This window comes from Phaethon aethereus (assembly GCF_964289735.1).
Source record: "Phaethon aethereus genome assembly, chromosome: 1".
NCBI lineage: Eukaryota > Metazoa > Chordata > Aves > Phaethontiformes > Phaethontidae > Phaethon > Phaethon aethereus.
This window is the reverse complement of record NC_138575.1, coordinates 58,262,627-58,324,372: the sequence shown is the minus strand read 5'-3', so window position 1 is coordinate 58,324,372 and position 61,746 is coordinate 58,262,627. Positions and strand designations below refer to the sequence as shown.

Genomic DNA, 61,746 nt, shown 5'->3' with positions numbered 1-61,746 from the left:
TGTAAGCTCAGTACACCTGCGGATCCTCCAGCAGTCGGCATGGTGGTCTCCAAAACCAGCAGTACCCTCTAGGGAGGAAGAGCGAAACCCCCAGGGTGACCTCTCACTTGTGCCTCCAGGGGGTTTTGCCCCAGAACAGCAAAGACTGGGGTTTTTCCAGCTTCATGGTTATGGCATTTGCTCTGGCAGCCAGAGAGCCCCTAGGGAAGGGGAAAGAGCCTGCCCAGCCCAGGACAGGCTTAGGCATTCGTAAAAGCACGACTCCGTGCATGCAGGGCACTCACGGACATGACTCCGAGGCAAGCAGGCAGCTGTAGACAAGTTTAAAATAGCTTTGGCTGCGGATGCCAAGAATTAAGACTACGCTCAATATAGGAGAGAATTTATCGCCGCTGGATGCGGCTGCGGGTCTGCTTTCCGCCAGCAGCAGGGCCTCCCCCCGCTGCAGGGGGCTCCAGGGGGTAATTTTAACCTGCTGGCGATGGGGCTGCGCCCTTCGGCCTTCCTTCCCTTGCTTGGAGCAAGGAGACCCCTCCAGAAGGGACGTGCCACCATTGCCCTCGGCTCCTCGGGCCGGCTCGGAAGGGCACGGGGCTCAGCACCCCTGCCTGATGCACATCAGGGCATGCTGAAGGGAAAAAGAAAACAAACTCTTCAGCCAGCGTCGGACAGGGCTGAAACACTACACGTGAGCCCGTTGGCTTTTCCTTCAACAAAACACAAGACAAATGCAGAGGCTGGAAACACCATCCAAGACCATAAGCCAAACGAAGCCTGCTGCAGGCAGCCGGGAAGTGGAAGGGCCAGATGGCCCCGGCCCTCCGCAACCCGGGGAAGGTCCCCACGCATCCTCCCTGCCATCCCCTGCCCCGGCTCTCCTCGGCGCGGTGAGTACAGGCAGGACTCCCCCTCCCGCTCCGTCACGGTCCTCCGCGGCTGGTGCTGGGGGAATGGAGCCATGCCAGCAAGGAGAAGGCAGGAGGGAAAGGGAATCCTTCCAAGAGAAAGGAGGCCAGCCCACGCCAGCCACCTGCCATCGAGGACCGGGAGGTGGCAGAGGCAGCCCTGAGCGCCGCGGTTGGGGGAGGCCCTGCTGCCCCCGAGGCGAAGCAGCCCCTGGGGAAGGAGGTCTCCCCTTCACCTCCCACCCAACAGACCGCCAAGGCACAGAGTCATGCAGGGCACCGGGGCAGCAGCTCCCGCTTGCTGCCCACAGACGCAGCCACGGGTGAGTGGCCCCAGCCACGCACCGCAGTCTCGGAAGACGTCTCCAGAGCAAGGAGGACAGGAATGCCTCCGGCACCCTGCCAAGCAGCAGCCCACGGAAGACCTTGTCTCCCAGGTCCAGCTACCAAGCCCCTGACAACTCAAGGCCCGTATTTTAAACAGTTCTGCTTATCTTATTCTAGCTTATCTTAACATGTGCGCGATTCTCCTGCTAAACAAAGCTCTAGCCCTCTCTGCGTCTAAGCCACTCGCCCAAGCGACACCACGTAACGTTCTCCGGTTAAGTAGAAATAGCGTGGAAAAAGGTTTTTTTGTTTTCCTTAGTTATTATAAAAAAAAAAATCCCCAACACCCCAACTGGAAAATAACCCCCTCCCCACCTCCCTTAGGAAAAAAAAAAAAAACAAACCACAAACAAACCAAAAAACAAACAGAACAAACCCAAAGAGGGAAGCAGGCAACAGGAGTTTTCAATAGCATCGCCAAGACCCAACACAGCCGCCGGCAGCAGGAGGGCTCGAGCGGATGGATGGCAGCACCAGGGCAGGTTCCGCCACCAACATGTGCCAAAATTTCTCCCCTCCTGCTGCCCCAAACCGTTAGCTTTAGGTTAATACTTCACTAATACTGTCTTACTTCCCCTCTGCCAGTACTGGAGGTCTGGAGATCTCTGCCTTGGCATTGGCTTGGGTAGAAGTGACCCTGTGTGGAGGGGAGAGACCCTGTGGCTGTGACCGGTGGCTCCTACCTACTCCGGTGGCACTGAGCCGGTCACTGCGGTCCCGTACACCGTATCACACCCAAGCCCGCGTGAAGCACATTGCAAAATTACATACCCCTTTCCCAAGCCCCGGCAACGCTAGGCGAGCCCTCAGAGAGGAGCAGGGCAATGGGGAGAGGGGGCTGCGCAGACCCGATAAAAAATTAGCTTAAAAAGTTAAAATGTCCGATACGCACTGGAAACAAGTCAGGCTGCGCTAGGACCCACGTGGGATGCTCCTCCCTCGCCACCCCAGTCCTTGGAAGAGCGAAAGCCTCAGCCCTTAAACACCAGCTCTTCTCCTCCCCGGAGGGGAGCAGCTTCCCGGGGTGGCAGCTGACGCATCCCAGGATTTCTACATGCAAAGCAAAACCCCTCCTGCTGTCGGCCCGGCAGCTTCCTCGTCCCGTGCGGGAGCCGGGGGTCAGTGCGCCGGCTCCCCGTGCACGCGGAAGCGGTAGATGCAGGTGTATTCAGGGTGGCCCCAATTGCTCAGCACCCGCAGCTCCACCAGCTGGTACGTGCCCACGGTGTCACCCTTGGGGAGAGGTAGAAAGAAAAACCTGAGCCTCCGAGAGGGTTTTCAAAAACCTGAGAGCTCTCAAGGGCTCAGAGACCCCAGGGGCCCCGTTTTCTTCTTGGGGTCAGGTGCTACGAGGGCAAAGCACACACTTACCTCCAAGTAAAACGTTTGGATGGGGTCGCCATCATGGTTGTAGGTGAACTGCCCAAGGAGAAGGCCCTCCTCCTCTCCCTCCTCCTTCAAACCCTACGGAGGGGCAGGGAGGCAGAAAGGGAGAACCAGGGGTGATCAGAGAGGGAGACTGAAAGCGATATGAGCACACCCGGGGCGGAAGAGGGAGAAGGAGACGCAAGCACACTTGGCCCCCACTCCTGCTCTTCCAGGCCAAAACAGACAAATGGGGTCAGGGACCAGTGAGGAGGGATGGGGGAAAGATCAAGAGTTATACCTACTCAATCCCCTCTCCCCCAAAACCCTTCCTGAAACCCGGTGCTCCCCCTCTGCCCCCTAGTACTGCTTCTTCTTATCCTCTTCAGGATAAGAGCAACCCCCCGGAGCACCCCACAGCCAGGTATGGGGCTTGCTAGCCTCCACCATGGCACCCCCTCCCACCCTGCCCCCCCCACTCCTCCCTTGGGTCCGGGCTGGGGCACTCACATAGACAGCGAAGTCCTTGGGGGCGCTGGGGATGGTCCCCTGGGGTGAGAGGGCTTTTGGGATGTGCTCCAGCGTCACGGCTGTGGGGCGGATGATGCCAGAGAGGCGGATGATGGCAAAGCCCTGGGACCCACGAAACGCCCAGCAGTTCCCAGGGTTGACGTCTGGCTACGAGCGCAGGAGGGAGACACCAGCAATGTTATCACCACCAGCGGATCTTCCTCCCTCGCCTGACAGCAGCCTGGCCGCTTGCTTGGAACAACAGCGAGAGCCCAATAAAACCCACCAAGCCCACCCAAGAACCAGCCCGGCCCGTCCTCCCCCTCAGTGGGGTCTCGCCCCGAGGGTGCCCACCTGCAAGATGACACGGGGGGACTGCGAGTGGTACCACAGGGGGATGCCGAACAAGCTCAGCAGCGCTGTCCGCGTCTCGTAGGTCTCCGAGCAGCGGGTGTTGATGACGCTGGCCCCTGGTACGGGGAGGGGACGGCGGCAGGTAAGGTGCGTGCCAGCACCCCGGGGTCCCCTCCACAGGATGGCTGGCTCATCCTGGGTGGAGGAGAGCCCACTACCACCTACCTGCTGACTCCAGAGCGTAGTCAACCATCCCCACGCGGTCCTCGCTGTAGCGCCTCAGGGCCTGGCCCACGATGAGATGCACTTGCTGCAATGGGAGCAGAGGGCACGAGAGGGGTGAAGGGCCAGGGGCAGGCGTCCTGCCCGCTGCCCACCTCCACCCTGCGGGGATGGAGAGGGCACAAGGACCTTCCCACAAAACAGCCCAGGGATGAATCACCGTGACAAAAACAGGACGACAGGCATTTGGCTGGGAAGCCTCGTTAGAGGTTGCTAAAAATACCCCAGACGAGAGAAGCTGTGCAATGAAGGGGCAGCACCCAGGCACACTGGGCTCACCCATCCCCATCCCGAAAGAGGGGCTGGCCCCAGGGCAGGAGGGGCATCCCCCAGCAGGTACCAGACACAACTTGACAGCCCACCCAGTCCTCCCCAGCATCCTCCTGCCCCATTCCATAGGGTTGACGGCAGCTCCCCCCATCCAGAAAAGGGGGAGCCGGACAAAGCACCCTTCTGGAGCCAAACCCAGCCCCAGGAGCTGGGACTCTGCAGCACCACTGTGGGTTTGAACTTTACGGCGTGCACGAAGCTTGCGCAGACTGCAGAGACTGCTAATCCCAGCTTGATCCCTCCCTCCACTACCTCCACAGGGAATTGCCAACAACTCTTTCCAAAGCAAGCAGGCTCATTTTTTCCCTTGGTGTCATTCTGCTGAAATGCTTTGCCCCAAATGACTCAGCGGTGCTGCTGAAGGACGGGGTAAGCAAGATGCTCACCTCGTTGCCACCCTGCTGTCACCCAGAAGCCCGGCTGGTGCAAGATGCACGAGCAGAAACTCAGATTTTAAGACAGCAAGCGCCTCGCAGGCGTGCAGGTGTTGCCACCTGTGACCCCAGCCCAGGCAGGGCACAGGTACAGCCCAGGGGAGGCTGGAGGCAGCAAAGGGATGGAGGAGTTTCAGGGATGCTCTTGTCACATGGGATGTGAGCCCAGGATCCATGTCCCAGCTGTAATGGCTGTCCCCGTGGCTCAGACAGCTGACAGGCACTTGTGTCAGCTCCCCCCGACACCCCACAACCCCATGCCTGTGGCCACCACCATGTCCCTGGGCCTCAGGCCAGATCTCACCTCCTCTGTCACCCCTGCAGTCCCCCCTTGCTGCAGGGCCATTCTCATGCCGGCCTGAGCATCCCGCGCTGACAGCCTCCTGTCCTCCAGGACTCTGGCCAGAATCTTGCGCTCCAGAGCCTGGAGCTCCGCTTGCAAATCTTCCCGCTGGAGGACAAGGCTGGTGGCACCATCCCGCTGGGGCTGCGACAGGAACCGGCTGATCCACGCTGGGAACTGCGCTTCCACCTGAAGTGTTGGGCACAGCACTCAGCCCCGGGTCAGGGACCCTCGCGCTTCCCTCTGCCAAACAGGGTGGGGACCGGGGAACTCACGTCAGCCCGCACCGCCTTCAGCTGCTCCAGCATCCCCTCCACGTGCTTCCCCATCACCTCCTGGTCTGACTTGAGGCTAGCCAGCTCTCTCCTCAGCGCTGCCACCTCCTGCTCCAGCTTGCCCACCTCCTGCTGGAAGCTCCCTCGCAGGCCCTCCTGCGCTGAGCTGTGCCAAAAGTCAACGAAACCTTGCGCCCAACAGTCCCAGCTCCCCTCTGTGACCCCGGGAGGAGGTTCATCCCCCATCGCCTACACCCAACCCCATCTCAAGCCCCAAACAGTTTTGATTCCTGTGGCAATGACCTCTTCTACAGCATCCCACAGGAAAGCATCCCCAGCTCACCCCTTGGCTGAAGTTCCCCACGCTGATGCAAAACGGCAGTGGCGAAGGTCATTTGCTGCAATCGCCCTTTGAGCCCTGCTGCCAGCCAGGGCACTTTCTCGCTGACGTACCCACATATCCATCCCTCCTTTTCCCTCCAAGACTGTTACCTCTCAACCTCTCCTTTGCCCCGAGCAAACCAGACCCGAAAACCCCCTTAAGTCTCGCTGCGGGGATTCCACCCTGCTACCTGCCTGCCCCTAACAGAGCGGCGGCTCTGCCCGGGCAGCCAGCGTTACCTCTGCCACTCCGCGTTCAGCTCCAGCAAGCGTGCCTCCATCTCCTGCCAGGAGAAGGGGAAGGGGTGAGACCTGCGCCGCCACCAACGAGGACGTCCTGTCCCGGGTACCACTGCATGCTCAGGCCCTTACCCGAGAGGCTTGTGCCATCTTCCCCAGGCGCCCGTCTACATCCCTCTGCACCTGGGCTCGGAGGGCATCCAGCTCGCCCTGCAGGGTGAGGAACAGGGGGGGCAACATCAGAGCCCGATCCCGCACGTACCCACCTCCCCGCATGCCCCCCGCGCTCCTCACCTGGAGGTGGCTGGTCATGTCGGTGCGGAGGTGCTCCTTCAGCCCCGCGTCCCGGCGGCTCACCAGCCCCTCCAGCAGCACCAGGATGTCCCCCGGGGGTGGCTCTCCCCCCGCCGCCACCGCTGCCGCCCCCCGCCGCAGCTCCCACCGCAACACCTCGGCCTCCAGCGCCTCGAAGCGCTTCTCCAGGGCCTGGAAGCGAGCCAGCAGCCGGTGCTCCCCTCGCAGCCCCTGCGGTGGCAAAGGCACAGCACCATGCAGCCCCCCGGGGAGGTGTGGACCCCCAGGAGGGGGGGTGAAAGGGGACCCGGGCCACCCAGTCCCCAGGGTCAGTGGCATCTTATTCATCTGCTGCTTCCTAAGAGATGGCATATGCTCCCCCTGCTCCAGCCTGGGGACACCCTGAGAATGAGATGGCCACAAGCTGGGAGAGCCATTTCCACCAGCATGCAGCCACCATCTGCCTTGGCTTCCACCACTTCCCCATCCCCTGGAAGGGCTCCTTCAGCTATGGACCACACTGTCCCAGTCCTCCCCATGCAGCACCTACCCCACCTGTGCCACCACCGCACCTTCACCGAGGCTCACCTGGTCCAGCGCAGTCAGGTCCCCTGTGCCAGGCACATCGGAGGAGGAAAGCTTTCCGGCTCCCCACCACGGGAACGTGGGGAGGCTGAGCGTCGACAGCCCATACGGGTAGAAGTACCAAGCTCCTGGGCAGGCGGAGGGATGAGATGGTTAAAACAGCAGGCTGGTAGTGGACCATAGCGGGGGACAGGGTAGACATGCCAAGGCTCAGCCATCAGCGTCACTTGGGGTAACCAGGAGGCCCCAGCACAGGGGTACAGGTGCACAAGGGTACCAGGAGCCACGAGCACTGAGCTCGGGGCCATCTCAGCCCAACCCCTGGGAACGGCAGTGGGACACTCTGCACCACCCCATATCTCAGGACAACAGATCGAGCTGAGCCGACTCACCATAGGCAGCAGCAGCGAGGAGCAGGAGGAACAGCAGCAGGAGCAGGGACTTCTTCAGCCGTGGGTAACGCCTGGAGCAAGGAGAAGAACAAGGTGCCTGTAGGACAGCAGCCGACTTCCCCCACCGCAGTGCTCCTCTGGATGGGGGCCAGAGGGAAAGCAAAGCCCAGACGGGCTTTGGCACAAGACACCCACCCCACACGTGCCAGGCTCCGTGGGGCACCCCCTCTCCGGGGTCCTGCAGGTTTTCCCCACGCCTCCCCCATCCCGGTGTCCTGCCACCACGGCTCACCTGGAGAGGGGAACGCGGCCCAGGTGGGGAGCCGCGCCAGTAAGGCGACGCCAGGCAGCTGCCAGCCCCGAAAACAGCCACCCCATGAACCGAACTGCCAGGAGAGAAACCGAGCCTCAGGCAGGGTCACAGCAGAGATGTCCCCTCTGTCCCCAAGGATGCTCCCACAGGGGGATAAAACCCCTCCACCCGATCAGGGAACAGCACGCACGGGGAGATGCTGGCAGGGAAGAAAGGTGCTGCTAAATCCCCCCCGACCAGCCCCCCCACTCACCTGGGGAGGTGAGCACCTGCCAGAGGAAGGAGCCCAGCCGGGAGGCTGCGGTCCTCAGCCCTGACCCAGAGCTACCCTGGCCTGAGTAAAAGTGACCTGGAAAGGAAGCAGCAAGGTAGTAAATCACCAAACGGAGCCTGCATCCCTGCGCATCGTCAAGGGTGACGGCTTTGCAGGGGGATGGCGTGCAGGAGCGGGGCTGGCAGCACCCTGGGGACAGCCAGACGCCTGGCTGGTCCCCCCAGGGACATCACCCCCAGCATCCCTGCCACTACAGAGGGGCTGGTGCATCCCTACCAGCATAGTCATCTTCCGAGGAGTACCCAGAGGAAGAGGCGTAGGTGTCGTACGTCTTGCTCTCCAGCAGCCCGTTGATTTTACTGGACTCAGTGTCCCCTGTGCCTCTTCTCCTCCTGGTAGAGAGCTCCCTGTCTGCCCCCAGAACACAGAGCCCCCCTGAGAAACCACCCACTGCCAAGCCCATGGGGGGCAACGCAGTCAACCAGCGCAGGGGGCTGCCCCAACACCCCTCTAGTGCCCAGGGAGGTCCCCGGTGGCCACAGGAAGGAGGGCTCACCCCAATACGTGCTGCTGTCCAGGGCATCATCCAGCACGGAGCTGCCCAGGGTGGCGAGGCCCCGGCTGCCCCCCAGGAAGGACTCGCTCACCAGGGACTCGCTGTAGTAGGTAGTTTGGGTGCTGGGGGCAGGAGAGAGACGCTTCGTGCTGCCTGATTTCCTCCTGACCGTCCTGCTGTGGGCAAGAACGGGCTCGTCAGCCCGACATGGTTATGGGATAGGGGGGCACGGTGCACTCGTGGAGGAGAAATGGGGAATTCACCCCAATCCTTCAGCCGGCATCACTTCCCTCTGCCCCCCGCCATACTGGATGGTGGCAGGTTTCAGGGGGTGCAACCGCTGCTTTATGAAAGGCCCTCCCGCCCGTACCCGGGCAGCTGCCGGCAGCGCTTCCGCTCACACCGCTGCGGTTTTCCGGCCCGGCACTTGCAGCGCAGCTCCCTCCCTCCCGCCATCGAGCCGGAGGCGGCCACGGCTGGGAGGAGGCACGCAGCCACCCCGAGCCACCCACGGCGGCCTCCTGTGCCAGGGCAGCGGGGGGGACCCAGAGGTGCCGGGGTGGGGCGCAGGGGGCTTTTGCCAGAGCGGGGGCAGCCAGTGCCAAACCTGCCGGTGGCCGTGCCGAAACGCAGCGAGCTTGCCATCACGCTCCCTTCTGCGAGCTGCCCTGATGCCCCCCTCGCCCCGGGGAGGCTCCCGGTCAGTGGTGTGGGATGGAGCGCCCTAGCCCCATTTAGGGTGGAAGGGGGACACGACACCCCCACACACGCTCCTGCACCCCACTAACCTGCCACTGCTCTCCTTGAAAGGGAGCTGCTGGCCCCCCAGCAGGGAGCTGCTGCTGCTGCTGGTGGCGGCATCGTCGTCCCCGGGGTAATAGCGCGCAGTGACGAGGCGCTGGCTGCGGCGGGACATGGCGGCGGCGCGGCAGGGCGCGGCTCACCTGCGCGCCGGGGGGAGAGGAAAGCGTCAGTGGGAGGGGACCCACCCGGAGGGACCCCACCACTGCGGCTGGGGTCTCGGCACACAGAGAAACCCCCTCCCGTGCAGGCGCCCGTAGGGTGGCCGGTGGAGCAGCGCGGCCGCCTCCCCTTACAGGGTTATAAACCCCCTTCCCTTCCCTTCCCTTCCCCTCCCACGCGGGTACCCCCCCCCCCCGCGGGCGGACCGGCTGCCCCGCCAGATCCTCTGCACCCCCCGGACCCCGCACCCGCCGTGCCTGGTTACCCCCGGCCCGAGCCAGCCCGCCCACAACTCCCCGCCCCCCCCAAAACCCACCGCGCCGCCCTACGCAAAACCCACCGGCGAGACGCAGCGAGTGAAAACAGAAGAAGAGCCCCCACCCGAGCCGCTCGGCCGCCGCCGCTCCGCTCCCTTTTGTTTTGCAGGGGAAGGCGGCACCGGCCCCCGCCCCCCCCGGCCCCCCCCCACCCTCGCCGCCGCCGCCGCCGCCCCGCCCCACTGCACCGCGCGCGCGCGCGCCCGCCGGGCCCGCCGCGGGGGAGTCTCCCCTGCTTCCCCCCCCGCCGGGGTCCTCTTCGATATCCCCCTCCCCCTGCTCCTCATTATTTTATTTTATTTTATTTTATTTTATTTTATTTTATTTTATTTTATTTTATTTTATTTTATTTTATTTTATTTTATTTTATTTTCACCGTTGTTATTTGGGGGGGGGTGGCGATGGGGCGGCTATCCCCACCCCGCAGCTGCCCGACAGAGCTGGTCGCCAAAGGCCTCAGCCCCGGGGGGCTCCCCCCGCCATGCCCACCAAGGGCCGCAGGCAGCCCACGCTGCCAGGCCAGGGCAGGTCCCATGGGTGATGTTGCCCAGAACGGGGGCTCCCCAAGGTGCAAGGGCTGTGCCGTCGGCCCCATTTGGGTTTTGCTGGGGTGGCCGGTTTACCAGCCCCAGTGGGTTGGGAAATACACGGTACCCCCACGCACCAGCCAGCAGGGCGGCACGGCCAAACCCGTCCCCGCGGCGTGGGCAGCCCCGCTCGACGCCCGGGCACCCACGCTGACTCCACCGGGCGGGCGGGTTCTGCCGCTCCCCAGGCCCGTGGCCTCAGACACGGCGTTACCATCCCTGTTCCCCCACGGGCGGCCGGGCCGGCTCGGCGGGGGTGTGCGAGCCAAACCCGGCTGCTCCTGTGGGACCTTGAACGCGCGACAGCGCAGCCGGGATCTTGTGCAAACTCGCCGGGCTGAGAAAGCAGCCGCCCTCCCACGCCGTGGTTTCTAAATCTGGTGGCGCCTCGGAAGAAGATTTGCCTGGTGGGGCTCGGCGAGACGGGAGGAACCGGCCGCCTGTGTCCAGACACGGTTCAGGGCAGGGAATGGCCCTGCCGGCTTCGGGTATAGTGGCAAGATGACATTCATAGAAAGGGTTAAAAAACATGAAGCCGGCAAAAGGGGAGTAACCTGTTGCAAAACAGCCCCGAAATCTTTTCCTCACGGTGCCGGGGTTTGGGGCACAAGCCGGGGCAGCGGCAGGAAGACGTGCGGCCAGCGTTGGGGGGGGCACACCCCAACAAGCCCCAATTCAGAGTCCCCAGCCCCGTTGTGTAACACACACAGATCTTCTTTGTCTCTCTTTTTTTTTTTTCCCCTCCCTTTCGAGCTCATTTTTTTGTTCCGGCCTAAATCTCCGCCTGGCTTTTCCAGGGCAGCTCTGCCTCCCACTGTGCCAGCCGCCCCTTTTCACCCTTTCCTGTGGCTTCCCGTCATTCCACGGGTGACCGGCCGGGCCGGAGGACATCTCTCCTCCCGCGGTGGCACCTTTATCTCTGGCCACGCTGACGCCAGCCTGGTGCCCCATCCCAGGGACACCAGCAGTGGCCGTAGCGATGGCACCTGCCCTGGCTGATGTAACCCTGCCGCAGATTAACCCCCCCGGGAGGCTCAGGGGATAAGCTGGGTGCTGAGCCACCGGGCACTAAATAGGGTGCAGGGCCCCAGGTCAATCTGTCCCCTCCCAAGAGCCACTTTTGTCAGTGGGGAAGGAGCCAGTGGTGATTCCCAGGCAATACGGGGGGGTTGCTGGGTGGGAGCGGGGCTCTTACCCGCTACCTGCACCCCTGGTTGCTGTGGCAGAGGTGGTGACGCTGTGGCCGCGGGGGTTTTTGGGTGGGCACGGGAAGAGTGGGGCGGGGACAAGCGGCGAGTTGCTGGGAGCACGTGCCTCAGTTTCCCCATGCTGGCAGTGGCGAGCCTCAGCTCTCTTTTTGGGGGTCACCAGTGGCTCACTGTGCTGGAGGGGGCAGGCGGAGCTTGCCAACTGCTCGAGTTTGGCAGCACTTGCTGCTCAGAAACACTGGGGAAAGGCAGGAAAAATCCCTACCCTTTCCCAAAAGAGTTTGGAGGGATGAAACACGTCCAGGCACACAAGGACAGGCCAGGGCTGGGAAAGCAGCCCCAGCCAGGGACATCCCAGCTTGTGTCTTCTCCACTAGGCCAACCTTTTTATTTAAATACCCTCCCTGTCCCAGCTATCCTTACATCCCGCTTCCCTGGTGCATCACACCGCTGGCTCCGGCGCTGCCAAAAGCCAACGCTACACGGAGTCAGAGCTGCACGCCGGTCCCTGTGTTGCCCTCGGCAGTGCACCAAAACACCCCAGCCCAGCAGGGTACCGAGCCCCCCCATCACCCCCGTGACCCCACATCATCCACCAGCACCTCGTCTGGGCGGGCCACCCCAGCCAGGCAGTGTCCCACCACCGCCAGCACCTTGCCCAGGCGACGGTCCAGCGCCCGCAGGTGGGGCTCGGCCAGGACAGGGGCCAGGGGGTCGGCGGCCAGTGCCTCCCGCAGCAGGTCGCTCAGGCGGTAGGGCTGGGTGGCCAGCAGCTGCAGCCGCAGGTAAGTCGATTTCTTGATGCTGCCGAAGATGAGGAGGGAGAGAGGTCTCAAGCCGGGGTGCCCCTCCATGATGGCAGCTGTGGGACGGGCGGCGGGAGCCCCTTACCTGCAGCACTGCCGGAGCGGGGCCAGGATGGATGGTTCGTCTCGCGAGTGCGTGCCGAAGCTGGGGGGAGAAGCCCGCCGGTGGGCGTCAGGGCGGCATCGTCCCGCTGCTTGGAGCCCAATGCAGGGAGCATTTCGGCAAGACCCGCGGTGTCTGCCCACCCCTTTTCTGGGATTGCTTCCTCCCTGTACCCCTGCTTTACCCGCGGCCGTTGTCCAGGTGGAGCAGGAAAGTGTCGTTCCCAAATTTCTCAAAGGTCTCATAGTGGTGCCGGTCCATGTTGCCTGCGGTGGGGCAACAAATTTGCCATCGGGTGGTGGGCTGGGAGGCGGGAGCAGGGGCGCAGAGCACCCTCCTGGTGCGAGACCGAAACCCAGAGGCCAGGGAAAAGGGCTGGGGGCACCTCTGAGGTGCCCACCTCGTGGCCATGGCCATGGGGGGGACCTGAGCGGAGCCCCTGGGGCCTCCAGGCCCCTTCTCATCCCAGCAGCCCCGTGGAGGGACAACAGCAGCAAATGGAGCAGAAGTAATGGCAAAGGCAGGGCTGGGCAGCCAGGGATGGGGAGGTGGGAAGCTCTCCAAGTCAGATGATGGCGGGGGGACAGCATGGCGAGGACGGAGCGGCCCCGGGGACGAGAGAGGCAGCACGAGCCCTGGGGAGCATCGCTGCCAGCCCCGGCTCCCCAAGGGCTGTATGTGGGCATTTGCCGGGAGGTGCGTCCCGCTCCCAGGGTGTTCAGCTGGGATCTCCCCAGCACCTCTTGTCCTTCGGCTTCTGCCCAGCATGTGTCCTGATGGCACAGCCCTCTGCTCTTGTTTTGGGTACGAGTGCAGCCCTCTGCAACCTGAGCAATGGTTTGGCCAACAAGCCTCACAGGGCGCAGTACTGCGGGGCACGGAGCCATTTGGGCCACTTGGTCCCGAGGGACCCCTGCAGCGCCCAGGGCCGACACAGCGGGGCTCACCCATGAGGAAATCGAGGACCGTCATGTCAATGAGGTCGAGGAGGCGATGGCCCTTGTCATAGGGCGGCGTCTCTCGCACCTGAGCGCAGTAATTGGGGTTCAGCTCCCACCTGTGGGCAGAGGCCAGGGCAGGGGATGGGGCTGTAAGAGCAGCCATGGGGCAGCCCCCTCCCATCCCACAACCCTCGCCCCCCAAGCCCGGCTCACTCAGCCTTCTTGCTCTTGTGGTAGGAGCGGCGCCAGGGGCTGCGCCAGGAGCGGCGCTTGGCCAAGGTCTTGTCGGGCAGCAGGGCGGCCATGGAGCCCTCCAGCCGGTCTGGCTTGCCGCAGAGGGCGTGCTCAGTGGAGCAGTAGTAGGAGCACTCCCCGTAGAAGCAGACGTTGCCCGCTGGCCGTGGGGACAAAGCAAAGTTTGACATGGAGCAGGTGGGCAGCCAGCCTGCTACCTCCATGGAGCACCACCAGCAGGTGGACGGGCAAGGATGCTCCATGCGCCATTGCCATGTGCCACCAGCAAAGCAGTGGCAAGGAAGGCCTTGAGGAGCAGAGCCCCATGGCAGGGGACCTGGTGGGAGCTGGAGCAGCCCCCAAAGAGACAGTTTGCCCTGGTGCAAGGGCAGCCGGCTCCAGGTGAGCTCCATGTGAGAAGATGGATGACATGAAGGCTCACCTGGGGAGATGAAGAAAGTCTTGGCCAGTTTCTTGTCTGTCGTGATGTCACGAATCTCCTTTGTTATATTGACCAAACGGCCAGAAACTGGGGGGATTCGCCGGAAATCCAGGATCCTGGAACAGAGAACTTGGAACCGTTTCTTGCCAACCCTGGCTAGTTTTCACAGTAAGTTATTAAAATCGCTGTGAGATGCAGGTATCCCTCACAACAGGAAGAAGGAGAAGTTTCTCTGCCGCTTCACTGTCACAGGAGCGCAGAGTTGGATGCAAAGCTTGTGTTCACCTGTCCAGGTGGAAGGCTGCAATCTCCGCGTTATGCCGCTCAAAGTCTGAGAAGTAGAAGAAGTCAATGGGGGTCTCCTGGTCCCGGGTCTGTCTGGGAGGAGAGGGGAGGGTGGGGGCAATGGCCATGGATGGGGTCACCCCAAGCGTGGGCTTGGCTCCAAACCAGCCCTCACCTTGTGTCCCTGGTGCCACTGGAGACACAGCCAGACCCAGTCTCCTCCAGTCACCCCCTGCTGGGTGGTGCAGCCCTAAATCCCCCAGCCAGGCCCTCACACACACCCTGCTCCCAACCCCAGAGCTGGGAAGCCCTCATGGACTGGAGGGTCCTGGATGGTCCTCATGGACCATCTTCCTCTTTCCACCACTGGAGGTCACTACCCCATCACAAGCTGCGCCCAGCCTGCTGCAAGCACCACCAGGGAAGGCGAGGGGAAGGGGACCATCCTGCTCGCCTCAATTTGGGAACCGAGGTGCTGAAGCGAGGCAGCGCACGAAGCATTTCTCTGTTTCTCCCTCTGTGGTCTCGTCCGGCCACTCCTTGCTGCTTAACGGGACCGTGTGGGTGGGGTACAGGGTTGTCCCCGTCTTTACTCACTTCATGGGCTTGAAGAGGGCCTGCCCGTAATTTGGGAACGTCATGATGAGCTTAAGCTGCGTCCCGCCGGACTTCTGGACTGAAACGGGGCACACAGGGATGAGGTAGGTGGGCAGCAGGCAGTGGAGCAGGGGTGCGGGCAGGGGCGCAGGCAGGGAGGTGGTACCTGAGCTGACAATCCTCTGCGTGGCCAAGTCCTGGAGGAGGGTGGGCATCAGGGGGTCCTGGCGGGGGTACAGCTCAAAGCGGTTGATGCCAACGTGGAATTTGAGCCAGGTGGGGTAGGTGTCATAGGCCGTCTTCCCTGTCGGGAGGAGCGTCTCGGCTTTACTGCTGCTGACCCTGCAGCCCAACAGCCACCGCCACCCCAACAACAATGACAGCGTTTAGTTGGGACAGGACAGGTCCCGCATCCCCAGGCCCCTCCCGGAGCCAGCGCATGGAGCGTGACATGGAGGGAAGGCCCAGCATAAGCTCTGGATGGTGTTGAAACTCCCTGTCCCATGCACCCTCTTTGGGGCTCCTGGCACCTGGGCAGATCCCACCCATGGCTGGTGGCCAGGGAGACCCACAGGCATTGCTGGAGGGGGCTTGGTGGCTTCCCTCACATCCCCCGCAGAAAAGCTATGGGCTGATTCTGCTCCTCTCATCCGTGCCTTTATTTGCCTGCCAGAGCAGCTCATTGCATTGTATTTCCCCCAGGGATTAGCTCCCGGGAATACAACCGGCTACACACACCCATGTGCTCACTGGGGACATACACATGTCTGTAAAAGTGGGGTGGAGAAGCAGGGGCTTCCCAGCCATCCCCAGCACCCACCTGAACTCCCACCCTCAATGTCCTGTTCCCTGTGGATGGGCTTATCGCACACCCCTGATTTCCCCAGGGGTGTGATTAGTTTGGGTTAGCACTATCCCTATCACTGTGCCTCTTGCAAATTTGCAGTTTGTTGGCATTCAAGGGGGGCTCCTGGGGGTATCTGCCCCCCTCTGCACCGGCGCCCACCGGCACTGCAATGGGACAGTCCAGCCCAGGGCATCTATAAGCCAAATCCACATCTCCCTCTCTAGGAAAATGCAGATTGTGCCCCAATTTCAACCAACCAGACCCATCTCCTGTGGTTATCCTTAGGCAAGGTGGTCCCCAGAGACAAGACAAATGCCCAGTTGTAGAAACCATCTCTGAAACCAGCTTTTATTCTCCCCCAATTTTAGCAGCCATCACATTTGGAAGGTGTGCTTTCCATAAGGAAGCTGCTATGTGTTATTGACGCTAAAGCTTTTAATATCTTCCCTCCTAATTAGAGGTTAGTAGTCCAGTGATAAAAATAGGCGGCTGGCGGTGGTGAGCTCACCATATGGCTGAGCCTAAAGAGGTCAGGTGGTGTCCTGCAAAACGCAGGACGGGAATGGTCTCACGGTTAGAGGTAACGTACATTGCAGGCGTTGCATCCCCGACGTGTTGGGAGAGGGGAATAAAACTGGTTAGAAATAACTGGAGTGGGGACTTCCTCATACACAGAGAGAGAGACCAAAGGCTAGAGTCTGCGTTGGGGGAAGAAAGGAGCTGAGGAGGTGACCTAAAAGATATCCTACATAATAGTATGAAAAATTCAAGGCTCTCCTTTGGCTTTGCCAGAAAGCAAAGAAAGAGCAGCAGCAGCAGCAGCCCAGAAATTCAGGGCTAAGAGAGGATTTGAGGTGCAAGAAGAGCTCGCTCAGCAAGCGGGGCCCCTCCGGGATGGGATGCTGATCTACGCAAGGAAACAACGTGTTTGCTCCCTGCTGCTTGTCCCCTCATACCCACGTATCCCCCAAAAGCAAGCCAGGGCTGAGCTCGCTCCTCACCATTCGTCACTCCCGCTGCTGCGCAGGCTGAACTTCTCCATGGGGTTGATGACAAACAGCTTGTCTTTCTCCATCACCTCCGGGACGGGGATGTTGTAAAGAGGATGCTCGAAAAGTGCTGCCAGCTTTGATCCCTTGGTCCGGCCTAGATTGCTGTCTCCGCGCTGGCGCTGGACCTCTGGCTCTCCAGCCTTCGCTCGCAGCCCCACTCCCTGCGGCTGGGAGCGTTTCTCCAAGGAGCCGTTGCTGCCACTGAAATCCTGAAGGATGCGCAGGCTCAGCTTTTTGGGGCCGGACAGCATGGGGCTGCCTGATGGAGCACCCAAGGCTTTCGGTGCTTTTGCATCACAGCCACAGGGCCTGTGGGCTGCGGGGAGAGCCAAATCCATCGCCAGGTGCGCCAGGAAGGCCAAAAGCAGGAGAAAGAGAAGGCCGACTCTAAATTTCCTTTGGAAAAGTGTTTGTAGCTGGCGCCGCATCCTTCCTTGCCCGAGATGCTCAGCAAGGGGTAGACACCCACCCGGGGCTAAAAAAGTTGGTGCGGCCACGGCCTCTGTGCAAAAATAGGACAGAGGCGTCCTCAATTTAGAGCATCACAGCAAAAGAGCAACGGGTGCACGAGCAGAGTCACAGGAAAGCTCTGTCACCGTGGCACCTTGTGGGGCGATGCTGCCGGGCTGGCAGCGGGACGGGGCGGGAGGTTGCAGTGGGGTTTATCAGCGCTGATAAGGGGCGAGCTGGCACCACCAAGGTTAGCGTGAATGGGGCAAGTTCCAAATCAATAGCTGCAAGGCTGGCTCGGGGACAGCGATGGTGGCGGATAACCCCCACGCTGTCACCCGTACAGGGCTGCCGGACATGTCTGGGTGTACAGGGTATTAAAGTGGTTCTGCCCCTCTGCAGCACCCCCCCGGCACAGCACTACGCAGCCCCGTTCCCCACATCCATCATAGCCGCACACTCATGATCCAAAAGAGTTTTTCTCCTGCTGCTCAGCCAGAGCAATATTATTACCCTCCCCCACCCATTCAAAATCACTTGTACTCAACCCCCCTTTCAAAAACCACTCAAATTAGGTAAAACAAAGGGGATGTGAGTATCAGCATGGCTGGGAGGGGAAAAGCTGGGCTGTCAGTGCAAGGAAGGGCTGCCAGGCAGGTGAGGTTCACGGGCAGGGATGCTCCCAGGGCCTCAGAAGCAGGCAGAGGGGACAGGCAGGCAGGGTTGGGGACACTGCCTGCTGCCTTGGGCATCGGCACAGGGGGGCAGTGGGACCCACCAAGCACTGGGGAGGACTGGCAGCTTGTGGAAGGGAAGGGCAGCCCATTTTTACAAGAAATTCACTTTTCCAGTGACACCCAAAGATGCAGAGCTGGGCTGTGTGGGCAAAACAGCTGGTGACTTGTAGGGAGGGAGCTTTGGATTTATTGAGGGACGGAGAAGCATGGGACCACCCGCAAAAAGCCTGGGAGCTTGGGTACAGAGTCCGGAGCGATGTTTTTCCTCTTTTTGGTTTCCCAAAGGATGCAGAGGGCATGTGAAATCCCGGACACCACCCAGTCCTTCCTTGCTGCGTGATATACCAGCAATCAGCTTGGACATCCTCCCTCCAAGCCAGGGAGGGTATGATGAGTGGTGGGCAGGAGGGGGTATGCTGGAGACCCCCTCCTCTGCTGCCATCCCTGCACCACCCTCTTGCTCGTGCTGCCCTCTCCACACCATCCCGTGCCAGCTCTGTCCATACTGGGCTCAGCCCCCCCCCCAGGCAGTGCAGCGAGAACACGGTGTTCCCGGTGTTCTTGGCTCATCGTGTCCCACGGCACGACAGTTGCCTGGAAACCGTCTCCGACTGACACCATCAGTCGCCCCAGATTCAGCCAGCCCTGCGTTCCCTTCCCCGTGCCTTGTACTAACAAGATGGCCGATGGGAGCCGGGGTGAACGGGGAGGAGGAAGAGGAGAGCTTTCCAGCCTGGCTGGCGAGCTTGAAGCCCTGCAGAAGGAGCTGGGCGGAGGGGAGCAGATGGCTTCCCCCAGGGAAGGGAACACGGCGTCTTGCTCTGGGAGGTTTGCTGGATCCAGTCCGGACATACAGTTTGGAAAGAAGGCGCCTAGGAGGGGTTGTAGCTGGAACATGGGATCATTAGGTCATTGCTTAGCAAAAAAACCAAAACACCAACAAAAACCAAGTGCTAACCGCTCACATCAAAGGAGCTGGGCTCAGCTCCCGGAGCAGAGCCACAGATTTCTTTATTCCAGAGCCAGCCCTGGGAGAGCGAGGGGAGAGGGAGACCCCTTCCCTCCTTCCAGTGCCCCAAACCAGCTCCAAACTGGGTTGGGGGGGATAGAAACCTCGCTCCCACATCCTAGAGAGAGACGGGGACAGGGACCCTATGGGCTGAAGCCACCCTGCTGACGCAGAGTCCTACCCCCTGCCCGGATTTAGCATCCCATTGGAACGTGGAGGCAGGGGCCTGGGGGGCACTTGCCACCCCTAGCACTTCCACACCAGCATTAAATATTAACAAAAAGATTTTTCAGCGAGTCAGACACGAGCCCGCAGCAATGGGGAACAGCTGGAGAGCTTCAAAGCCTGCCCCGATTGCCTGACAGCATGTCAACATACCTTGTTGCCATGACATCATCGCAGCAAAGTGGTTGAGTTTGCACCTCTTTCTTCCCACCTCCTTCCCCCCCTGCCCCCACCCAGCTCTTCCTCCATCTTCCCAGCAGGTTCCAGTCACCCTTGGGGTGGAGGAGGAGCCATACATCCTAGGACATTTCCACTGCTGGCACTGAGTCAGACTCCCCAGCAGCTGATAATGATGTTGCCCATCTCCCCTCAGTGGGGAGGGATGAAGTCATGAAGCACAGCCCTTTGAGCTGCTATCGCAGCTTTCCAGGACAGGCAGATAGAAAGGGTCATTTCGGCTGTCACTGATGTATCACCCTGCGTTTTTCATCTCCTTTTCCACATCTGACTCAGCCCGATGCTTTGATGGGTAATGGCAGCGATATGCAGGGGGCAAGAGCTGAGAGGGAGAGGAGAACACAATAGCAATCCACCTGTTGCCAGCTTCCCCAGCTTTCTGCTGAAAATTTGTAAGGTAAAATCCTTCAGAAAGAAACTGTGAGTTTGTAGTCAAAAGCAGACAGGCCCTAGAAGCTCCAAAGCATCAGCTGCAGAGGGGTCTCTTGTGGGAAAACACAGAACAAGGGACCATCTCTGGTCCATGAACCGTACTGCCCCGTACTAAACAAAAATTACAGGCATGCCCAAGAACATGCCAGTTCCACAGCAAAAGGAGGGTGAAAGCCTTTCTTCTAACACACAGGGACCAGCGCAGCATGGCTCAACTCGCAACAGGCAGGAAAATTGATCTGTCCTATTGAACACTTGCCTCAGAGCAGGGGCCTTAACGCACACAGCTGCCTTTCGGGAAGCTGGGGTTTATGTTTTCATGTACAGCGCCAATGATGGGCATGCAAACCAGCTAAGATGGGTTGGCTTCTTCATGGTAACTTCTTGTGGGAAAGCTGTTACCCTTGGGAACAAAAATAGCCTGCTGCTCTCCTGTGAGCCACCTTGCACCTATCTTGAGGGAGTTACAGCGTGGGAGCTAACTTGCTGCAAATTCGCGCCTAGCTCACCTCAATCTGTTTGCACGCTTGTGCTTTGAGAAGGCTGGGGAGTGGTCCGCCTTCGCTTATTGCCGATGCAGGTCATGGAGACATTAGCTTTGGTCATCTGGCAGCCGAAGAGATAACAAACTGGCAGCGAGGCCAAAAGATTGTGTGCTGAGGTAAACAGCTCCCTGTGATCATCTGCAGGTCACCACGACCCTGCAGAGATGCCCATGACCAGTGCGTCTGTGCATATGCACACAACAGTTAATTATTCATTAGTGTGAAAGAGGCATGATTAAAGCGACTATGGTATGGCTGAAGGTATCATCATGCTCCAACACAGAGCATTCCAAAGACACCGGCTTTACCTTTTCCTCTGAGCCTAGAGGAGACAGAAAGTTATGGAAGAGAAAATAAACTCTTCCACCTGCCAGCTGCAGAAAGTGCCAGTCAACAGTGCTATCTTCATGTAAAGGCAGCCAGCTGGAGTGAGGCAGAGTAACCACACCAAGAGATGGCTCAAAGGATTTGGATTCTTCTACGCTGCACAGCGATCCTGACACTGCGGTCCACCGCACAGGGCAGGCATCACGGTACCAACTACCTTATGATACCAGTTATGTGTCCCCCCCCGCCTTACAATTCCCTTCCCCCTGATCAATAAGGAATTATGGGAGAGGGCATCGAGCCCAGCCAGCACAGACAGTCCAAATTTGAAATAATTTCTAGTTGTCTTCATATTACTCCAATTCCTGGCTTATGGAAGAGCTCCTGACATGATGAAATGGAGGAAGGATATGTCTAGCATCACACTGAGGTTCAGAGAAGGAACAAAAGGAATTGTAAGACCCTCCACTAGTTTGATCCACTGCAGGCACTAATGCAGAAAGGTCCTTCAGAATAGAACTATGGGCTAGAGCATGGCCTCTCATAAAACATGAGGTGCCAGTGGTACTGCTGGCGACATTCTGAGAAGAAAGTCTGAAAATCAAGGAAACTGCAAATACGAGACCCCAAAGGTCAGAGCAGAGGCACACTGACTGGGCAGAGGACACAGGTACACTCCCTTGCTGCTACTGCTTAGATAGCTATGTGGACTGAGAACTTTGGCCAGCAGCACTGTGGGCCTGGCAACCTTCCTCAGCATTGTGGCTTGCACTGGTGAAAGGAACTGAACAGGGAGGATGAGTCTCTGGTACCTATGAGTTACCCAGGAAATGTGTGGGATGGAGACTTGTCACTGTCCCCGACCTGAGCCACACCACTGGTTGCTTACTTCTGTGTTTCCTGAACTATTTTCCCTTCTCGTCCTCCACTTTTAGGATTTTCATTTTAGAACACACACAGAAAAGGACATTTAACTAAATTTTTATTGTAAAAACACAGTTCCCCAGGTTTATATAAATAGGCCATATATGTAACGTACGATTACGTTCGTTCCATCCTCCAACACTGACAGCTTTAAAAATGAAACAGGCTAAAAGAACGTAAGTCCAAAAAGACATTAGGTTTCTGACGACCAAGTGATATCTCACATGGAGCCTCCTTTCTCTACCAGCCTCCAAACAAGATGCTGAAAGTACACAGCACTTGCAACACCCCCAACAACTGACAGGGAGGCATTCGAGCCTTATGAAGAGTTCTCACCCACTCCCCAGGCTCCGCCAGCCGCCTGTGTTTTCATGCTATCTCAGTGTGCGGTGGGTGAGAAAGGAGGGGGCAGTTTGCATAGCAACCTCCTACACCCAGGCAGCTCAGCTGTTGTACCCTCCCAGAAGAAATGGGGAAGGGTAAGCAGAGTCCTGCTTCCCTGCGGCTAACACCTCCATGGGCAGCCCAAAGGGAGATCCTTGGCACTGCCAGTTCTGTATGGACATCTTAAAAGGGGGGAAAGAAGGTATTCTTCAGCATTCAGAGAGAGGAGCGACAGGTGCTGGGCAGAGCCATACCACACGGTAGTGGGGAAGGCAGAGAAGAGAGGACATGACGTGAAACAAGTGGGAGGAAAAAAAAAATGAAGCACCTTTTCTCTTTCACTTCCCCCTCCTAGCGCTGCTGTATGGCTCTGCAGCATGTCATGAGATTACCTATTCCCCACCTCCTTCCTGCTTTGGCTCAGACACCAAGGAAAGAGCCACAGACAGATGAGAAATCCTACGAGCAAGGAGAGGACAGCTTAGCAAGTTTATACACACGCAAGCACCAAATATATGTATCCCACAGAACTGTTACATCAGCATGAAAAAAAAATCTTGATGTTTAACTATTAAAAATAAAGCCTCACCTCCAGTTTATACAAAACCCGTCAAAAGAGGAAAAAATCTCTTGTATGCAGCGAGTCTGGGACCTGGCCAGATGTCAGGAGCACTTCCAAACACACACAGCCAGGCTGCCACCAAAGAACATGTACAGCAGGTTCTTCACCTCGTGAGTGATCTCAAAGCCAAAGCCTTCCCCAATCACCACATGCCAGGAGGACCCAAATTTCTTGTCCATCATCTCTTTGATCATCTTGGCAGCACTCTAGAGAATGTTAAGGAGAGTGCAAAGTGAGACAGAGCCAGCAGTGAGTTTTTATGCAAACAACCCCCTAGTCTTCTTCTCTCTTTAACTGGCTACTGAAGCCATGGGCAACAGGTATAGCAGCTGCACTGCAGGAACTGGGAGCTCCCCAGAGCTACGCCCAAGAGTAAAAACAGGTCTCTCTTTTCAGCAGCCTCCAACACAGCAGCTAGGAGAAATTAAAGAACTGCATCTAGCAATCACTCCTCTCATTCACACAGTCTGAAGAAAGAGCTCTGGTTTAGATGCTGATGGAGTTATGCTGGGTGCAGTGAGCATCAGAGGAGATTCAGGTCACTAAGCTGTGGCTATTTTTACAGAAGTAATTTTTTTTTCTCCAGCTAATTATCAAAACGCTGCAACTAGTCTGACTTTTAAAAGGCTCGCTTCTCCCAGATCACACCCTGCTTGATCTAAAAAAGGAGAGAGGAAGATTTTGCAGTGAGGTGTGGTGTCTCAGTAGGATGGGACAGAAGAAATCTCTGGCTTTGTAGCTTTGCCTTGATCCAATACAAAACTGCTCTGTCAACAAGCAGTCTGTGCCCTGCCCACAGAGCAAGGTGTGGTTTCCTTTATTGTTCATTCGCAAAGGGCAACCTTTCCAAAGACCATAACTTGGGCATCACCCCCCATTTTTATGGTCTCAGTAATTTAATTCTGCAGGCTGAAAGCCAAGAGGGAAGGCTTGACATACTGTGCCCAAAGGTTCAAAGACTTTCATGTATCCATCCCCAAAACAAGAATCTCTTCCCCACTCTGGTGGGGACGGCTTTGCTCAAGAGAGGAAGGGTCCATCTCCACACAGTTCTGAACCAAGCCCTCAGGAAACGGGGCATTTTATGAACAGAGTGGAAGCATGTTACAGGCAAGGCAGGACCAGGAAGGAGGTAAGATTTGGGAGGCAGCATCGCTACTAATCTCTGCTTCCTGCAGGAAAGCAAATGCTATTATGGATCTTGCTGACAAAGGGAACTGAATCTGAGATTCAGTGAAGCTCTTTGCCTTCTTTTACCCTTGCTCAGTGTAGAAAGAGATTAACAGGATGTCAGGATCTGACTCCACTCTGCCCTGCACCCTTAGCCCTGCTGCTGCAGGTTCCCTGAGCCGCAGCAACTGAAGGCTGGCCATTTTGGGATTTGGCTAGTACCTCGTTGTTGGTGGCGTATTTCTCACAGGCCGTGACACACAGCTCCATGGCCTCTACACGCATCTCCTCCGGCATGTCTGTGTGCTGGAAAGAACAAACAAGCAAGAGGAACTAAGCAGAAAAAGAAAAGCTGGACACAAGGCAACAGTAAGTAGCCCTTACTTTGCCCAGGCTACAGCAGGGGTCTAGACTGCTGGGCGTGTGCAAGAGGCAGATAGTCCCTGTGACTGTTAATGCTTACTTCAAGGTGGGAAGCATCACAGAGTCATAGAACGGTTTGGGTTGGAAGGGACCTAAAAGATCATCTAGTTCCAATGCCCCTGCCACAGGCAGGGACACCTTCCACTAGACCAGGTTGCTCAACGCCCCATCCACCCTGGCCTAGAACACTTCCAGGGACGGGGCATCCACAACTTCTTTGGGCAACCTGTTCCAGTGCCTCACCACCCTCATAGTGAATAGTTTCTTCTTTATATCGAATCCAAATTTATCCTCTTTCAGTTTAAAGCCATTACCCCTTGGCCTATCGCCAGCAACACAGGCTTGTCCATACAGCAAGCATTTCCACGGTTTTAGAGAACAGTAAATATGAAAATGGCTTACTGCATTACAACTGATCCCTTCGTTCCTTTGTCCCAGCCAATGCAGAATCATTCTCTACCTAACACTGAGACTAGCACTAAGTAAGCACAGCTTAAAGGAGAAGATAAATACATTTGTCAGTTTTTCTGTTATAAGACGAATGGAAAGCATGTTAATACTGCTCCAACCACAGTCCTTAATTATCGCTATAAGCATAACAAAGAAGTCTAAATTACCTAGCCTTCTCCTCCTCGTCTGCTATCTGGCTGGCTAACAAGGTCTTTCTCTCCAGCTCCTCTAGGAAAAAGAGCAAGCTGCATCCAGAACACAGGAGAGGGCTCCAAAGGCAGCATGTTCAGTCTATGAGACTGATCACTTTGCCCCAGGCTTCCCCTGGCTGACAGGGGGAACAACTGTGCTAATGAATTTCCCTGACAGACATCAAGGACAGGGAGAAAGCAGCAGCAGCAACAACTGGGATCCTTCCACAGGACCATCAGTAGGCACATTCTCACAGCAACTACCCAGTGGTAGAAATTCTACTTTGGAAGGTTGGTAAGAATGAAGGTAGCATTTCTTATCTGTAACATTGGTAAATGCGTAATCCATCCTTCTTCTTACCCTAATCAGTGGAAAGCTGTGAAGTCTTTTATAATCAGCCTCCTCCTTTTTCCCCTCCCCGGTGTCTGCCATGGTCCTTCCACAGTGACCCCGAGAAGGGGTGAAGGGGCTGCTTGGAGCTCAGCAAGGTTCTGTAGTGCAGACAGTGGAGAGGAACAAGGCTCTGTGAACACGGGCAGAGCAGGCTCAGCAAGAGTGCTGAAGAGGCCCAGAGGATGCTGTTTAAACAAAAACAAACACAGGAAAGAGAAAGAAAGCTTTGCATTAAAATGGAAGGCAAAGAAAACTATTACAAGAGTATTGTCTCATCTTGGCTACTTACTGTTTCTCTGTACAGTCTTCACCCATTTAAAGAGTTATCTTACAGACCATTAGTGCAAAGAAATTTTAAAAATGTATCATTTTCCATAAATGAGGCTTCAAGAGCATACCACTTTCCCAGAAGCATCAGTCAAGCTTCAGGGAAGAGCCAAGTCAGGGTACAGGTTCCGACAAGAAAGGGGAAAACAATACATCAGCCATTATGTCTATTGATTAATTCCAAAAGGATTTTCCCAGGACGCTATTATCTGCCACGGTTTCAAACTGTGCATGACAAGCAAAGAGTAAGAGTATTTTAGGAACGGGATCAACGTACATGTCTGGATGGAAATGTCTAACAGGAACATCTTGGACTGGTTTGTGCACTTGCTCCTCACATCCCTGAGCATTTGTCAGCTGGGGAGGGCCATATGGGAAAACACTGGACCATGCCTCTGGGCCTAATTACCAGCCAGCCTCTACCTGGGCAACGCAGAGGCACAGCACTGTCTGACTGGCAAATTCATAATATTTCATCGTGGTCTTCCCTCTGGTTCTCTCATGCAGAACAAAGCACCTTCCTCTTCTACCCAGAGGAAGCAAGAAGGATCCCATATTAAAGGGAAAACAAAACAAACATGGTGTCAGGCAACACCACACAAACCAAGCATTTATGCCAAGCATGGACAGTGGCTGGCTAATGCACCAACTCTGACATATCAGCTCTCACATGAGGGACCGTGGGACCTGTAGACAACCCCACCACAAGCTCCACAGAACAGGACAGAACAGCCGCCTTGCTGGCACCAGCCTCCCGCAGCGGGGCAAACCTCAGGTTCCACTTCACTACCCAGCTTCTCCCTGAGACGTGCCCGGGGCCACAGACCAAGGCAGGCCGCCGGGCGCTGCCCCAGGGGCCAGCGGCAGCTTCCCCGGGGAGGAGCTGCCAACGGGTGGCTACATCGCTTAGCAGACAGGGCAGGGAGGCGGTCTGGGGGCAGCCCGCCAGCCGTGGGTCCGGAAAGGCACGCCACAGGCCCGTCGGCGGCCGGAGACGGGGTGGGGTAGGGGGGCAGGGAACGGAGCCACCGGGAACCGGAGGGGTGGGGGAGGGAGGGGCACGGTAAGGACAAGTCCCCACCCCCCCACGGCGGCGGCGGCGGCGGCACCAAGGGGTGCAGAGCACGTGGGGTTACGGCCGAACATGGCCCGAGCGGAGCGCATACCGGAAGCGGCCCCCTCACAACGGCCAGCCGCCCTCAGCCCCATGGGAGGGGGGAAGGAAGGGCTCAGGCAAGCGGCTCTGAGCGGAACAGATGACAGAGAAAAGAGGCCTCCGGGCACAGCCTGGCCTAGCCTCACCTGCGCCGCCGCCACCCGCGCCGCCGCCCCAGCACCGGTTGCTAAGGAAGAGCCGTGCTTGTCGTAGCAACGGGCGCAGGAAATCCCTCCTTCCCCGCCCCCCATTGGGTGTGAGCGCACGGCCCGGCGCGCCTGATTGGAGGCTTGCCTTGCCGGCTATTGCGCGGGGGCTTGCGGCCGCGGGGTGTCCTCGGCGCGCCTGTCTTGGCGCTGCCCACAACCCCAAGTGCCCCCCAACCCCGGTGCCCCCGCGGGGGGCGGCAGCGCCCGCAGCCCGGTGCCCCTGACGGGAAGGGGGGGAGCGCCCGGAGCTGGGGAAGGGGCTGCCAGCACCGCGGAGCGGGGGAGGGCGCCTTAAACAGCCCCGCTATGGCGAGCGGGAAAGGCCCGTAACGCCGGTTCTGCGTGGCCGCAGGAGCCACAGCTGTGCCCCGCGAGTGCCAGGCCGGCCTTCTGCGCCTCCCCTCCGTTGGACGAGCCCGGGGCTGGGTCAGGAGCCGCTGGGAGGGAAGGCCATCTCCCGGAAGCGAAGAAGAGCCATGTTTCCCCGGGCCGGGGCTTCCAGCCGGTTCCCGGCCTTCCCGCCCTTTCCATCTGGAGGTTTCTGGTGGGTCTCAGCTGGGTGAGCTGCAGCAACGGGCCTTGAGCGGCACCCACAGCCAAACCGCCTTGTATCTGGAGACTTAATATTTTTACGACTTAAAACTCTTTTGATTTAAACAGCAAGGATAAATACCGGTTTGGAGCAATTCAGGGTTTTTTAAGTGTTTTCATTGTATGGGAGGGCAGCCATTCATGTTTGCATGTTGATGCAACTGGAAAAAAGGAGAAAAAGGCCCTGTGAGGGTGAGGAGGGGTCAGGAGTTTGCAAGCAGCTCCTGTAACACTAATCTCCATTCCCACTGAGCCCCCCTCCTGCCCTCTGTGGCCTTTGTATTTGTAATGTCTCTTTGCTTTGAGGTTTTCCGTGACTCTCAGCTCTTTAGGAAATGTGTTGCCTCTGCATCCCGCTAGCCAAGCACTGATTTCTTCTAAACCAGGGCTTAAACAGTTTCCTGGGGGTCTAGGATTGTATTTGAAATTAATACAGGTGGAGAAGCAGCAAGCTCCAAGACAATACCGAGGGGAAAGACATCTCCTGTGCAAAGCCCTGGCTGCCGGGTGCGATGCCTGGGTTTCCATCGGGGCCTGTGCTTGTCTTACAGGGTGGCTTGTGGGCCAGATCTTCCATGCAGTCTGGCTGGTGTATATTTGAAACATTTAATTCCTGACTGTCTGCTGAAAGAAGAATTGCTTTCTAGCTGTCTGAGAAGGGAAAGAGTGGGGCAGGAACAAGCTGGGCACTCTCCTGCCCCTGCCAGCTTGTGAAGAAGTCCTCTTCCCTCACCATAATCTCCTTTAGCTGTAGGGAGGACATCTTGTTGCTTCTTTCGCTGGTGTTAACAGTGAGTCAGACCTCCCAGTTGTTGTTCGCCTGACAAAGCAGTGGTGGAGGCAGCGGAGCTGTCTCTGGGCTTGGAAAGACAACGCTGCAGTTCATCGTTCATCTTTCCATTCGCCTTTGCTGCCACCAGTGACAGGAATGAAGTGCTGCCTCCTGTCCTCCTCGTTCTACCACTCCTGCCTCCTGTGCTGATTCCTTCGCCCTCCTTTCACCAAGCATCGGCCTCTTGCAACAAGGCAGGTGCAGCACTAAAATTGTCAAGAGATAGACAAAAGCTAGGAGAGCATCTTTTTTGGCAGAGGAGATAATTAGGAATAGAACCTCTGCGAGGAAGAAGATCTTTCCATCATCATTACTTTATCTCCAGGCAGCTACTCTAATCCCTCTGGGGACACAGCGCTTTCAAGCATCGTATTCTTGCTGTGTTTTTTTTAATGCTTTAATCCCTATGTAGTTCACCCACTTTTGCTACTAAGCAGCAAGTCGGCGTGAGCTGGTGTGTTTGTGTGCATACGCCTCTGTTCGGGGTGGGGGGGAGCACGCATGCGTATGTGATTCTGGGTTCAATTAAATGTGCTTTGGTTTTGATCAATGTGTCTCCAGGGAGTGTTTCCCTCAGGAAGTGCTGGGACTGGTTGTAAGGATTATTCGTCAGCAGCTCTTAGGTGAAAAGCTAAGGAAAAATGGCCAAACCAAAACTGCAGAGGACCCAAAGATAGGAATGCCGTGTTTTTTGTGATTGTGGTGGGTGATACAGTGGGGCTGCAAGGTAGAGGTGCCTCCTGAGGAAGGAGAGCATCCCGCTGGCCTGCCCCCATCTGCTATGGCTCAGCAAAATGTGGGCAGTTCGTTTCTGGGCCCTCAAGTGCAGGGTTTCTGCCAGCTGCCTCTCTGCAGCACCACAAGCCAGTCAAAGCCTTGCTGGGCCAACACAGCTAACATGTTACATGGTAACATGGTCTCTTAGCGCAAAAGGCAGAAACACGGCTGGCTTCACATCACCTGTGGTCTTTAGTTTCCATACTGAGTGACCAGGTGCCCGTCTGTAGGTGAAGGTGAGCCCAGAGCAAGGGTCCGATTCGCCCCTCTGGATCTGTAAGGAACTGTAATCGTTGCTCTGCTCTGGCTGGTCCTTTCTTATTCACCACTAATCACAGGTGGAAACTCCTTCATCCCTTTGCCTTTAGCAACCACGGTGAAATGTATTAAAACAAACAAGTGCCGTTTGCCGCCCGACATTGGATTGTGTTGTATTCCTTAGCTGAGAAACAGAAATGTAACTGCCGACTGCAAAATATATGTATATATAATATATAATATATATACTGCCCCATGCTTCCTTTTAGCCATCTCCATTGTTGATGGTAGGAGGAGACCGGACGGCAGGCTGACTCTTCAGCAGGTGGAGGGCACCCACAGACTTTGCTTGGCCGCTTCTGGCTAGGTTTTGGGACCTCCCCATAGTCCCCATGAGCACAGGCCCTGCCGTGCCCTGTCTTCTCTCTACAATAATAAAGCAGGGGACTAGAGATTGCTCTCCTGCCCAGGGGCTGGGCGCTGCTCCCCACAGCCTTGGGTAGTACCAGAGGGCCCAGGCCGGGGACTTGGGACACACCGAGGTCCGCCCTGCAGCTGCCCTGGGGTGGGTAAGATGGTCGCAGCAGGAGCGCTCAGGAGGCCCCTTGGGGATGCTGAAACCACATTTCACTGGGATCAGAGCCCCACCATGTTGCGTTGAGCTGAGGGAAGGCAGAGATGGGGATGCTGGTGTGCGGGAATGGGTGGCAGCCGAAAGCAGCCTGGCTCTGCTCCGGAGGAGAAAGCAACCCACTTTGGGACAGCCAGATCTGGTCGTCTGGGCAGGGCAGTGCCCCACGCATTATCCTGCAGCTACTACCTCTAGTAAGGTTTGCTGCCGCAGCACTAGCAGCCGTGCAGGAGCTGTTCCTGTGCCAGATGCTCTGGAAGCACGGTGCGTTCCCCGTGTGAGTGCTGCACGACCCTTAAGGAGCCTTCCTGGCTCCGGGAGGGAGTGGAGGAGGCTCCCGGCAGGACGGAGAAGCGTAGGAAGGCAATTAAGGCAGCCCCCCATTGCTAGGGCAGTGCGGGTCATGGGGGCTTCAGAAGTGTCACCTCCCGGGGACGAAGTGTGGGCTGGCTTGACCTGGTTTGGGGGGACTGGGAGAGGTTGACGTGCCGCAGGGAGCCACAACCTGTGAGCCCAAAGCTGAGGCTGCAGGTGTCAGGGGGCACAGGAGCTCCCCGAAGCCCACCCTGAGATGGGGGTCCCAGGGCTGCCCATGCCCCTGGGGAGGCAGAGCCTGCACGGCTGGCAGTGCCCTCTGGAAAGCTGGGCAGGGGCTGGAGGGGTTCAGGAATTGCAGTGTTTTCTTTTCAAACCCGATAATTAATAGCTGTTAGGCCTGAAGGTTTCCCATTGCCATGTTTGACCTGGTTGTCTTCGCTGCAGGTCAAGGCCCTTTTTAGGGGTCAGGGTTGAGTCTGGCTATGCCATTGTCTTGCAGAAAGCCCAGCAGCAGCAAGTCCTGTGGGTCAGGAAGGGAAATGGCAGTCCCTTTCCTCCCTGCGAAGCCTGTTACCAGCCCCTTGGTGGGGAGATGGAGAGCATGCAGGTGGTATCCATTGCATCTGCCTGTCTCCCCGCCATCTCCCCTCGTGCCAGCTCCTCCTGAACCACCGCAGCCTGACGGTCCTCCTGCTTCTGCTCTGCCCACCTCTTGGGTTTCCTCCATTTATTTCCCTCTTCCCTGCCTCCCCCATCTTGGGTATCGGGACACAACACAGTGTCCCAGCTGAGAGCACCTGCCCCAACCACGAAGCCTTCCCTGCACCGTTGTTAAAAAATTCCTTTTTTGACACCCCCCTCCGTCAAGGATGACTGTGTTGTTCCTCATCTCTTCTGCGCACGACGCGTTGTTTTCCAACCAGCTGCCCTTAGAGAGACGTGGGTCTTCTCCTGAGTGCTCCTGGTTAATTTAGAAGCAAGCAATATGTGTAAGTCATTGTAATTACTCCTTCCAGCCAGCAGTGCCATTGATTTGTTGTCTCCTCCACCTTTTAAGCCCTGTTGCAGGTTCGCAGCTCTTGCAAGGCTTGGTTTACCAAGAGTAAATGGTCCCATCTTGCTCTCCTCCTCCCCACATGGGTGAGAAGCAGCTGCCGCTTTCCTCAGAGAGCCGGGGCAGGATGGAAATCAAATACTTATTCCTACTCATGATTTTCTGTCTTCCAACCAGTTTCTAATCTTTCCGTAATGCCTTCGGTTCCTGAAGAGCCTTATACAGAGATGTTTGCCATAAGCTTTTAAAATGTCTGGGTAAATTATATCAAGTTTTCCTGCATCACCCACCGTCTGTCCAACTGGCTGCGACCCTCTGCGGGGAGAGGAGGTCACCCTGCAGAAGCTGTGCTGCTGGGCTCCCCCGTTTCTCCCGTCCTGTCCCAGCAGTGACAGACGGATCCACGCGTCCCGGGGACGCGGCTGGGCTTGGGACCATGCCAGCGCTGTCTGGCGGGCAGGCAGAGGGCAGCGCCGACGTCCCTACCCGAGCATCTCCTGGTGTCCCCTTTGCTTCTGCTTTTCTGAGGGAGATTCACACAGATTTTGGCGTGGGCTGGGTTTCCAGACTTGGAAGGAGACAGGTTTTGTGCCTATGCCAGCAGCCAGGCTGTTTCTGTCCTTGTTCATCCCCCTGCAGGTCTTCCGCCCTGGCTGGCAGCCTGAAGAGTCCCCTCAGAGGGCTCCTGCAGGTTTAATAGGAGGTTCTTCCAGACCAGTCCCCCTTTTATTTCACCTCCTCCTAAGTCTGGGGCCCCAGCAAAGGTTTTGGACATTTCCTCCTCTAACAGGTGCCATCCTTCCTAATTGTGCTGCTGTTATTTGGGCACATGAGCAGAGGTCACCTGCTGAACCCCCTCCAGTGAGCGATGTGGGGGGTGAGCCTCCAGCTCAGCAAAGCTCTTGAGCATATGCTCCAGCTGAATTACATGCTCGGAGTTTTGGGTTTTTTCTCCAAAGAAACCCTCAACTTTGAGATTTGCTGAAGATGAGAGGCCCAGAGCTTGTTTTATGGCATTAAATACCTTCCAGAAGGAGCAGTGGGGACGGTTCTGGCTCAGTGAAGAGACCACCACCAGCACCCCAGCAATGGTGGGGCCCTGGGGAAAACTGGGTCTTCTGGCTTTACGCTCAGTTTCCCACAAATACTGGTGAGGTTGTGCCTTTCCTAGGAGGGACAGAACCCACTGAGGGGCAAAAGCATTGTACAGACCTGGCCATGGTGGCTCCAAGAGCCGTGCTGAGGGCAAACCAGCTCGTTCCTAGCTAGGTCAGGAACTCATTACTAGTATTTAATTAGATTTATACCCCATGTAAGCTCCTCACTATCACAGTCTGACCTGGAGGCTGTGATTTCCTACTGGTTTCTGCTTCCCTGTCCTGGGGAGGGGGTTTCCTCCTCCATGGAGCGGTGCTTCGCCCCAGGCCCCAGCAGCAGCAGCCTGTTACCCCATGCTGCTCCACAACAGGATAGATGAGGGGTGCCCAAACTGTAACAACCCCCACCCCACCCCGAGGCAATGATACCCAGACGCTCACGATTATAATTTCTGTAACAGCGGCTACGCAGCTGCGGGGCCAGCTGCCTCCCTCCAGGGATGCCACCCTGAGCATCCCGGGGAAGGACACCGTGCCGGCCGGTCCCCTCCGTCCCCACAGCGACCTCACACCCCCCAGGAGGCTCGAACAGAAAACATCACGTTTATTGTCCACAATCAGCTTTACAAAAGAAACGTCCCGACGCGGGCGCGCGTTGGGCCCCTTTCACGAACGTGCATTAGAGAAAGCGCGCGAGCGAGCGAGGAAGAGGGGGCAGCTCGGCGGGGCGCACGAAGGTCACCGTGTTTGCCGCTTGGCACGAGGGCTGCGCCCTGTCCCCACCGCGTTCCCCCCAGCGGGCTGAGCCGCCCCGCCGCCGGCGGGGACCCTGCGTGGGGGCGATGCTGGCTGGCGGGGCTGGCCCCTCTGCCCGCTTCGCCTCCCCCGGGCTGGGGGGCAGCCCTTGCAAAAAGCACAAAGTGGGGCTTGGGGTGGGAGGGGGAGCACTGGAAGCTGGACATTGCACTGAGCAATCATGAGACCCCCAAAATAACCCTCCCACCCCTCCCCAGACACACACACACACACACACACACACGCTCACGTATCGCGACATCGGTGACCGCTCGGTGTGGAAACAGCGTAGTGTCAGGCACTCCACAGGGAAAATACCAGCCCGCCCCATTGCCCCTCTCCCAGTTCCAAGGTTGGCAGCGGCCCCATCCCCAGCCAGCAGCAGCAGGGGACCCAGATGGAGGCAAGGGCAGCAACCGAATCCAGCACCCAGAAGGCCAGGGGTTGGATGGCAGGACTCCAGCCATCACCACCTTCCGTCTCCTTTTCTGCCTTGCTTTCACTCCCTTCAATGGCAGTGCTGCTCCCCCCCTTCTTGGCCAGGACTGGGGGAGATGCTTTGCCCCTCTCCCCCCATTCCCTCCGCCCTCGCTGGCTGTCTGATGCCCCAGCTGGGTGGGGGTCCCTCTCTGCTTCTCTCTGCCTTGAAAGCCCAACTCTCCTCGGGCAGCCCTGCCCGAACAGGCAGCAGAGGCAGGGGAAGGGGCAGAGGGGGGAGCACTGCCCCACCGACCCTCTGCCATCCTCCCTCGGCCACGCTTGAAAACCAGGGTGCAGGAGAAGAAGGGACGGGGTCAGAGGGGAAGGTGCTCCTGGCTGAGCCTTTGGGCTCATTCGGAGTACAGGCTCACAAAACCAGATAGCGAGGCGCTAGAAATAAATAAGGAAAGGCGATGTACTCAGGGGATGCCCACACACTGGCGTCCCACTGAGGCCGGGCCACTCTTGAGGCAGACGGAGGTCTCCTTCCCACTCCCCGTTGGGGCTGACAAGGCAGGGACTCTCGCCATACCGGAGACTCCTTTGGGTATGGCGAGGTCCTCCCGAAACAGAAGCAGGGCAAGGCAAGACCCGGGGGCAGACGTGCCGGGGGGGGGGGACAAGCCACACCGCCAGTGTGGGGGCAAGAGGGAGGCTGCTGGGGCCCCCCCCCCGCCCCGGTATGCCAGCACAGGGGGCTTGAGCATCACCCCGGTGCGGTGGCGAGGCTTGGTGGTCTGGGAAGGGAGAAAGGGGCTCCTCGCTGTCTCCTTCGAGGCTGCTGCCGGGCTCCTCGGCGCTGGGGAGGGGGCGAGGGGCCACTCATGCCTTCCTCCCTTCCTCACAGGCAGTGAAGCCCCCCTTGCTGGCACCCCCGAAGACCTCCACCGCCTGGTCATCCCACTGGATCACATTGCCTTGGAGGTGCGAGGTGCAGTTGGCCAAGCCCAGGATCTCCGCCGGCGCCAGCATGTGATCCCACACGCTGAATTGCGCCAGCTCCCCGACGAAGGCCTGCGTGGCGTCAAAGCGGCCGCCCAGCGTGTCCTGGGAAAGAGCGGGAGAGGTGATGGGGCAGGGATGGGGACAGGAGAAGGAACATGCATCCAGTGGGCAAACAAGGCAAGGGGGAGAGGGAGAAGTGTGGGGAGAAGCGGAGCAAGATGCCCGACGGCAAGGAGGGGAGGGGATGGATGCATGGAGGAGATGCAAGAAGACAAGGTGGGGAACAAACGGGGGACAGAGGGATGGGGAGAGGAAAAAGGAGAAGACGACGAGCGCATGCGGCCCACCCAGAGGTCAGACAAACAGGCAGGAGAGACCCTCGCCCAAGCTGCCAACGCGTCGTGCTGAGTGCTCCTGCCTGTGCCGCTCCCTGCCCTCGCCCCGTTTGGGGGCCGCACCCCTGCCTGGCTTCTCGCTGAGGCAACGTGAACCTCGGCGTCAGGCCGGCACGTACCTGCTCCTGGCCCAGGATGATGATGCCCTGGGGCTTGATGGCATGCCAGGAGGCCAGGTTCTCGCCAGCGCCCCGCTGCTCGCCGTCCTGGTACGCCGACCACTTGCCATCCCGGGTGGTCCACGCCACGCAGACGTGGTGCCAGGCCTTGTCCTTCAGGTTCAGCGGCAGCTGAGCGACCTTTGTGAGACAAGCAAGAGCCCAGCACTTGGTGGGACTGCCGGAGGACCCCGGCATCCCCCCAGACCCTTGCAGAGCAAGCAATGCACCCCCACAGTGGCAGCACCCCAAATTCTACAGACATCTTTGATGTGCTGCTTCTCCCTCTCAAAACGAGCCATCTTCCCCATTCTCCTCATTCGCCTGCCTCCCCGCTCCACCCCAGGCCCCTTCCTCCCAGCTCCTCCACCCTGGTACCCCCAGGAGCACCATTTCCCAGGAGGGTTGAAGCAAGGGAGATGACAGCAGGGGCTTCCTCCTCATCCCCGCTCCGGCTGGACTTACCTTGTCATTGATGAGCAGCTCAAGGGGGTTGGTGCCCCATTCCAGCAGCACGATCTCATTGGCTTGGCTTGGGACGGAGTAGGAGAAAGGGGTGCCGAGCCCTGCCAGGGCCTTGGACTTCAGCCACATGCAGATGGTGAAGGCATAGAGCTCTGGCAGGCTCTTCTTCACACGGGCGTACATGTAGTTGTTCTGCACCGGGATGGTCACCTTGAAAGCGTCAGGAGGGCTGTAGCCCGGTGGTCCTACATGTCAAGGATGGGGAGGAAAGGTCAGGACCCATCATGGGGATGAGGGTTGCCTGTCCTGGGGCTCTCCTGAAGATGTACCTTGGGGTAGGGACCCGGTCCCTGCACCACCTCCATCCCCATCAGGCAGGACTCACCATGCTCCAGCTCTGTCACCCGGTTTTGGAGGGAATTCAGCTCCTTCTCGATGTCATGCTGCTGCTGGCTGCGGTCGGTGCTGGCGGCCTGGCGCTCCTTCTGCAGGGTCAGGATCTTGGAGAGGAGCTGCTCCTCCAGCTGCTCCATCTTGGTGTGGAGGGCGTCCCGGGCGAGCGCTGGGGCGGTGGGCACCGAGCCGTTGGTGCGGGCTGGCAGCTCCTGCTGCACTTGGCAGCAGCCGCCGCAACAGGGTGGGGAAAGGAGGGAGAAATGAGAAAGTTCAGCATGGTGTCATCACAAGAGGTTAAATAAGGACATGCCCAGCCCGCGCCACCACAGGGAGTGATGAGACCACAACCCCACATCCGCAGCAGGGTCTTCTCCCAGAGCCTCCAGCTGACTTTGTACCTTGCCTCTCAGAGCCCCCATTGAGTTCATTACTATGAAATGAAGCTTGGCTGCTCTTACTGACTTTCTGCCGCTTCAGAGACACGGCAAGGACGGGACGCGCAGGTGCTCAGGTCATCCCTTGACTCTGCTCCCATGGGCAGCCTCCCACCAGGAGGGGACAATGCAGGAAGGAGCTCGGGGCTCCCCTCTCTGCCACTCGTGAGGCTGCTTCGCCACGGCCGGCACGTTAACATTGCCCAACAGGGCTATAATCCTCTTAGCCCAGCTGAGCTGGTGTGCAGGGGTGCGTGCACATACGCCAGGTTGGGCAGGTAGCTCTCCGTAAGTGTAAGCCAGCCTCTCCTGGGCCATGGGGATGCCACAGAGAAGTGGGGCCAGTGGCCAGGCCATCGTATCTCTGGTCCTCAAGATATGACTCACCATCACCTGGGGACACTGAGCATGTCTTGTCCCATCAGGGTTAAAACCCAGACTGAAACTCTTCACTTGGCTGATCCAAAACCCGACACCTGGCAAAGATGCTCTCAGCTGCTACTGCACCCTGCAAAGATCCCAGATCCCACCTCACTGATAAACCCCATCCCAGCTAGAAGAAAACCATGCTGGAAGGGAGAAGGTGCCCCTTCTTGATGCTCCTGGGGTTTCTCCATAAATAGCAACCCTCTCCCTTCCCCACGTACTTGGCACATCAGGCTCTCTGCCATGGAAAGATGGTGACCACCTTCTCCGTGCTGCCAAAGCTTCCTGAAGGTGCCAGAGAGGCTGTGGTGGCCCCTGTGTTGGCCTCTGATAGACCTTTGGCAGGGGCCACCACAGCCACTCTGGCAGCAAGAGAGATCTGCAAGGCTGCTTCAGCCCTGGACATTCATACGGCTTGTGCTGGTGGGACATGGGGTGATGGCTTCCCTGCTGATCTGGACAGGCCCTTCCCAGCCTCAGAGCTGGCCTGGAAGAGGTCACCATGCTCAACTGTGGTTGTGGCTTCCAGCTTTTTCTTCTTCCCTATATCCCACTGTTCCAGGATGGACTGGACCTGATGATCACGCACACAAGGATGAAGGGGGATGCCTGCTGCTGTCACCCCAATCTTTCCTATGCATCATGAACAACAGAGTGGGGGGAAGGTCGGAGGAAAGCTGGGTTTGGCTGGGCAGGATGCAACTTGCAACCTGGGTGGATGGGAACAGCGAGGAGAAGGTAGCAGGGAGAGAGAAAGCGAGAAGGTGGTGTTGGTGTGAGCACAAACAGCCCCGCACCGGGCAGCAACACACTCAGGCTGCAAATAAGAGGGAGGCTGCGATGCCCTGGAGCCTGGAAGAGCCTCCAGCTCCAGGGTCTGCCGGGGCAAATCCACCCCACACATTTTGTGAGGAAAACCAATGCAGAGAACCAAAACCCAGCAAGACAAGAGAGGGCGCGCAGGGGACATCTGCCAGCGCTGACCAAACGCCAGCTCTGGCTGCCGGCTTGTTCGGCAGCACTGGGGATGCTCTTGCGGAGAGCAAGACCTCTCTGGGAAGGTAAAAGCACCCGGCAAAGGGCATCCTACATTTGGTAAATCAGGGAGGGACTAGCTGACGGGGAGGGAGCTTTATCCTTTTTTTTGGGGGGTGGTGGTGTCTTGGGGACCCGCTGGTGCAGGCGGCTGAAAGGCAGGGGAGGGCTGGTGGGAGGGAAGGAAAGGCGAGTGGAAAGGTTAATTCTCATCCTCTCCGCAGGGATAATTCCCACCCGGGGCTGCCCGCGCTCACATCCAAGCGGAGCCGGCTGTGCTGGTGGGGGGCAGCGCGGGTGGGATGGGGGTCACCTTTGCCTCTTTGCCCGCATCCCCCGGGCTCTGAGAGCTTTTCTCATCCCTTCAGGCCGCCTGGCTCCGGCGGAGGCTGGCGCGCTCCTGTCTGCCGCACGCTTTGATTGCTCGAGCTGCGGGTTTGGAGCCTACGTCCCTGCTTTCGTGCACAGCTCCATCTGTTAATGACGAAAAAAGAAAAGGCTGGAAGCTTTTGTCGCTCTCACTAGCCCCCGATAGCCTGCCCTACGTTATTCAGTAGTGACTGAGCGCTTTTTTTTATCCTCCCCCTTCCTCCTGTTTTTCTCCCCGCTGCTATTTTCTTCCCTCTGTAACTTTTCTCCCTATGGCTTTTTCATTTCTCTGGCTTTGGAGCATCTCCTCTTGATGCTCCCGTCCATGCACGCACACGCTGTCTCTCCCCTTTTGCTCAATTCCTTCCCCTTCCCTGAGTTTTTCCCCCTCCATCCCTCCCTCCAGCTCTTCCTGGCCCCTCCAGCCTGGCAGCTGGGGCACCGATAGCCGGACCCACATGGCTGGCCAAACCATTGCCTACCCCATGTTCCTGCTGCCAAGGGATGCAGCTGATACCCTCATCCAGCAGACTTTGGGAGCCACCCCATCATCATCCCAGTAGACACCACTCCCATTCCTGCGGCCAGACCATGGCCGGAAAGGTGACCGGACCTCCCCATCCCACCCCCTGCAGCTGGGACATGCCAGACGATCCCACCGGTGCTGGGCTGGGCAGCATCCCCTAACCATCCTCTGCATCTCCGAGCTGCCGCTTGAGCACCTTCCTCCCAAATCAAATTATTTGCAAAATTATTAATGCTAGATGTGCAGCTGTTATCTACCAGTGACCTTTTGGGGGGGGGGGGGGTGGTATGCCTTCTCCCTGGCTGTTCGGCAGGCGCCCGGCTTCCCATCTGCTGCTGCACAGGCAGCAGGGGAGTGGGCAGCGGGTGCGGGGGAGGCTTGCTCAACGCTTTTTGGCCACCGGAGCCAGCAAAAAAAGATTGAAAGATTCCAGGTAATATTAATCACGTTAAATGTCAGCGGCTGGCGGGGAGAGGCAGGGGCTGGGGGCCGCGGGGCCGGGGCAGCCATGTCGGCGTGCGCTTGCTTGGGCTGTAGCCCTCGGTCGGCAAATGCACTTTGGTTTATGTAAGGAGATCAGAGCCTCATTTACTAATGCACCAGCAAATCTGGGCCCCACCGCTCCCCCTCAGCCGCTGGCATGCGAGTGCCCACCTTCGCTGCTGAGATGGGTGGGCAGGACTGTGGGGTGATGCCCACGGGATGGTGCCCCAGCACACCCCACGGATCACGATGCTGACCTGGGTGAGAACACACAGGGGCTCCATCCCCTTCCCTGGACCCACGAATCCTCCCCGCATCGGCCACAGCCTCCCAGCCTACCCACAGCTCCTCCGTGGCCACTGCCGCGCAATGGTCACTGCCATGGGATAGCAAACCCACCACGCCGGGGGTTTTCGGACCCTTTTGGACCCAGGCAGGAGCTCGAGGGTCATGAAACTCAAGGAGGGACCAGCGAGGGTGGGAGGTGAGCAGGGGTACATCGGCGTTTCCCTCCTCCTCCTCCTCCCAGGAGAAGAGCTGTCTGGTCTGCTGATCCTGTCCCCCTCAAACCTTGCTTGGGGCCTGGGGCTGTCACGATTTGGGGCTCTCCATCCCCACTCTCGCCAGAGACAGAGGCAGGAGGGAGGCAGCTCCCACTCCTGTGCCCTCACCCACGGCTTTGCAGCCAGCAGCCGGCTCAGCAGCCACGCCGGCGCAGCCGGGCCGGCACGGCCGCACGCCGGCTGAGGAGCAAACAGGCTGTTACAGCTCTGCCGAGGCCGGGTCCCCTCTAGGGCCCCTCGGGCTGTCCCCCCGCCCGGTCAGCTCCCCTTCAAGGGACGATGGGGACGAGGATGGCATCTGCACCCCAGTACAGCCCAGGGGGCCGAGGCGATTCCCCCCGCCCGCCCTGAACCCGTTTCCATTTGCAGTGGTAATTAAAAGCGTGGAAAAGGAGCATCTGGGCCCCCGGCGCTGCATGGCGAGATGCGCCTGAGCATAGGGATGGGAGCACGTGTGTGGACACACACGGGGACACACACCCCCAAAACCAGGGGGAAAAATCCCAGCCACGCTGCTGCGCAGGAGGAAAGGATGAGCGATGCCTTGGTGGGGGGTTAGGAGGAGGTGAGGGAAGATGTCCCCGTGTGAATGCCACACCGGTGCTCGCCCATCCCTGCCAAAACAGCGGCGGGCTAAGAGCAAGCCCGTGGGGACTGTCCCTGCAACGCCCCCCCCACCCCAACCCCCGCCAGGAAACCGTGCTGCCAAAACTAAGAATCAAATGACTTAATAGGTTTTTCGGCGCATCGATAAATCTTGTTATGCTTTACAGCCAGGGCTGAGCGCACCCGGATTAGATCAGTTATCTTCCGCCAGCCTCCGCCCCGCAATCCCGGCTCCAGAGCCTCCAGCAGTAATCCCTGGTGGCAAACCTGCTGCCTGCGGGACATGCCCTGGGACGCAGCCGTCCCAGGGGGACCCACGGCATTTTGTGTCATCCCTCTCCTGAGACTAAGCCACCCCAGGGCTTCCTCCCCTTCCTTCCCTCCTGACAGGTTTTGCGGAGCCTCTGGCACACCGGCAGCCACCCTGGGACCATCCCTGTCCAGGTCACCTTTTCGGGTGATCACCACCTCCCTTTAGGATGGTGCCCTAGGAAGGTTCCAGGGCAGATGGATGGAGCCATGCGGGATGGAGAGGCACAAGCACTCCACCATCAAGTTTTAGGTGTCTGTTCATGGAGGCGGGGGGCGGGCAACCATCACTGCACGGCCGAGGTGTGATGCCAGGGCTCAGCTGGCCAGGCTGCAGCCGGCACCGCTCCGGCCCAGCCGGCACCTTACGGCAGGCTGGAGCCAGGGCAGGCGAAGTCCAGCTCACCTGCGACACGCTGCCGTTTCCCGAGCCAGCAGGGCTCGCCGAGCCGTGGGGTGCTGCATCTCCCCTGCAGAGTACCCTTGGGACCCTCGGGTCCCTGGCAGTGCTAAAGGGAACATTTCTGGTGACGTGCGGCTTGGCTTCCTCATCAGTACGTGTGCGCACAAGCCTCGACCCAGCATCGCTTCAGGCTCCCTGGGCACACACAGGAGCCTGCTCCAGCCCTTGTGAGCCTCATCCTCCTCCACCCCAAACCTCCCACCATCGCCAGAAACCCCAGAAGAGGAGCCAGGGCAGCTCAGGGGTGATGCTGCCCCTTGGAGAAGGGGGAGAGCATGGCCAGAGAGCAGCTAAAGGCCCAACAGTCTCCGAAGTTCAAACTGATGTGCCGGGCACCATCCCACCATGCATCACCTGGTCGTCATCCACACACAGATGTGTATGTGCGGGGGCTTTTTTTCTTCCCCCCTTTATTTCTGGGTGAGCATGTCTGCTGTCTGCACATGCGTTTTAGCCCAGTTGTGTTATCACACTTGTGGGAATCCATTTGTTTGGGGCTGCAGTGGGGCTTTGGGGTGGCTCTGTCCCTTCTTTTAGCTGCATCAGGCTCCAGGCATCTTGCTCAGCCAGGCTGTGCATCCCCCTCTCCCCACACGTGCCTCTGTGCATGCGTGTGCATTACCCTGGCAGCTCACAGGTGCTTTCTCCGGTCTCCAGCTCTTTCCCTACACATGTGCATGTGTTTACTTGCCTTTCCCTGTTTTTCTATCCCTGTTCGTATGTCCATCCATTATGATAACGTTCCCTCCCGATCTCATTTCCCAGCCTGTGACCTTAGTGGCTCTGAATTTTCCACCCCTGCCGGGCTGCTACTGTGCCCACATGCCTGTAGTGCGGGGGCAGAAGGGCAAAGCTGGGAAGAGGGACCCCATGAGGTGCTGCTGCCTGACCCCACTCCCAGCTCCGCACTACAGGGAGGAGTGGAGAGGGCAACAGGGAACCAAATGGGAAAATTAGGAGGATGAGGACTCGCAGGAGGTACCTTGTGAGTGGCTCTGGCTCCCAGCAGACCTCAGGGGACCACACAACCCCCAGAAAAGATGGGACGTCTGGAGGAAACCCCGCAGGGAAACCAGACAACTCCCCTCCAGCAGCTCTTCGGTGCCCAAACTATCGCCCCAGACATATCCTGCAAATTCTGCCAAGGTCCGTGTGACTACTGAGCTCACATCATCCCAAATAAATTGACACACACGTGCACCCTACGATGGGCCCCATCCCAGGCATCGCAGCAGAGCCTTTGGTGCCACGCTGAGCCTGCCGGGCACACGCTGCACAGGTGGTACAGCCTGGGGACCAAGGGTTGGCATCTCATGTGCCACCAGCCCAATGCCACAGCGATGGGCACAGCGAGCGGCACCAGCAGTCCCCTCCTCTCTACAGCTCCTACAAACTGCACAGGGAAGGGGTCCTGGGCTCGCAGCAGGTGGCACCGCACTTTACTTTGAGACGTCCCATCCATAACTGCAACGGGATCGGATGGGATTTACCTTCCTGCCAAAGGGCAGGATCTGTCCCCGAGCTGCCCTCGCTCCAGTGGAGGCCTCAGCAGGGCTACCGGGCGAGCGAGGCACCCTGCCTGGGTGCAGGCGGGGGGAAAAGCAGGGCAGCCCCGGCCCCCTGGGACCACCCTGCTGCAGAGGGAAGAGAGGAGGGCTGAGGGTGAGCCCCTTGCCCCGAGGCAGAGACCTCGGGGAAGAGCCTAGCAAGGACAACCTTCCTGAAGCCTTGCTAAGGGGACGAGCTGATTTGGGGGATGTGTGGCTGCAGGCCTGGGGACCTTGTCGTCGTCCGCCCGCCCGTCCCCCCGCCCCCCCGGGAGCATCCCTCGCACCTCTATCCGGTCGATGCGGTCCTGGAGGGCGCGGACGGCCTCCTCCAGCTCCCGCACGGCGGGCGGCTCGGCGGGGGGGTGCCCCATGGTGCCGGGGCGCGGGGCGGCGCGGAGACCGGCGGCGGCGGCGGCGGCTGGGGGAGCGGCGGCGGCGGGGGCTCGCAGGCCGCCCTCGCAGCGGCTGAGCTTGCCGGTGAGCTCCCGGATGGTCTCCTGGTCCATGCGGATCCGCTCCTTCTGCTCCAGCGCCGTGCGGCGTAGCTGGGCCGCCGCGCTCCGCAGCGTCAGCAGCTCCTCGGGACCGGTGCCGGTGCCGGTGGCCGGGCACTCGGCGCTCAGAGGCGTGCAGACGAAGCGGCTGAAGAGCGGCGGCGGCCCCCCCGGCAGGCGCGGCCCGGCGCTGGCCAGAGCCTCGGCGGGGCCGTGCAGCGCTCCCAGCCCCTTGTCGGCGGCGGGCAGGAGGGCGGCGGCGGCCGAGTCATTGTCGGCGGCGGGGGCGGCGGCGGGGGCGGCGGAGCCGGCCGGGTGGACGCTGGCGATGATGCAGATGATGGCCCCCAGGAAAGCCAGCATGCCCGCCGCCAGCAGCACCGCCAGAAACTTCAGGGTGGCAGCGGCGTGGGGGGCGCGAGCCCGCGGACGGCGAGAAAACAAAGCGGGCGAGGATGGAGGGAATGGGCGGCGCGGGAGGGAGCCGGCGCGGCGGGGAAGGACGGCACCGGCAGCAGCACCGGTACCGGGGCCCCGCCGCGCCGCGCTTATAGCTGCCGGGCCCCGCCCCGCCCACGGCCCCGCCCACTGCCCCGCGGCCCCGCCCCTCTCGGGGCCCCCTCCCCAGTCTGCGAGCGGCCCGGGCAGGGGCACCCGCGGGCACCTCGGGGACCGGGGGCAGCCGGGGGTCGGGGTCGCTGAAAGCGGCCCGGCCGGAGCCACCAGCGGGGGGATGGGGTGCTCCTCCGGGACAGTCCAAGGGAGGATTTTCCCCGGCGAGGTGCTTAGGCTGGAAGTAAAGGGTCCCTCGTTACCCTGGGGGCCAACGCCTGGCAGTCGGGCGTCCCCGGGGAGGCTTTTTCGGGATGATGGCGAGTCCTTCTCTCCTTGACTTTCTCCTAAAAATTAAACCAGCGACCTTCCGGCTCTTGGAAATGCCCCCTCCAGGAGGGCGGTGGGTTGGCTGTCCTGCTCTCCCACCCCAGACAGGGCCGTTGCCTCACCCCCCTGCCCTGCACACCCACGCCTTCCAGTTTGGAAATAAATACCTACAGTTAATCTTCCCCTACCATCACTTTACCCTAAACCGCTCGTAAAGAAGACACCTTGCTCCGAGAGCGTGCTGGCCTGTCCGACACGAGCAGTGCCGAGCCCTCTCCCCTGCTCCAGGCACACCGGGGCCTCGGCTGTGCCGTGAAGCCCAGCCGAGGGGAGCAGTGGGGGGAAAGCAAACAAAATCGATTTTAAGGTCTGCTCAGTCATGGCAGGAAACCCTTCCTAGCCGGCGGGGAAGCGGCAGCGTGTGTTTGACACAGCTCCAGCGCTGGGTATGAAACACCAGTAAAGATTACATCTCCGTCCCCCCAGGCATGTTTGAGCAGATAGCAAGGGAGCCAGAGCTACAAAGGCTCCTCAAATTCAGCTTCTTGGGAGGAGAGGGTGGGGAGCGGGATGCCACCGGCACATCCTGCCCACCCTTTCTCCCTGCATGGCACCCCAGCCCCCCAAAATCCTCACCCTGGAGCCAGCAAGAGGCCTGCCTGGCTCGCGGTGCTGGGGGGCTGCAGGGAAGAGGGGAGGAAGGTGGATGGGGCAGTTTAAGAAGCGGGGAGAGGTACGAAGGGCGCCGTGGGGAGGAAAACGAAGGTGGGCATGGATGGGGGCGAGAAGGCGGGTGCGGAGAAAGCCCAGCGACCAGCACCTGGCCCTGGCGGTGAGGCCAGCGGGCGCTCCAGGCGGGCGAGCGCTCGGTGCGGTGGGACGAGTGGGCGCTGGTGCAGGATGCAACACAAATGGAAACCTGCTCCCTGCGGCACGAAGGGCGGCCACCGGCCTTTGACCTGTCCCTTCCTGGCGGTGGCCGGGGATTGCACCCCCCTGCGTCACCCCCCGCCTGCAGCGTGCCCACCCCTGCCAGCAGCCCGGCAGGAGCGGACTCGAAATGAAGCTATGTGGGTGCTGGGCCAGCCCACCCCACGGCGTGCAGATCAGGGTGGGGAGTGCATCTCTTTCCTGCATGCCCTGCAAAAAAAACTACCGCACGCCTCTAAGAGGCTTTCCAGGTCCCAGGCTGGGGGAAGCGATGCCGTGCTGGGGACTTCGCACTGGCCCGGCCACCCAGATTTTATTGCCAGAGGCTGCGGGATCACAGCGGCAAGGTTTATCCCACCGCTGTGGCAGCGAGTGGGGTGGGTGAGCCCCTCCACACCAGCCCCAACCCACTCACCCACACCAGGGGCTGCGGGAAGTGGAAGTGTTGAGTGCCGCAGCAGGCACGGCTCACTGTTCCCAGGGTCCCGACATCTCCCCCTCCATCAGCAGGGACCACAACTTCTTCCCGGTGACATACAGGTGGCAAGAATAGATTTTCGCAGGGGGTGATGAGTCAGGCTGGTGAGTAGCCAGAGCAGCCTCCCTGTCCCGGGAATGACGATTCAAAGATGCTGGGCGGGCAGCCGGCTCCATGAGGACATGGTGATGCCGAAACCCTGTCCTGTGGGCGACGGGGCAGGGAGAGGCAATGGGGGCTCTTTGGGGAGCTCGGTTTTGAGCAGGATTGGTGACAGAAGCTGGTTTTAACAAAAGCTCAGGGATTCAGCCCAGAGGGACAGGGAGCGAGCTATTAAGGGATTTTCTTCCATCTAATTAAGGCCCAAACAGTGTCTTGGGCTGGCAGCGCTCCCCAAGGGGCGGCTGCGGGCAGGGCAATGAGAGGGACCTTTGGGATGGGCTGCTGGCACAGGGGGGAAGGACATCCTCTGCTCTGAGCCGGGTGGACCCACTGCCCCCATTCAACCCTCCCTGCAGGAACAAGGCAGCCCCTCGCCCGGGGGAAACCCTGGCCCACTTGTGCTCAGGCCAGCACAGTGTGGGGCTGAGGAAAGGGGAGAGCCTTTTCCCAGGGGAAGGGAACCCAGGGCCTCTGAGGTGGGGGAATCTCCCCCCAGGGCTATCACCCAGCTAAGGGGCACACCCAGGGCCACCCTAATGGGGCAAAACGGCTCCTCCACACTCCTCCACCCCGTAGACCCAGCTCCACCTTCTCCTTAGACCAGGAGCCTTCAGTCCATCTCACTTGGGGATCTGCAGACTCAGTGTAGCGTGGAAATCCTGGTTTCTTCCATTTCCAGGTCTCATGGCCCTGCAGATGCGGCTCGCATCACCTCACCCCGGTTTCGAGGTCTGCCTGCACCAGCACACTTGTGCAGGACCTCATTGGATGTGTCCGGTCAAGCCTGGCGTCTACTTCAGCTCCAGAAAACGAGGGTCAGAGGTAGCTTCATTTGCTGTACTGGGGTCCAGGCAAAAGCCTGCTCACCTCTCAGCAAAACCAGCGGCGAGGGAGGGGGCGCTGGCCCCACAGGCATTTTGGCATGCAGCAGAAGCAAGGCGAACCCGACGGCACGAAGCGAATATCAGACCACCTTGGCCGCACTCTGCTTCGGTGGGCAGCATTCCCTGCTCCCGGCCAGCCAAGACACGTCACTACTTGGAGAGAGCTCTCCTGCAGCTTGCTGAGCCTTGGAGAGGCATCTCAAGTACCTGTGGCCTCGGCTGGCCAGACAGTGGCTCTGCCCCAGGAAACCCTGGCTCAGCCTCTGTGCAAGACCCAGATGACCATGCAGAAGAGCAGCCCTGAGGATGTTTTGGTTGACAGCAACGTGCCGCAGTGGCAACACCCTTTCCCAGCACCCTGAAGTAGACTTCCCACTCCTCTCCCCACCTGAAGAGCACCTCATCACCTGAACCCCATCTGCTTTCCCTGTCACATCTCCCACCTGAAATTTTACTGTAACCTTCTTGTACAGTTTCTACAGGCTAGAGACTAATGGTGTGAGTGGGGCCTTGATTACACACATTAAGTGTGTTTTTCACTGTATTTCTTCGAGTAGCATGTCGTAAAGTGCACTTAGGCACGCATTTTGGAGTTGGGAAGAGCCTAAAGCATTTTTCAGCCACTGAGTGCTAGGATCTTATTTCAATTTTAAAATAAAAGGATGGGGGAAACCCATGAGAGGTTCTCCAAGCACGTTGGAAGAAGGTGTTCAGGTTCATGTGTTCAGGTTTTGGCCTTCCCAAAGTGTCACCCCTTAGCTCAGTGTTACCAAAGTCTCACTTGGCTGTTGCTGGAGCTTCTCTGTCTCCGGCAAGGTCCAAGAGCCAAACCAGAACTGACCCATGGCACATGAGGAGGTTACAAAGTGTGTTTGTATTTGACTGCAGAGCTGATTGACACTGGCTTAGGTCAGATGTTTCCGTATCCCCACCAGCTCTGCAGGTCACAACCCACCCAAGGAAGAGAAGACAACAGGGTTTGGAATGTAACAATTTATTGGGGTTAATTTTTTATTTTTTTAAATTTTTAACTCCCCATTTCTGGCATTGATACAATATTCAAGAGCAGCAGAAAGAACAAAATGTACAAGAATACAAGAGTAATCAGCACAACCCCCACCCCCAAACCTGGAGCAAACCATTTTCTTGTGGGAAGTGCCAGGGGAAGGGGTGATTCAATCGCCCCTCCAGTGGCTACATCTCCCACCCATCCGCTCTAGACAGAGTTTAGCCAGCTGGGAACTGGATTAAAAAAAACAACAAACAAAAAAACAATAAAACAAAACCTGAACAAACTATATTTAAAATGAAAATTGCAAGACAAAAAAAATATAGATATACAATTCATCCGTGCACAATCCTTAAATGCATTTTTTTCCAAAATAAAAAAAATTACAAGATACATATTTAGGTTTATTTTAAATTAAAAAAAATTACCACCTTCACTCTGTATGCCAAGTGAGGGGAAATAAAGAGACAGACGGGTTGCACCAGAACCATCAGCACTCTAGGAGTTAGGTCTGACCTTCTCTAAGAGAAAGGATAAGGCTCTGATGCTGCCACAACTCAAGCACAGGCAGAATCTGAAGCACCCAAGTACCACAGAGCTCAGTGGGGTAACTCGCCTGCTTGAAGTTCAGTATTTGCAGGAATTTGCAGGATTTAAGCCTAAGCTTGGTACTGGGGAAGGTGAAAGGAAGGAACAGATGACGCAGGCCCCTGTCCTCCACCACCACCAGACAACTTTCTATCCAGAAAGAAAACAAACAGGGGAAAGGGGGGGGGGGGGGGGGGAAAATCCCAAAATAGAGTCCCTCCTCTATTCTTAATGAGCGCACAAGACTTAAAAGGCAGGGGAAGAGAAGAAGGAGGGGAGGACACCATGCCAAGCTGTTGGTGGGCACAACAACTTTTTTCTGAAAAAAGTCATCAATTTTTGTTGTTGTTCTGTTTGAGAACTTGACCCAAGACTACAGCAGCTGGGGCGCTGGAAGCAGCAGGCTCCCTCTAGGACAGCTGAAGAGCAACCTACATGCTGCTCTGCCCAGAAGGAAACCCCCAGCACCCCCAAAGAGCGGAGCGCAGCTGGGGGCCTGCTGGGGAGCATGTAAGGGCCCTGTTAGTCCTATGAGGCCCCGAAGCCCCACGAAGTGCTTTGATGCACCCAGCCATGCACCTGCGGTTCAGTGCAAGCTCTAAGCACTCAGCTGAACAAGGAACGAAGTCAAGAACCGGGGCCCTGTGACGGGAATTAACGCTTCAGCTGCTTGTCCCGACCATGCCCCTTCTCTCCCACTAGGCAGATTTTCTGAGCCACTGCTGAAGCTGGCATCACCCCGACTGCATCTACCCGCTCTTCTGTCACCTTACATCTTCCCTACGCTGCAGCACAGTGCTTGCTGCCCATTTCCCTGCTCCGCGCACCCCGGCAGCACGGAGGGCATCCCCACTCCTCCACCCCCGTCTCTGCTGGCACTCTCGGATGGGTGCCTGGAGGGAGAGGGCTCAAAGCACGGCATGCACCTGAGGTGGAAGGACTCACCCCAAGGATCATGCTTTTGGATGGTCCTGGGGACATTTAATTTCCCACCACAGAGAAGCTGGAAGGGACAGGAGAGCTGCCAGAGGCAGCCCAACACCATGGGAAGGGCAAAGTGACTACACTCCTGGAAGGAGAAATTTTAAAAAAAGGCAGAAAGAAGAACTCAGGGCCCTGCGACACCCTTACAAGCGAGGCAGGTGGGACACGGGGCACCTCAGATGCACCACGCAGAACACATGCAAAGCTGCTGGTGCCAAGGCTGTTGACCCTGTACAATCAAGGGTGCAAACCCCACTAGCCATGTCAGTCTGACACAGGGCAACACCAAAAGGTGGGAGAAGTAGAGAACGGAAGGGCAAAGGTGAGGACGGAGACAGACTCCAACATCCGATCCCATCTACACCCCCCAAAAAGAAACCATACACGTTGCGCTCTGGGGAGGGACCTACAAAATCGAAGTAAGAAAAGAAAATAAAGCCACTTATTTGCTCAACCCCAAAGCACCGATGAAATGAAGATACTTGCTGGAGTCACCTAGGGAAGGAAGCACGGACAGGGAGAGGGGTATTTCTGAAGCAATACTCAGCACTCCTCCAGCTCTGTGCAAATGCCGCAGGAGTCGGGCTGCCAGCACCCTCAGCAGGATGGTCCCCTCCACCCCCCACCCCCTTTGCACAAGGGAGATGGAGGCACAGGGCAGTGACACAGCTGGCAGAAAGGCCACGGCAAACCAAGAAGAAACAGAAGCCAGGAGGCACCTGATCCCCAGCCCCAAATCAACCCTCTACAGCACGCTGCCTTCAGAGCGGAGATCGGAAAGGCTGTGTGCAGGGTGGTGGGCAAGACGGGGGAGGGGGGGGGGAAGAGGGAGGTGGGAGAGTTTCTTTTATATTTATATATTTTTATATATAAAAAGTAAATAAGATCCCAGCTCTTGCACGATTATTGGGCAATTGAAAAATGCAGCAAAAGCAAGCGACATTGGAGTAAAAGGATGCGCCAGGCAAGGAGGAAAAGGTCTTGTCGGAAGGTGGGAAAGGAGGCGAGGGGAAAAATAAGCACTTAGCCAGACACGCACTCCAGGTTTGTTACCCCTCCCTGGGAAGAAGGGCCTGCAGCAGCCCCACTAATGCCACAACCTGGGGTGGGCAGAAGTGTGGGCGACTCGGGACACCATGCTTCAGCATGGCAACCTCTTTCTGCCAGGAGGCCCCCAGGAAGGTGATCATCTCCAAACACTGGGAGCTGCTGAAACCTCCTCTACAAAGAGGGGCTGGGAAAGGGAGTGAAATCCCTAGGAAGACTCAGTTCAGAGACAGCTCCTACCTGGTAAAGAGCAGGATTGTTTTTTTTATTTTTTATTTCATAAAATCTCCCTGGGAACTTTGGTAAGGGGAGGCATGGAGAAATGCTCCCTTTCTCTTTTGAAAACAGAAATTAGTAGTGGCTCACCACAGCTGGGCCTGCTCACCACACTATTTCTCTGTTTTCATCCCAAAAGGAGTTCATATCTCATCAGCTTCACGCCTCCCCAGTCCCACTCTGCTCAGCGAGGGGAAAAGAAAGCACGAGATAGGAGGCTGCTGCTCCAAGGCAAAGGCTGTGGGAAGCACTGACAGAGCTCGACGGGTAGAGAGGGGAGAAAAAGTTCCCAAGGGCAGCCCAGGCTATGGGAGGCAGAGATATCCATCACCTTCCAGTGCAAAGCCAAGGGCACCAGAGAAGTCCAGACAAGAAAAGCTGTCCTAGCGTTCCCCGCCTGCCACCTTCTGTTCAGACACCAACTTCTGGTGGCTTCCCTCTTCCCTGCAGTCACTCCCACACACCAGATGAACACCCAGCAGAGACATCTTGGATGGGGAAGCCAGCACACAAGAGCTGCCTCCTTGCTTTGAAGAAATGTTTGGGCAACTCTTTTCCCATCACCCTGCAGGAAGCCAGAGCAGAAGGCAGCCCTACTCGAACACAGTCCTGTCAGGGCCACTCCCCTCCCTACCCCAAAGCCTCCAGCATTTGCTGGCCTCAAGAAGAGGGTATGTCTCACTCTGCAACACCTTCAGAGCACAAAAAGGTAGCTCTCTAACCTGCCTCTGAAGATCCGACTACTGTCAGAGGTGAGATGCCAGACTCCATGCAGATAGGACTCTGTTCTCTGTCCTGATGTGGTGAATCCTATGTGGAAAAATGCCACTCCCCACCTGACGCTGGAAGAAGCTTAGAGACCCTAAGGAGGGGAGGCGTATCTGCTTCCCAGGAGATAAGCCCGCCGTGTTTAATCCTGTTTGGATATGGGGGAGGGAAAAGAGAAGAGACAGTGGCTTGGCAGGAAAGGTACATGCCAACCCCAAATCTTAGCAGCTTGCTGTGCATGCAAAGAAAGTCAACTGTTTCCATGTTGTTGGCCCGATCCATGTTCTGGCAGAACACAACCGGACATTTCTGAGGGCCGCTCGGCCAGAAAACCACTTGGAGACTCCACCTTAGCTCACAGGAGAGGTATGGGAGGGAAGGGAACTCACTCCAACACTTGGGAGGCAAGGACGGGAAAGGTTTGTAGACAGGGTTCCTCCAACATGCAACTTGCCTTTTCAGCTCAGAGATCGCTGCTTAGTCCCAGAATGCCTTTCCCTCCAGTTCAAGCAAGCCAAACACCATCCCAGACACACATGCTTCAATACTACAAAATACTCTTTTCTCTAAGGACCATCTAATACCGCTACAGTTTGTGCAATCACTGCATTTATTATTCATTTTTAAACTCTCTCTCTCGCTTTCTCCCTGTAGAAATTTTTTTTAAACTTTTCTTTTTTTATGCAAAACTAATCATTTCACTTTTTCCACTCCATCATAAAATCTCCTCTAAAAACACGACGACAAGAGAACAAACATGGCACAGACACAGAGAATATTTCCCTGTTTTTTTTTTTCTAGAGGTTACGGGGAAAGGAAGGGGATACTTTCAAATAAACTCCTCCCTCAATCCCACGCCCTTTTTAAAGGGTATGGATGGATCTTCTTTCCCACTTCCATTAAGGAGCAAGGGCAAAAATTCAGAAGGAGGAGCATAACCCACGTGAATACGAAGGTAGGTTTGTCAGCCTCAAGTGGCTCATCCACCTGAGGGAACTTGAGGCTGCTGCTGCATTCAAGTTAGCAAACCTAACTCAAAACAGCACCAGGATCCTAATTTCAGATCCAGAGGTTCAGGGTTTGGTTCCCACCGGGTGACCCACCCAGGAAGAGATTTGTCACACAAGCAGCTGAGCTGTGTCTGCAAGCCGGATCATACTCCTTTCTTCCTGCACAAAGAGGATCTACTGCATGAGGTCCTCTGCTACAACAAGTCCCCTCATCTCCTCACCACAGGAAGAAGGTCCTCATGGAGTATCCCTACAATGACCCACTGTTTTGCTCTTCACAGACAGTCCCCTTGCTTGTCACTCTGGAGAAAGGCAAAAACCCTTTGATTAAACAATTCCTGTCCCCTGCCCCCAAAGAACACCATACAAGAGACACTGGGGAAAAGAATTCTGCCAAGCAAACACACATCTTGGCCAAAACACATCAAGAGTTTCCTATTAAAGTTCCCTTTTATCTCCCACTTAAACTCTTCTATTTTTTCCAGAATCTCAATACCACAAAACAAAACACATCACCACATACACACCAAACAGTAACTTAACAACCTAAAGTGACTGGCCAGTTTGCATCCACCCCACAAATAAGCTCCTCTTATCTCACAGCCGCAGAATAGTGAGGTGGGGGGGGGAAAAGAGAAGAATCTCCTCGCTAGTTCCCTAAGAGCTTTACCCTATGCCTACAAACTGCTCATCTTTGAAGCTGCAGTCAAATGGATAGGCTATGCTAAAATAAGGGATCTCTGGGTGTGCCAGGCACAGGAAAGATGCAAAAAAAAAAAAAAAAAAGAGACACAAAAAATACAGGCAGGTATTAATACAGACACACACACAAGTCCAACAAGTTATAGGAAGTCTCAGCGTGGTGAATGGGTCAGGGAAGTCTCTTTCTCCCTGCCCCTAGCTTCAGCTGTGAATGCAACTGCATCCCCAAAGAGTCCACTAAGCTCTTTAACCAAGGAAAGAAAAATAAAGAGGTGTGCAAAGGGTGGTGCTAACAGCACCTGGAATTCCCCTCGGACTGTCTGCGCAGGCACCAAGCTGTAACTGGTGTGAATTCACCATGCCTCACAGCTTTGAATTCCACCCACTGCGAGGCAAGGCTTGTGGACAAGGCAGCAGAGATTTTTATCACACCAACCCAGGTGCTGGAGGCAGGGCAAAGACAAGCTTCTGGGGACAGAAGCCCTAATTAAGGTCAGAAGCTGGTCTATTCCTCTGCCACCCTGATGATGCCCCTTGGGCAGACAAATATTGCCTCTCTCCCACAAACTGCCTCCCTTCTACTCTCAGACAACCACAAAATCACTACTCCACACAAAAGTACTCCTTGGAGCCAGCAGCTCCTGAGCACCCTCGTGTGGAAGCACCAGAGGGGCCAATTCCACTCATGTTCACCGGCCCAAGGCAGGGTTGCAAGTAGATGAGCCCTGGCGCAGGGATTTTTTTTCCACCCTTTTCACCTCTGCAGCACGTTATGTAGAAGTGACGCCCCTCTGCCCCATCCCAAATACGGGGGACAGAACTGAGAGGGCGAGCTCTCCCAATGATTGATCAGCACCTCTTTTCCTTGCCCCTACGGGCTGAGCCCTATGCAAGTAGGGGGAGAAGGGAGAGCAAAGCAACAGCATCTCACTGTGAAGCTTAGGACCCATACGGAAATGGAGCAAGCCAGAAATGGCAGGTGAAAAAGAGAGCTTATTTTGTATGTGAAGGGTGGTAAGGGAAAGAGGGAGCAGTGGGTAAAGAACAGCAAGCCGAGGCCTTGCTCGCTCCTACTTGCTAGGGGTGAAGAGAAGGAATTTATAGATCAGCTCACAGGAGCTCTAGGGGAAGAGATCCACCACACACACATATGTTGTGAGAGAGACAGTTATTTCTTATTAGCACCTTTGGTTGACAGTTGTAAGGGCCGTTTCAGATGCTGAAAAGACAGAGGGGAACCCTCTTCCAGACCATCCACCACAGGGAAGGGAGAGCAGGAGATGAAAGGAAGCAGGAGGAACAAACCACCAGCCTTAGCATCCATCCATCCCTCCCTCCTAAGGAGCAGGGGATGCAAAAAGGGTCAGGGGAAGGTTACGCACAGAGCGGGAGACCAGCCTCACGCGGCTGGGGCAGCGTCACACTGTCAGAGTATCTTCCCCCAAACTGAAGGATGGATGCACGGCCCACTCCCACTTCCACCACAGAAAGGCTGGGGAAGGGCATTTTATGCCCTCTCCCCCGAGCAAGTGCAAGTGATGAACACCAGGAGGAAGATCTGGGCCAGAAGCAGACTGCCCTTTTCTTCCCTTCCCTGTGCAGAGCTGAGCAAGTTGGAAGATGCCGGAGAAGAGGAGGGACCAGGGCACCTGAAAGCACCCATACAACTGCCAAGGTAGCACCAATAGTCAAAGGAAAGGGGAAGCCAATATGGGGCGTATGCTGCGTGGGGCATGCCCCACCACCCCAGCTTTGTCTCAAGCACCTTCCAGGCATGATGCTTCACCTGCCCCTCTCCCCCTTGCTCTGAGGGCACCTGGATCGGCAACTGCCATGAGGACAGCAGAGGATAGGGCAGATCCAGGCCGCAGGCCAAGAAGGGGAAGGATGGCAGGATGGGAGTCATGGCAAGGGGGAAAACATAGGAATGGAAAAGACTGCATGCACATTTGTGGGAAAAGGCTTGGGGGGAGTGGGCGAGGGCTCCAATCCTCTTACATCCTCCCCTCAAGGGTCTGGAGCTGCTCTTCAGCTTTTGTCAAAGATGGAAGGGGAAGGAGAGGGAAGAACATCTTCCCCACCACCCCCACAGGCACACAGACACACTCTCACCCATCTCTCATCCCCAAAGGCTCCACTGCCCGTTGGACAACACCACATTCAAGCACAATCAACCACTCCCCAGCCCCACCACGACCCTCCCTGCCTCCTCCCAGTGGCAGCAACACCCAGGAATGGGTGCCCCCACTCCCCTCTCACTGACACGCTCCAGCCTCCAGTCAAGAGGGAGTGGGTAGGGGGAAAGGAGGAGGGAGGGTGGCAGTGAGGGCAGAGGGACAACCAAGGGGAGGAGGAGAGAACTAAGGACAGCCATTCGCACCACAACTTCTCACAGGTAGAGCTCCCCCACACCACTGGAGTGGGGGGACCTGGCTGCTCACTTGCTGCCTCCTCCGCCGCTGCCTGCCGCCACCTTCTCAAAATCTTCTGCGTTGCAGAACTCCTTGATGGTGACAGTGAGGAGGTTGCTGGTGACATCTGTGACCACCACATTAGAGCAAGGGGACATCTCGGGACGCCAGTCGCCAGCCTCCTGTTCCGGGTCAGAAGAGGAAAGGGACAAGGAAGGTGTCTGCCCCCCGCTGCACCCTCCTGGGGGAGAACGCTTGCTGGTGGCAGCTGACTCTGGCGGGATCGAGAGGTCGAGGACCTCTGACTCGCGCCAGTCAGGGATGGCTGGGCTGAGGGTCTCAGGGAGCAGCTTCGGAGGGGAATCATCTGGGTCGGAGGAGGAGTGGGGGGCAGGCGACGGGCAGCCGGAAGAGCTGGAGCTGGGGGCATCATAGGGGGTAGAGCCCATAATGAGCCCACAGGAGGCTGCCTGGGAGCCTTCGGCCTCCCCTTTGCCCTCCAGAGAGGGGGCAGGCGCAGCGGACGGCTTATTGTAGAGCGAAAAGGTGCCAAACTTCATGTGGCGGATCTGGGTGCGAAGGACGCTTTCGCTGAACTTTTTGCTCTTGCCGATGACACGGTTTCGGGATGGGATCTTGGGCCGAGCCAGGCCCCCAGCCCCATTGGCTGGCTTTCCACCTTTGTCAATGACTTTGAGGTTGAGGATAATGCGGCTGCGCTTGGGCTCACGGGGTTTCACCTTACGGTTGATGATGCGGACGGTCTCCGAGAAGGGCGAGACAGGCGGACGGATGCCAGCCCCACCACCCATGCTCCCGCTGTTCTGGGGATCTGGACGGGGCAGTGGGCGGCGGGACATGCGGTGGCATCGCCGGATGTCTTTCTTGAGCCGGTGCACAGCGGCACTGGAGTGGAGCTTGGGAGAGGAGGTGCTGGAACCAGGCTTGACAGAAAAGTGTACATCCCCAATGTGGAGGGCCTCCGCTTGGGCCCGAGCCTGCGGTGGTGGGGAGAGAGAAAAAAAAAAAACAGGGTCAGAGAGGCAGCCTAGGTGCAGCCAAATCTCAAAACATGCATTGCTCACCTCAGGACAAGAATGCTGTATCACATTTATACCCACGTTAATGACAAGCACACATACACACCTGTGGAATATTAAGAGCCACAGCACAACCCCCATACAAGCATGGGGCACTTCTACATCCTTTTTGAGCAGCTAGTTATTCCCTAGGCAGTGCCCTTCTTGACACATGCTTCCCCTTGGAGGAAACTGCCACCCTCCAGCCCTGCTTCAGGGTTACAGTTAATGGTTTTCAAGGCCCTCTCTCAGTCATCACCAGCAAACATGCATAACTCTCCACTGTCAGCCAAACAACCAAGCATCCTCCTGGGCACTGGGGCTGTTAGTGTTGAGTTAGTATCCAAAAATTACACACTAGTCCCAAGACAGGGAGCTGTATCTGGCCCTCTACGAAATGAGGATGAGACAAGATGGAGAGGAAGAATAAAGCATGCAGTTTGCTCTTCCCCTCCCACAACCGTACTCATCCACTCTAGAAAGCATGGTAGAAGGGGGTCTTGAGGAACACAGATGGAGGTGGGCAAGGGTGATCTGACAGAGCTGTCTTAGCTAAACACAAGAAATGCAGAGATACAAAGCTTAACTTTAACAGAAGAACACAAGCAAATTGTTTATCCGTACTCTGCTGTGGGAGCAGAGTCCAGTGTTTAAAGCCAGAGACTAGGCCAGCTGGAATTTAAGTCAAGTTTAACTGCATCCCCAAAGAAGAGATTGCCTTGTCCTTTTGAACACTACACTTGTTTGAAACCTACTAATGAAACAAAGCAGGAACAGTGCGGGTTCAACTGCTTGTGCCAGCCCTCCCCGAAATCCAGGGCAGAGGAACAAGACTTTTAAGCTCTTCTGGAGCTTGGAGATAGTGCCAAAACCTGCCCTGGTTCACACAACAGGGACAGGAACATTTTCTGGCAACAGGAAAAAACCGTTTCATTTGTAAGCTGAAGCAGTATGACCTGAAGATCCTGTGGGCATGGAAACCCAGAGTGTATTTACATCACGCCTTGTCAGAGCACAGTTGTTTGTAGAGCTCAGCCTCCCACCTGCACCCCACTCCTTGCCCAAAAAAAACCCCTTCCTTATTCCCTCTCAGCAGCAGTCACAAGCAGAAGTCACCCCAGCCTGGAGGGGACAGGAGAGTCCCCCTCCGATTGCCCATCTAGTGAGCAGCTTCCCCCATCTCGTGGGCACAACAAGAACTGCAGTCTTAGAAGACGACAGCTGCTTTTCCTCCCCAATGTCTCCATCCCGTTGCCGCCTAAGCACACACCAAGATCGGGATGGCTTCTCGCCAGCTAAGCGCTTAAGCACTCCAACACCATCTCCTTTGTCACCCTGCAGGCCATGCCTCCTACCAGAGAAACGCCTGGGGAAAAAAAAAAAAAAAATGTGCGTGTAAAGGCAGGGATCTAACAGATCTAAGCGAGAGGCCCAGGCCAGCTCTTGCACAATAAGCTCAAGGCCCTGGCCCTACATCCCCAGAACTCTGCGGTCACCCAGCACCCCTCTTCTCCCACTGAGATCCTCATGGGAACTGCAGACGATCCTGAACGAGTAGAGAACAGACGTGAAGACATTTTGTTCCTCCCTGGCTACTGCTGGATCATGCCCTGCAGTACTCCTTGTATCCTGGCTTTAAAAGGACTTGTAAAGATGAAACCTCCTTCCCCGGCTGTATGTGAAAACACAGCTGAACCAGGGACTCTAGACTTTGTATTAGCTTACTGACAAAGAAACAGGGATGAGTAACATGACTGCCAAGGCAGGCACAGACACTCTCCACATTAACCCTGGGCTGTAAAGCGCTGTTTCACCTAGTTAGAGGGAAGCATCCCCAGCACAGACAAACCCCAAACATCCTGCTGTAGCAGGAAGCATCCCAGTGTCCAGCTAGTTTCTCTTTGCTCAGTCTCGCACATTACTCCATGCCCCAAACTGTTCAGAATATGCACCATTGGACACAATTCTGTCCCAGGCATCCTACAGGCTGGAGCACAACAGCAGCACCAGATGAACTCCCTGTACCACGCATCAACTCTCCCCCTCCCATCCCGATGATTCACAACTTAGAAACACCCCCCCCTCCCCAGACCCTGTCAGGGGCTCACAGGCACAGACAGATGCACATCTAGGGCTGTGCTTGCTCCCTCTTCACAGGTCCCTCTGAAGCAGATGGCACACACCAGGACAAGCTATGGTTTGCTTTCTGACGTTACATACCAGCACAGCCTGGATTAACTTTTTATTCTTTTCCCCCCCTCCCCTTGCCCATCACAGCCAACCCTTCAGCACTGCTGCTCTTGTGCTCTGGGCTTCTTGCCAATTTACCACTGCTCAGCAGAGAGCAAAGTGCAACAAAACGTCCTGTTCCAAAACGCAGTACGGGGAAGCCAGGCAGAGGGTACAAAACAGATGCACCAGTAAAAATCCTTGATCCACAGCTTCAGCAGATAGACACAGGCATCCTTCAGGGCCTCTCTTACTGCCAATATGTCTTCTAAATTAATTCCCTACCCTGTAATCACGCCTTGGAGTGAGGAGTTCTGCCCCCTCTGCTCAGAGTCAAATCTAATTGCTGCCTGCCCACAGCACTGCCTTCTATTACCACATGAAAAAGAAGCTGGCCTCCCCCCACAGCTCCCCTGAGCCACAGTTGCCTTATACACACCAGAATTTCTCAGCAAAGCTTCCTGTCAACCCCATTAAATGAAAAGTGATAATGCTGGGATGACCACTGCCTGGCCACTTGCATAGTGCTGCTGTCAACCTGTGCACATTAATCAGCTCCTATTCTGTTTTGACAGAGAGACTGGTCTTGGTTTTGTGCTTACATAGTGGCTAGCACAGAGCCCTGGTCCATGGCTAGGACTCTTCCAGTGTGCCAGAACCACAAGGTCTCCTTTACTTGCCGTGTCTGCGTTTCCAGTTACTCCCGGGGCACTTGCTCAAGGCTGAAGCTGTTCCTAACTCGTATTTCAGCTCTCTGCATTTATTAAATTCCATTTTCAGTAGTCTCCAGGTAAACTACATGCATCTCTCTACATCAACCTCTCTGGCCAAATTAAGAGAGAGGGTAAGCTGGGACCCAACAGTGTCATCTCTGCCCCCCCAGATGCTACACTGGCTGTCCCCAGTAACCAGCTTCAACACAAGTTCCAAAGAGCAATATGCAAATATTCAGCTTACTTTGAGTTTGTTTTCCCAGGTAAGGTTTCAAGAAAAATAGTATCAGATGCTTTATCTGAGAACAGCCCCCAGAGCCCTCTCACTTGTGAAGCTCAGTATTCCTACCACAGCATCAGGTTTATTCAGGCATCAACTATATGAACTCAAGCCTCTTCCCTGCAGAGGACAGCACATTTTCTGAGCTCTCCCTCTCCTGCTTCCAACTTTACATTAAGTAACTTGCTACCTCTGGTTTGGAGAAGGCTCAGCGTTCAGTTTTATCTATTGGAAATGCACTTCTCCCTGCTACAGATCCATTACTCTATCACACTCATGAAGTGTATGAGCATGAGGTCTTTGAAAAACAAACCTATTTAAATGCTTTCAGCTGTGTCACCACAGCTTGCTACTTAACTCAGAAGTTTTCCAAACAGAAACTACCTCTCTGGGTTTTGCTGTTTTCACCTGCAAGATCTGCTCACTGCTGAAGAGGTACTCAGCATGTATACGAAGTAATTCACTCTCTGCTTACAGCTCAGCCTACATCAGGATGCAGCTTCTGGAGGCTTGCTGCAGTGCTCCATCATGAGAGCAAAGCAATTGCTAGGATTGCTTCCCTTCCCCCCCCCCTTCCCTTTTGGGATATGCATCACCTTTATTTAGCTTGTACAGCTTTCCCTCACTGCCCCTGGGAACTCATATCTCCCCTGTTCCCTACTATTTCTGAATAAATGTCCCTTGAGGCCCAGCAAGCATATTTGTTCATTCATTCTCTTAACGCACTGAGGCACACAAGCACGTACTTGGACACGTGCTTAAGAAAAACCTCTCTTACCTGATTTGTATCAAAACTGCTGCAATTCAGAAGAAAAAAAAAAATAAAGAAAAAAAGACCTTGTACAGCAACAGATTTCTAGTTAATTATTTCAAAATCAAGCCATTTCCAGTAGCGCTGCTGCACCATAGTAGCACTACTCTCTCATAAATTACTGGTTCTGCTTTGTCTTTTATTCTCCACCTGCATTCCCACAGTTCTTGCTCCAAACAGCATTCGCAAGAGCTCTTCTTTCCCCTTCTTGGCTGCCATTCTGCCTTTTTATCGCCCTCTTTCTTCTGCAGTTTTCCAAGTGACAAGGCAACAGCAAGCTAGTTCATAGCACACACAGTTCTCCCAAGCAACACTGCCATAAACTAAAGTTTCCCTACTGGACGGGGAACAAAATGCTACAAAGGGGAATGGTCTGTTTTCAAACCGCTTGGGGATAATTTACGAACAGGGAGGAGATCAAAAGAAACCCAACTCCAACTTCAGAGTTCAAGGAAGGGCGAAGTGACAGAACACCATGCTGCTCGGCCCCTTCTTCCCCCCCCCTCCCATTTTAAGGCCCTCCTTTACTTTGCCCTCCCTTACTTCTTCCTTCCCATTAACCTACTCCAGCCTTTTCACCTTAGTATTTACAGCCACCCTGACTAGGGGTCTTTGCTAGCCACCCACTGAGTTTGCAGGCTGGGCTCTGTCTCTTAATAGCACTTGCTAGACTTTATTAGATTGCTTGGTGAGTTTTGCATTCCACACAGTGGAGTGCCAAGGGAAAAAGCAAAATATAAGGAGCAAACCAAGCAGGGGAAGAAGATCACTATAGCACGCACTGTCTCTTTCTAACCTTGCACCAGCTTCCATTCTGATCTGCAGCTGAAGGGCTGGTCCTCAAGGACGACTTCTGCCAGACGCCCAAGTACTAAGGTAAGAGCCTTATGTACAGCACTGCCCATTTCAGATCAAGGACTCCTCTTCCCATACGCTCAGCACAAAGCTTGCAGCATACCAGCAGCCTCCCAAGAATTACAACCTCCCGCCAAGCTTGATCTCAGCTGTGGGAAAGTTTGCCCCTAGTATGCAGAGGATAAAGACCCATTTCCTGCCCAAAACTTTGCAGCTGAAGTTTGCAAGTGGTCACTTTCAACACCAGCCATCTTGATAGCAATAGTACAAAGCCTGGACTGTAGTCAGTCCTTTGCAGTCTGATCAAAAGGGCAAGTGTTAAGACAGCTCTCAGCAACAGCAGCCTGGCTTACAAAGGCAGCAGGTGGCCAAAGATGCAGCTTT

At 57.1% G+C, this 61,746-nt stretch overlaps 5 protein-coding genes across 5 annotated transcripts in view; all 5 read right to left on the bottom strand.

The window, feature by feature from the left end:
• Nucleotides 1–2,411: 2,411 nt before the first annotated feature.
• SUN2 (Sad1 and UNC84 domain containing 2) lies at nucleotides 2,412–9,136 on the bottom strand (the record flags this gene model as incomplete). Its single annotated transcript, XM_082014319.1, has 17 exons — nucleotides 2,412–2,525; nucleotides 2,664–2,756; nucleotides 3,168–3,335; nucleotides 3,522–3,637; nucleotides 3,747–3,831; nucleotides 4,872–5,099; nucleotides 5,186–5,351; nucleotides 5,807–5,850; nucleotides 5,939–6,016; nucleotides 6,101–6,331; nucleotides 6,689–6,813; nucleotides 7,078–7,148; nucleotides 7,370–7,463; nucleotides 7,644–7,739; nucleotides 7,941–8,075; nucleotides 8,221–8,384; nucleotides 9,000–9,136. 17 exons carry the CDS (start codon nucleotides 9,134–9,136, stop codon nucleotides 2,412–2,414), a joined length of 2,145 nt encoding a protein of 714 aa, XP_081870445.1.
• A 2,701-nt stretch (nucleotides 9,137–11,837) lies between these two features.
• LOC309405463 (extracellular serine/threonine protein kinase FAM20C-like) lies at nucleotides 11,838–17,030 on the bottom strand (the record flags this gene model as incomplete). Its single annotated transcript, XM_082000232.1, has 10 exons — nucleotides 11,838–12,099; nucleotides 12,187–12,246; nucleotides 12,389–12,470; nucleotides 13,152–13,261; nucleotides 13,359–13,539; nucleotides 13,822–13,937; nucleotides 14,107–14,199; nucleotides 14,704–14,782; nucleotides 14,870–15,045; nucleotides 16,552–17,030. 10 exons carry the CDS (start codon nucleotides 17,028–17,030, stop codon nucleotides 11,865–11,867), a joined length of 1,611 nt encoding a protein of 536 aa, XP_081856358.1. The 3' UTR covers nucleotides 11,838–11,864.
• A 5,505-nt stretch (nucleotides 17,031–22,535) lies between these two features.
• On the bottom strand, nucleotides 22,536–25,433 carry DNAL4 (dynein axonemal light chain 4; the record flags this gene model as incomplete). The annotated part of the gene is made up of 3 exons (XM_082013134.1): nucleotides 25,090–25,433; nucleotides 23,887–23,970; nucleotides 22,536–22,700 (listed from the first exon to the last, which is right to left on the bottom strand). The coding sequence occupies exons 1-3, from the start codon at nucleotides 25,159–25,161 to the stop codon at nucleotides 22,536–22,538; spliced, it is 321 nt and encodes a 106-aa protein (XP_081869260.1). The 5' UTR covers nucleotides 25,162–25,433.
• An 8,911-nt stretch (nucleotides 25,434–34,344) lies between these two features.
• NPTXR (neuronal pentraxin receptor) lies at nucleotides 34,345–43,747 on the bottom strand. The gene is made up of 5 exons (XM_082014472.1): nucleotides 43,055–43,747; nucleotides 35,996–36,218; nucleotides 35,611–35,855; nucleotides 35,107–35,286; nucleotides 34,345–34,694 (listed from the first exon to the last, which is right to left on the bottom strand). The coding sequence occupies exons 1-5, from the start codon at nucleotides 43,625–43,627 to the stop codon at nucleotides 34,470–34,472; spliced, it is 1,446 nt and encodes a 481-aa protein (XP_081870598.1). The 5' UTR covers nucleotides 43,628–43,747; the 3' UTR covers nucleotides 34,345–34,469.
• An 11,674-nt stretch (nucleotides 43,748–55,421) lies between these two features.
• The window catches only part of CBX6 (chromobox 6), a gene marked incomplete at its 3' end in the record, with an annotated part of 10,653 nt that continues 4,328 nt past the window's right edge, over nucleotides 55,422–61,746 (bottom strand). The window contains exon 5 of the mRNA XM_082007878.1: nucleotides 55,422–56,393. Within this exon, the coding sequence (XP_081864004.1) occupies nucleotides 55,422–56,393 (972 nt within the window). The remainder of the gene's footprint in view (nucleotides 56,394–61,746) is intronic.

Bases quoted from the DNA above. Each gene is read 5' to 3' on its own strand.
- NPTXR (XM_082014472.1), bottom strand. From the start codon at position 43,627: ATGCTGGCTTTCCTGGGGGCCATCATCTGCATCATCGCCAGCGTCCAC. The intron at 35,856-35,995 runs GTGAGTCCTGCC...CTTGACATGTAG, and splicing joins GGTGACAGAGCTGGAGCATG to GACCACCGGGCTACAGCCCT. The intron at 34,695-35,106 runs GTACGTGCCGGC...GCTCTTTCCCAG, and splicing joins TCATCCTGGGCCAGGAGCAG to GACACGCTGGGCGGCCGCTT.